At 31.6% G+C, this 72,089-nt stretch overlaps 2 protein-coding genes across 2 annotated transcripts; both read right to left on the reverse strand.

Moving 5' to 3' along the window:
• Positions 1 to 4,238: 4,238 nt before the first annotated feature.
• On the reverse strand, positions 4,239 to 7,555 carry LOC111709786 (flocculation protein FLO11-like). Its single transcript, XM_023483693.1, has 3 exons — positions 7,273 to 7,555; positions 5,473 to 6,239; positions 4,239 to 5,270 (listed from the first exon to the last, which is right to left on the reverse strand). Exons 1-3 carry the CDS (start codon positions 7,553 to 7,555, stop codon positions 4,239 to 4,241), a joined length of 2,082 nt encoding a protein of 693 aa, XP_023339461.1.
• A 505-nt stretch (positions 7,556 to 8,060) lies between these two features.
• On the reverse strand, positions 8,061 to 44,427 carry LOC111709787 (flocculation protein FLO11). The gene is made up of 23 exons (XM_023483694.1): positions 44,373 to 44,427; positions 43,771 to 43,904; positions 41,104 to 41,183; positions 39,123 to 39,193; positions 38,779 to 38,813; positions 37,454 to 37,544; positions 35,763 to 35,835; positions 30,763 to 30,840; positions 29,701 to 29,760; positions 28,857 to 28,946; positions 28,366 to 28,399; positions 28,228 to 28,283; positions 27,616 to 27,681; positions 24,997 to 25,075; positions 22,339 to 22,387; positions 21,911 to 22,074; positions 21,617 to 21,663; positions 21,341 to 21,402; positions 20,076 to 20,169; positions 16,201 to 16,285; positions 14,857 to 14,960; positions 9,670 to 10,108; positions 8,061 to 9,215 (listed from the first exon to the last, which is right to left on the reverse strand). Exons 1-23 carry the CDS (start codon positions 44,389 to 44,391, stop codon positions 8,061 to 8,063), a joined length of 3,165 nt encoding a protein of 1,054 aa, XP_023339462.1. The 5' UTR covers positions 44,392 to 44,427.
• Between the last annotated feature and the right edge of the window lie 27,662 nt (positions 44,428 to 72,089).

The following is a 72,089-nucleotide window of genomic DNA, read 5'->3' on the forward strand; positions in this document are numbered from 1 at the left end:
TGTAGATGTAACTGTAAGAAATGTCCAGAGAGCTCTTCAGAAATATGTTAAGTTCCCTGGAATGGATTCTGAGTATTCTGATTCCATAAATGAGTTGCTTGACACTGCTGAGAACTGGTGTTTAAGAACAGAAAAGTTATACAACAAGGACAAAATCCATTGTATTAATATGTCCAAGTGTGATACAGCTGATGTAGGGGTATTTCCTTACAATGCTAATGTCACTATTTATGAATTCTAGGAATCTGTTGAGATTGTATACTTGGGTTGGGTAGTTCTGTACAGAAAGCTAATAGATTGTATAACCGTCATTTGTCTGAAGAAATTAAAAGCAAGTTTGATTTTTATATTGAAATGAATCAGTAGTTGGTTCAACATTACGGTGGGGTATCAAGAATAATAAATGATATAAAAAATATTTTTCCATCCATCCTAAACCCCTAACCCTAATGATATTCATGCCAGATTTTCATTTTTGTATATATCTATGGAGCTCTTCAAAGATTGGAGGGACTGTCCAAGGTTAGTTGAATTAACAAGTTGTTTGTACTATGAGGCTTTATTGAGCAGCCTGTCCCTGGTTCTACCCCCAAGGACTTATACAATGTGGATCACAGAGATGACAAAGAATGATTAAGATTATAAGAGTCCTGCCGGTTTCATGGCTTATCTAGTTTTCAAGAATTTCTGCATTATATGAGTGAAGGAAAGAAATAGGGCTTACCTTAAATGTCTTATTGTTTTGGCGAACAATTGTATATAGTTCTTTTAACATATTTTTAGTATTATTCAACAAATAAAGATTTTCTTTCTTTGTAGCCAAACTAACTGCTTGTATTTACTCAGACAGATTGGAAAGAGTGAGAAGTAGTTAGGCTTTGGTCTGCTCAGCAAGCACCAGATATTGTAGGGATGTAAATAGATCATTGAATAGTAGGGCACTCATTGTGATCGCTTTATATTCAATATCAATTTTTTTTGACCAGAGAACTTTTAAATATTGAGAAATCATGTCTATGGGAAGTGAAGATATAAGTGGAGGGAGGAGAAGACATTAAGCCTCTTAAAGTGATGGGGATCTTTTGAGTAGTATTTTAATCCCAGCTGATNTGGCCAGAGAACTTTAAAATATTGAGAAATCATGTCTATGGAAAGTGAGGTGGTGAGAAGACATTCAGCCTAAAAACAGTGATGGGGATCTTTTGAGCAGTATTTTAAACCCAGCTGATTATGTTTAAATAGATAGATTAACTAATTTTTATACTTCTAAATGCATTTCAACCCCTCATATTAATGTTACGGTATTATGGGGACCTGTTTAGAAACTAGATTCCAGATCTGAAGGGAGTTATAGTTCTTTTGATATTAGACTGAGAAACAATTATACGTTCACTCAAAAATTGCTGTTTTTGAATGTGGGAAGCTTACTAAAATTCAGTATATTAGACATTGTGCATTGTTTGCAGAAATCAAACAAAATATTTCCAAAATTTAACTTGCAAGGGATAATTATGCTTTGGTTTGGGAAGCCAAACGAAAATCCCAGGCCCGTAGCCAGGATTTGACCAGGTGGGGTGCAATATGACGCCCCATATGCGAATTTTTTTTTTTTTTTTGGGGGGGGGGGTTTTAATGATTTTTTAAACAATGTTTGGTTTAGTTTTACAGTGGTATATGTTTGTTTTTATTACATTGTCAATGCATACTATAAAGGCTAACCTTTTAAACAAGTGTATTTGAGCCCGCTTTTAAGGGAGTACTGCTTAACTAACAGAGTCAAGTAATCATTTGTTACTTTGACTTTGCAATATGAAAATGATATGATCTTATTTCTTATTCATTTAAAAAAAGCTTTTCAAGGTTCAAGGGGGGTGCTATGGAAATGCCTCGAAAAAACAGACTCTTAAAATATAGCACACCGGTCAAGGGGGGGGGCCTAAAACTCTGAAAGTGTCAGGAGATTACCATTTCATTTCCATGGGACTCTATGCATATAATCAATAAATCATACTGTTTTAATTAGACTTAAACAACTATTTAATGGCTATGAGTAAATTTTTATGTTTGATGTATTATATTTAATCAACTGAGTGTACTGATCAACTGTTAGTTAGCCTGCAATAGGTCACAGGAGAGACATGACTCAGGGGATGAGTTTAGAGAGTTCACAAAAACTCTGTCACACTTTAAATGAGTAATGCATAAATAGATTATAATTTGGTTTGGAAATCAATTCTTACTCGGGCTATATAATTTATAACTAGATATGTGACAAAAATAATACTGAGATGTAGCTAGGGTGACAGTCTGCTCAGAATGAACCATACAGTGGTTGGATATAGATAGATCGTTAAACAGTAGGAAGGTCAGTAAAATTGAAAGCGATATTTTTTTTTTCTTTGTCAATCAAACAATAGGATCATATGTTAGATAACAATCAATCCCTACCTGCAGTAGACATTCCTCCAATTGTAGACATTCCTCCAATTGTAGATGTTTCTCCTGCAGTAGTTGTACCTCCATTAGTAGTTCTTTCTCCTAATGCATTTGTTTCTCCTGCAGTAGTTGTTTCTGCTGAAGTTGTTGGCTCTCCTACAGTAATTGTTTCTCCTGAAGTAGTAAATTCTCCTGCAGAAGTTGTTTCTCTTACTGTATTGGTTTCTCCTGCAGAAGTTGTTTCTCCTGTAGTAGTTGTTACTCCTATTGAAGTAGTTGTTTTTTCTTCTGTTGTTGTTTCTCCTGCAGTCGTTGTTTCTCCTACTGTGGTTGTTTCTCCTATTATAGCTGTTTCTCTTACTGTAGTGGTTTCTCCTACTGTAATTGTTTCTTCTACTGTAGCAGTTGTTTCTCCTGTAAAAGTCTTTTTTCCAGCACTAGTTGTTTCTCTAAGTATAGTGGTTTCTCTAGCAGTAGTTGTTTTTCCTGTAGTAGTAGTTATTCCTGTAGTATCTGTTACTCCTACTGTATCAATTGTTACTCCTTGTGTTGCTGTTTCTTCTGCAGTAGTTGTTTCAACTGCAGTAATTGTTTTTCCTGCTAGAGTTGTTTCTCCTGCAGTAGTTGTTTCACCAGTAGTAGTTGTTTCTGCTGAAATAGTTGTTTCTACTGAAATAGTTGTTTCTCCTACTTTAGTTGTTTCTCCTACTCTGGTTATTTCTCCTAAATTAGTTGTTTCTCCTGCAGTAGTTTTTTCTCTTACTGAAGGGTTTCTCCTGCAGTCGTTTATTTTCCTGTTGTAGATGTTACCCCTGCTGATGTTTCTTGTACTGTAGTTGTTTCTCCTGCATTTGTTGTTTTTTCCGCAGTAGTTGTTACTCCTACTGATGTTTTTTTCCCTGTATTAGTTGTTTCTCCTGCAATAGTTGTTTCTTCTACTGTAGTTGTTTCTCCTCTAAAAGTTGTTACTCCAGCAGTAGTTGTTTCTCCTGCAGTAGTTGTTTCTCTAATTTTTGTTGTTTCTCCAACTGTAGTTGTTTTTGCTGCATTAGTTTTTCCCCCTGCATAAGTTGTTTCTCTTGCAGTGATTGTTTCTCCTGCAGTAGTTTTTTTTCCTATTGTAGCTGTTGTTTCTCCTTTTGTTGTTTTTTCTTCTGCAGAAATTGTTTCTTGTACTGATGTTGTTTTTCCTACTGTAGTTTTTTCTTCTTTGGTAGTGGTTTCTCCTTTTGAAGTTGTTTTTCTTACTGTAGTTGTTTCTCCTGCTGCAGTTGCTTTTCCTGCAGTAATTGTTTCTCCTACTGTAGTTTTTTCTCTCACTTTAGTTGTTTCTTCTACTGTAGCTGTTTCTCTTGTTGTAGTTGTTTCTACTACATTAGCAGTTTCTCCTACTTTAGTCATTTCTCCTACTGCAGTTGTTTCTCCTACTGTAGTTGTTTCCCCTTTAGTAGTTATTTTTCCTACTGTAGTTGTTTCTCCTGTAGTGCTTGTTTCAACTGCAATAGTTGTTTCTCCTACTGCAGTTGTTTCTCCAGCAGCAGTTTTTTCTCCTGCAACAGTTGTTATTCCTGCAAATGTTGTTTCTTCTACTATGGTTGTTACTCCTGCAGTAGCTGTTTCTCGAACTGTAGTTGTTTCACCTGCAATTGTTGTTTTTCCTGCAGTAGTTGTTTCTCCTTTTATATTTGTTTTTCCTGCAGTTGTTGTTTCTCCTTCACTTTTTGTTTCTCAAACTGTAGTTCTTTTTCCTGAAGTAGTTATTTCTCCTGTAGAAGTTGTTTCTCCTGTAGCAGTTGTTACTTCTACTGTAGCAGTTGTTTTTCCTTCTGTTTTTGTTTTCCTGCAGTAGTTGTTTCTCCTGTAGTTATTACTCTTTTTATAGTTGATTCTCCTACTGTAGTAGTTTCTCCTCCTTCTATAGTTGATTCTCTTACTGTAGTGGTTTTTCCAATTGTAATGGTTTCTACTACTGTAGTAGTTGTTTCTCCTGAAAAAGTCTTTTCTCCTGCAGTAGTTGTTTTTCCTGAAGTAGTTGTTACTCCTACTGTAGCAGTTTTTTCTCCTACTGTTGTTGTTTCTCCTTCAGTAGTTGTTTCTCCGGCAGTATTTGTTTTTGCTTCTGTAGTTGTTTCTCCTGCATTTGTTGTTTCTTCTACTGTAGTTGTTTCTCCAATAGAAGTAGTTTCTCCTGGTGCAGTTGTTTCTCCTACTGTTGTTGTTTCTCCAGCCGTTGTTGTTTCTCCAGCAAATGTTGTTTCTCCTACTGTAGTTGTTTCTCCTGGATTAGTTTTTTCTCCTGCAGTAGTTGTTTCTTCTTTAGCAGTTGTTTTTCCTACTGTAGTTGTTTCTCCTGCTTTAGTGGGTTTTCCTGCTGTTGTTGTTTCTCTTTTACCTGTAATTTCTTCTGAAGTTGTTGTTTCTCCTAATGTTGTTGATTCTTCTTTTGTAGTTGTTTCTCCTACTTTAGTGGTTTCTCCTACAGTAGTTGCTTCTCCTAATGTAGTTGTTTCTACTACTGTACTTGTTTCTCCTGAAGTATTTGTTTCTTCTACCATTGTGGTTTCTCCTATTATAGATGTTTCTCCAACTGAAGTTGTTTCTCCTGCAGTAATTGTTTCATTTAATGTAGTTGTTTCTCCTACTCTAGTTGTTTCTCCTACAGTAGTTGTTTCTCCCGTAATAGCTGTTTCTACTGCATTAGTTGTTTCTCCTGCATTAGTTTTTTCACCAGCAACAGCTGTGTTTCCTGCAGTTGTTGTTTGTTCTAATGTGGCTGTTCCTCCTACAGAAGTTGTTTCCCTACTGTAGTTGTTTTTTCTACCATGGTTGTTTCTCTTTTAGTAGTTGTTAATCCTATTGTAGTTGTTTCTCCTACTTTTGTTTTTTTCCTGAATAAATTGTTTCTTCTACTGTAGTTAATTCTTCTATTGTGGTTGTTTCTTCTTTATTAGTTGTTTTTCCTACAGTAGTTGTTTTTCCTGAGGTAGTTGTTTCTCCTGCAGTAATTGTTTCTCCTACTGTAGTTTTTTCTCCTACTTTATTTGTTTCTTCTACTGTAGCTGCTTCTTTTGTTAGAGTTGTTTCTTTACCATTAGTTGTTTCTACTACTTTAGTTGTTTCTCCTACAGTAGTTGTTTCTCCTGCTTCAGTTTTTTTACCTGCAATTGTTTTTCCTTCTACTGTGGTTGTTTCTCCTACTGTAGCTGTTTCTCCTGCATTTGTTTTTTCTCCTGCGGTAGTTGTTTCTCCTACTGTAGGATTTTCTCCTATAGTAGTGATTTTGCTGGCAGTAATTGTTTCTTCTGTAGTTGTTGTTTCACCTGCAGTAGTTGTTTTGACTGCAGTAGTTAATTCTTCTACTTTAGTTGTTTTTCCTGCAGTTGTTGTTTCTTTTACTGTGGTTGTTTCTCCTACTGTAGCTGTTTCTCCTGCATTTGTTTTTTCTCCTGCTGTAGTTGTTTCTCTTATTAAAGGTGTTTCTCCTGTATTAGTTACTTTGCTGGCAGTAATTGTTTCTCCTGTAGTAGTTATTTTGCTGGCAGTAATTGTTTCTCCATTAGTTGTTTCTACTACTTTAGTTGTTTCTCCTACAGTATTTGTTTCTCCTGTTTCAGTTTTTCTTCCTGCAGTTGGTGTTTCTTCTACTATGGTTGTTTCTCCTACTGTAGCTGTTTCTTCTGCTTTTGTTGTTTCTCCTGTAGTAGTTGTTTCGCTGGCATTAATTGTTTCTCCTGTAGTTGTTGTTTCTCCTGCAGTAGTTTTTTCTCCTACTGTAGTTGATTTTTCTGGTTTAGTTGTTTCTCCTGCAGTAATTGTTTTTCCTAATGTTGTTTTTTCTCCTGCAGTAGTTGTTTCTCCTACTGTAGTTGATTTTTCTGATTTAATTGTTTTCATGCAGTTGTTGTTTCTTCTACTGTAGTTGTTTCTACTGTAGTTTTTGTTTCTCCTGCAGTAATGTTTCTCCTGTAGTTGTTGTTTCTCCTTCTTTGGTTGTTTCTCCTACTTTAGCTGTTTCTCCTGCATTTGCTGTTTCTCCTGCTGTAGTTGTTTCTCATACTATAGTTGTTTTTCCTGTAGTAGTTTTCTCTCTGGCAGTAATTGTTTCTCCTGTAGTTGTTGTTTTTCCTGCAGTAGGTGTTTCTCCTGCAGTAGTTGTTTCTCCTACTGTAGTTGTTTCTCCTGTAGCAGTTGTTTTGGTGGCAGTAATTGTTTCTCCGGAAGTTCTTGTTTCTCCTGCAGTAGTTGTTTCTCCCACTGTAGTTGATTTTCCTGATTTAGTTGTTTCTCCTGCAGTAGTAGTTTTTCCTAATGTTATTTTTTCTCCTGCATTAGTTGTTTCTCCTTCTGAAGTTTTTTCTCCTGAAGTAATTATTTCTACTACTGTAGTTGTTTCTCTTATTGTGGTTGTTTCTCCTTTAGTAATTGTTTTTCCTAAAGTAGTTGTTTCTCCCAAAGTGGTTGTGTCTACTGCATTAGTTATTTTCCTTCTTTAGTCTGTTTTTCCTACTGTAGTTGTTTCTCCTGCCATAGTTGTTTCTACTGCAGTAGTTGTTTCTCCTGTAACAGTTGTTTTTTTCTGGAATTGTTGTTTTTCCTACTCTAGTTGTTTTTCTGCAGTAGTTGTTTCTACTGCAGTAGTTGTTTTTTGTACTGTAGTCGTTTCTCCTACATTTGTTGTTTTTTCTACTGTAGTTATTTCTACAATAGAAGTTGTTTTTCCTGCAGAAGATGTTTCTCCTAGTGTCATTGTTTCTCCAGCAGTTGTTGTTTCTCTTACTGTAATTTGCTCTCCTGCATTAGTTTTTTCTCCTGCAGTAGTTGTTTCTTTAGCAGTACTTGTTTTTGCTAGTGTTGTTGTTTCTCCTGCAGTAGTTGCTTCTCCTACTGTAATTGTTTTAACTTCTGTTGTTGCTACTACTACTCTAGTTGCATCTCCCATTGTAGTTGTTTCTCCTACTGTAGTTGTTTCCCCTACAGTGATTTTTTCTCCTGTAGAGGATGTTTTTCCTCCTATTGCTGTTTTTCCTGTGGTAAATGATTCTCCTGCAGTAGTTGATTTTCCTTCTGTAGTTGTTTCTCCTGATTTAGTGGTTTCTCCTACTGTTGTTGTGTCTACCATCCTAGTTGTTTCTCTTGAAGTTGTAGTTTCTTCTGCAGTGGTTCTTTTGTCTAATGATGTTGTTTCTCCTTTTGTAGTTGTTTCATCTATTGTAGTTTTTTCTCCTTCAGTATTTTTTTCTTTTACTGTAGTTGTTTCTTTTACTGTAGTTGTTTCTTTTGCAGTACATAATTTTCCTGCTGTTGTTGTTGCTTGTACTGTAGTTGTTTCTTTTGCAGTAGCGGTTTTTCCTGCAATTGTTGTTTTTCCTACTTTAGTAGTTTCTTCTATTGTAGTTGATTCTACTACTGCAGTTGTTTCTCCTGCAGTAATTGTTTCACCTGTTGTAGTTTTTTCTCCTACTTTAACTGTTTCTTCTTTTGTAGCTGTGTCTACAATTTTAGTTGTTTCTTTTGCATTAGTAGTTTCTCTTACTTTAGTTGTTTCTCCTTTATTAGTTGTTTTTCCTAAGTTAGTTGTTTCTCCTGTAGTGGTTGTTTCTAATGCATAAGTTAGTTCTCTGTCTTTAGATGTTTCTCCATCTGTAGGTGTTTATCCTGCAGTAGTTTTTTTCTCCTGCAACAGTTGATTTTCCTGCATTTTTTGTTTCTTCTACTGTGGTTGTTTCTCCTACTGTAGCTGTTTCTCCTGCATTTGTTGTTTCTCCTGCTGTAGTTGTTTCTCCACCAGTGGTTTTTTTTCCCACGGTGGTTGTAGTAGTTGTTGTTTCTCCTGCATTAGTTTTTTCTCCTGCAGTAGTCAATTCTTCTGCAGTAGTTGTTTTTTCTTCTGTAGATGTTTCTCCTGCAGTAGTTGCTTCTTCTGCTTTAGTGATTTTTCCTACTGTAGTTGTGTCTGCATCTGTAGTTTTTTCTCTTGTAGTTGTAGTTTCTTCTGCAGTTGTTGTTTCTCCTAATGTAGTTGTTTCTTCTGTTGTAGTTGTTTCTCCTGCAGTAGTTGCTTCTCCTACTTTGGTAATTTTTCCTACTGTAGTTGTTTCTCTTATAGTTGTAGTTTCTTCTGCAGTTGTTGTTTCTCCTAATGTAGATGTTTCTTCTATTGAAGTTTTTACTCCCACCAAAGTTGTTTCTCCTACAGTAGTTGTTTCTACTGCTGTAGATGTTTCTCCTGAAGTAGTTGTTTGGCTGGCAGTAACTGTTTCTCCTGTAGTTGTTGTTTCTCCTGCAATAGTTGTTTCGTCTGCAGTAGTTGTTTCTTCTACTGGAGTTGTTTCTATTGTAGTTTTTGTTTCTCCTGTAGTAATTGTTTTTCCTGCAGTTGTTGTTTCTTCTACTGTGGTTGTTTCTCCTATTGTAGATGTTTCTCCTGCATTTGTTGTTTCTCCTGCTTTAGTTGTTTCTCCTTCAGTGGGTGTTTCTCCCAATTTGGTTGTTACTCCAGCAGTTGTTGTTTCTCCTGCATTAGTTTTTTCTCCTGTAGTCAATTCTTCTGCAGTAGTTGTTTTTTCTTCTGTAGTTGTTTCTCCTGCTGTAGTTGCTTCTCCTACTTTAGTGGTTTTTCTTCTGTAGTTGAGTCTGCATTTGTAGTTTTTTTTCTGGTAGTTGTTGTTTCTTCTGCAGTTGTTGTTTCTCCTAATGTAGTTGTTTCTTCTATTGCAGTTGTTTCTCTCACTATAGTTGTTTTTCCTACAGTAGTTGTTTCTACTGTAGTAGTTGTTTGGCTAGCAGAAATTTTTTCTCCTGTAGTTGTTGTTTCTCCTAAATAGTTGTTTCTCCTACTGTAGTTGGTTTTTCTGATTTTGTTGTTTCTTCCGCAGTAGTTGTTTTTCCTAATGTAGTTTTTTCTTCTGTTTTAATTGTTTCTCCAACTGTGGTTGTTTCTTCTTTTGTAGTTGTTTCTCTTATTGTAGTTGTTTCTCCTACTATAGTTGTTTCTCCTATTGTGGTTGTTTCTCCTTTAGTAGTTGTTTCTCCTACAGTAGTTGCTTCTCCCATGGTGGTTGTTTCTACTGCATTAGTTGTTTCTCCTGCAGTAGTTGTTTCTCCTGCAACAGTTGTTTTTTCTGCAATTGTTGTTTCTCCAACTGTAGTTGTTTCTCCTGCAGTAGTTGTTTCTCCTGCAGTAAATATTTCTTGGACTGTAGTTGTTTCTCCTGCATTTCTTGTTTCTTTGACTGTAGTTGTTTCTCCAATAGGAGTTGTTTTTCCTGCAGTAGTTGTTACTTCTACTCTTGTTGTTTCTCCAGCAGTTGTTTTTTCTCCTACTGTAATTTGTTCTCCTGCAGTAGTTGTTTCTTCTGCAGTAGTTGTTTTTTCTACTGTTATTGTTTCTCCTGCAGTAGTTGTTTCTCCTACTTTAGTGGATTTTCCTACAGTTGTTGTGTCTGCTACTGTAGTTGTTTCTCCTGTAGTTGTCGTTTCTCCTGCAGTAGTTGTTTCTCCTTCAGTTGTTTTTTCTATTGGAGTTGTTTTTACTTTAGTAGCTGTTTCACTGGCAGTAATTGATTCTCTTGTAGTTTTAGTTTCTTCTGCAGTTGTTGTTTCTCCTAATGTAGTTGTTTCTTCTATTGCAGTTGTTTCTCTCACTATAGTTGTAAGAATGTATAGAATGTAACTGTAATAAAATATAAATATAATTTGTTAACTTAATCTATTACTTAAATGTTTTACCTTCTGTGCATTGTGACCACTGATCATCTGCAGCTGGAGTGTTAAAAAATCCTCTGATTGTACCAGGTCTTGTCCCATCTTGACATTGATACTAATACTTTCTTGATATTGATCATCTTCAAATTGAAATCCTTTATCACAGACATATGTAATTTCATCTCCAAAATTAACAGGATTCCCATCCCAATATGTAATTCTTAGGTTAGATATGGATGGTGGTTGTGGGGGCTTTAAACATTGAAGAGGACATGACTCACCTGTTGTGAACCTGTAGCTGCAGCATGTTTGTGGCCGGGGGCAGGTAACGCGGTCACTGTCTCTCTCTCTTTCTATCTCTCAAACTGATGTTTGAAAATTTTAGTCTAGTAGAGCAGGGGGAGCAGGGGCGGGGGGGGGGAATGAATAATAAAATGATTCAGCACTAAGAAATTAACTATCTATCTATCTATCTATTCATACTTAAATACACATAGGAAATATTTTTTAAAACCCAAAACTACCCTTTCAGGGCTCAATAAATTAACAATCTTAATTAAAAGTTAAGAGATAAAATACTGAAAGTCACCCATGCAAGAAAGTTTGAAAACTTAATTACGCGGCACATATTGTGAATAGGATTGTAGATTTGTATTTATGTTGGTAAAACTTGGAAATTAAACACAGGGTTTCGCTGAAAAAATGACCTCACTAATTTACGATAGTTTCACTCGTGTCAAACACACCGTGAATGAACAAGACCCTGCATGGCGTTATTGTTACGAGATACTCAAAAATTCCCGTACTTTCCACTTATCACGACATGAATTTCCAAGATTATCAAGTGGCAGCTTTGCCACATGTACAATATGTAAGGAGGGCTCGTGGAAAGTTCACATGATTTATTCCCCAGTTCTCGACCAGTCAGATCTCTTCAAAAACCTGTGCTTTGTTTGATGACTATATAGTTTAGTTGCTGAAGCTAATCACTATACCAAACATTGGATATATAATTCAGTTGTTGAAGCTAAGTGCTACATCAAACAATGGATTTATAATTCAGTTGCTGAAGCTAAGCGTTATATCAAACAATGGATATATAATTCAGTTGCTGAGCTTGGGGCTATACCGAACAATGAATATCTAACCGCTATGCCAAATGAAAGTGTTACCCTGATCAGATCAACAAGCTCTAAAGAAGATCTCAAGGCATGATATTGAAACAGAACATTTAGTTTAGTGTTCCCCATTCAAGGCTTGCGAAACCGGAAACCTTTAGCACTGTTTTGAAAAATTACAGAATTTTGACTTTGTATTTTGTTCCTGAATAATTATTGTTGAGTACTCGTTTAAGATACAATAAATTATTTCCCAGTTAGAAAATTTTAAGAAAATTTTAAATTTTTTAAATAATTTTTTTTTTTAATATAACAGCCATTATTCATATATTTAAAGAACTTAGGATATCCTGTTTTTTCTCCTTTTTAAAAAATAACTAAGCAAGATGCCTCTTTTGATTAAGCCAAAAAAGTAGCTTATTTTAATTTTTGTTCCTTGTGCGCATTGCAAACAGAATTTTTTTAAAGACTCATGATTAAAGATTGAGTCAAAAGGATGAGTTGCATTGTACACACAATATTTCCCAGCTAAAAAATGTACTTTTAAACTACTCAAATAATAACTCATTTTTAATTAAGGTTGTTTGATATTCAATTAATGAAAGCAACTAGAGTAGAGTAAAAATAAGTATAGAATATAATCTGTCTTTTAAACATGTCTCAATAATAAAACATTAAGTTAATGGAGTTTCCTAAACTTTAAGTGGCTTATGTGAACTTCTGTTATTAATGGAAATATATCTCACATGAGTCCACAACCTCTGATTAAAAAAAAAAATTAAATATGCCTGTAAAGACATGAGTTGTTGCCAAATTTCAGGCTCCATAGGTCTTAAAACCATAACCGCAATTTATATTTAGCTGCTAACCTATAAAATTCTTCAAAACATTTCGAATTTGGTATGTATCAAAAGAAAGCTGGTGAATACTGTACATTTTTAATTAGATATTTTCCAAATTGTTTGATTTATTGACAAAAAAGAAATATTTTTCTTCTCAACTATTACTTTTTGGCCTCTTGATTTGTAAAAAATATCAATTTCAAATTATCTGATTACAGTGTTTTGATATGAATCTTTTGATTGATGACAATTGGTAAATAGTTTTAAATGTCTTCTTCCATACATACCAAAGAGAATTATAAGAATATTTAATGGTAGTTATATTATTGTAAAATTGATTTCAAAGTAAAATATATTTCAGTTGAAGATTTTATTGAACGAAAAAAAATGCAAAAAGTCTTTGATGTCTTTTACAGTATAGAGAAGAAGACATTCCAAATTATTTACCAACTGTCATGTTTTGTGGGACACCCTGCAAGGCTGCAATTTCAATTTAAAAAAATGCATATTCTAAACCTTGTTTAATATTCAAAACTAATCCCATGTTGGTAACTAGAGAAGTGCAGTGGTGAATATTTTGATGATCCCAAATGCTATGTTTGTTATGCTATAGTACAATTTTTTAACTATTCATATCAACTGTAAAATACTTTTATGGAACAAAACAGAAAAACTAACATTAAAACACCACTCTCTTTTTTTGTCAATTTTTCTTTTCAGTCCCTTTCCAGACTTTATATGTTTATTCTGCATCTTTACACAGTTAACACTCCGAATTATTATTCAAAAAGACCAAGGTCTGTTTATACATTGTATCATAGAATTCACAGAATTTCGCATTTTGGTTATAATTGTCAATTAAACCATAATAATTTGAATAAATATTGTCTGTTTTTAGTTCATTCTGTAGTATTACTTTAGTCTTACTGTGTAGTCTTACTGAACCAGGAATTATGTTTCGAAGTTTTAATTCAAGCCAATAGGCATGAGACACGGCTTGAAATGAAGCAGAAGGAAGTAGAAATGGCCTGGACTAAAACCGAAACAGAATTAGTGTTCATGAAGAATCCAAAGATGGAAGATTAACTCGCCTTAAGAAATGAATGAAAGACGGAAAGAGAGTCCGTCAGATAGCTCCAGCTTTCCATGATTCATTAGCATCATTTTATTTGTTAATTTTTTACTTGTAAAATCATTTTTTCCTATACTCTGTAGATTTACTCACATCAGTTTTAAGGCTTTAGATTTCCTTTATTTCATACCATCTTTATATCTTAACAATATCATATATCCAGGATATTTTTATCCTTTCAGTTCTATTCTGCTACTGTAGAAGAGGATGAACCTGTACCAGTTAAAAATTGTGGTCTGGTAGGTGGTCCAGCCTGTAGTTGTAAAGAAGGTGAAATTCTAGATTTAGATTATGATTTTTGCAGATGTTGTTACTTTCCTGGGGATTCCAAGGTAAATACAGGGATACAAGGATACAGGGATACAGGGAAACAGGGATACAGGGATTCAAGAATACTGGGATACAGGAATACAGGGATACAAGGATACAGAGATACAGGGATACAGGGATACAGGGATATAGGGATACAGGGATATAGGGATACAGATATACAGGGATACAGGGATACAGATATACAGGGATACAGGGATACAAGGATACAGGAATTTAGGGATACAGTGATACAGGGATACAGGGATACAGGGATACACGAATACAGGGATTGTTACGCGAGCCATGCTGCGTGTATAAAGTCTATATGGTGCCCCTGTGAATTCCTGAGTTCTCCCTGAGGATCTGTACAGAACGTATTGTGAAAGAACTAGTTTTAGGAGCTGTTTACAGACTGACTACGCAGGCGCAAGATTTCTCGCGTGGGAGTGAACAGTTTTATATTAGTATATGTTTATTTGTCTTGCAAGTGTAACTGTGTCCAGAATTCCAGGATCACTGTGGTAATTATTTCTTATATATATACGTATGCTTATCGGTTGATTATATTATGATTGATATTTATATATGCGTTTGTTGGTTCCTTGCCACAGTTTTTTAATGCCTGAGTGGATTATTTGTTGTATTCGTATGATTTATCACTCAAAGCTTATTTAGATTGAAGACTCAGAGAAATAAATGTTCGGAACCTTATTATCATCCTTTTGTTATGAAGAGCGTTGAGAGAGGGAAGTCTTACGATCCCGTCTTGAGAAATACCACAAGGACATATATTAGGTCTTCAGGGAAATCGCTAAGTAGCGAAACAGGGATACAGCTGAATACAGGGATACAAGGATAAAGGGATACATACATACAGAGAGGCAGGGATATAGGGATACAGGAATACATTTATACATTGATACATTGTTACATTGTTACAGGAATACATGGATACAGGGATACAGGGATACAGGGATGCAGAGATACAGGAATATAGGGATACAAATATAGAGGGATACAGAGATTCATGGATACATGGATAAAGGGATACAGGGATTTAGGGATATATGAGATGGATAGGAATACAGACAGGAAGGATTTTTTAAACCAAATTTAAATTCAAATTTTAAAGAAGAAATGCAAAGTCGTCTTTATTTCAAACCTACTCAATCTAGACATACCGTACACATGGTGACTTTTACTTGCTGATATATATATAAACGAATAGAAGCCAGCATTGAAAAAATAGTAAAATTCCCAAAGAAGAAATACAAAGGCGGCTTTATGCTAATTAACTATTTTAGTTTTATACCTGCTGATATATATAGTGAAGAAAGGAAGCCAACAAAGAACAAAACATCCAACAATTATTCCAATAGTTTTAGCTGCCTTAGTCTCCATCTTAAACTTTCGAACCTAAAATAAAATATTTTACAAGAATGTTATAAAATATGTTTAACATTTTAAACGACATTATAAATATCTCCGAAAAAGGCAGAATACATTTTGGAAATGCCAAGGCTAGGTAAAGTTTATAATTATTATTTCAAGTATTATACATTTATATCATAAAACAAGACATTCATATATATATGTTGCATGCGTATAGCCGGCCAAACGTAACGGCAGGACCGATTGGGCTAACATTTTTTGTAGGCACTCATGGATGGCCTGTTTTAGACTAAAAAAATTCGAAATTTTCTAATTCAAATTTTTTATTTTTTTTATTTTCCACGGGCAACACCGGACTATTCTGCTAGTTATACATTTAAAATTAAGTGAACGGACGAATGTCGCAACTAGTTACTCATAGCTGCTAAGACGACCTTCAAGTCGTCTTTCTACTGTCCACTTTTCCGGGACATCCTTTAACTCGGATATAATCCAGAATTAAAACGGAAACATTTTGAAAATAAATCAGAAATAAATCGGAAATGATGCAAAGCCTAGTTCTAGATTATATTAGGCTGGTTCCTCTAATCCCATATCTTGTTTCTAAAGAGGATTCTCCCCCCAAATCTGATAATATAATCAGCAATCAACATCTTTTCTACTTTTTTATTTTTCTTTTTTACAGAAAACATGACGAATTGAAGATCACATTTTTTCTCCAAATCTAGTAGGTCGACAAACAACTGCCGCAAATTGTTTCAAAGATAAGAGATGATCTTCAAGCTGTCTCTCACCTTTTTTTCGTTTTTATTCACGTTTAAGGACCAATAAAACTTTGAACTCTATTTTTTTAGTTTTAAGATTATTTTATAAAAAAAAATTTACAGGTGTAAATCCGCTAAGAAAAAAAATGTCCTCCAAAATCCAAAATCAATTTTATTTCTATAAAACTTTAAATATCAACATTAATTTCCTATAAAGAAAATACTGAAAAGATAGAAAAAAATTTTTTTTTTTGGCAAGAAAGAATTTAAAATTCAAAATTAACCCATTTATGTCGAAATCATCGTATTAAAACTATAAAATGTTTTGTCAGGCTTATCTGTTTTTAAAAACTTTCTATATCGCTTAAAATGTGTTTGCCTATCACATGCACAAGGATATAAAAATGTTTTAAAAAAACAGTAAATATCACAATTTTGATAAGTTTAAGATATTTCTTGCCGTCCAAAACTGCCTATTTGACCGGAATGGGATCATTTACCTGATTTTTTATATTTCTTTTAGCGAAGGCTTTGGAGCTTCCAGGTCTAGCATAGCTTGGACCCTTCCCTTCATCTACCAGCAAACTAGATAGATAGATAGATAGATAGATAGATAGATAGATAGATAGATAGATAGATAGATAGATAGATAGATAGATAGATAGATAGATAGATAGATAGATAGATAGATAGATAGATAGATAGATAGATAGATAGATAGATAGATAGATAGATAGATAGATAGATAGATAGATAGATAGATAGATAGATAGATAGATAGATAGATAGATAGATAGATAGATAGATAGATAGATAGATAGATAGATAGATAGATAGATAGATAGATAGATAGATAGATAGATAGATAGATAGATAGATAGATAGATAGATAGATAGATAGATAGATAGATAGATAGATAGATAGATAGATAGATAGATAGATAGATAGATAGATAGATAGATAGATAGATAGATAGATAGATAGATAGATAGATAGATAGATAGATAGATAGATAGATAGATAGATAGATAGATAGATAGATAGATAGATAGATAGATAGATAGATAGATAGATAGATAGATAGATAGATAGATAGATAGATAGATAGATAGATAGATAGATAGATAGATAGATAGATAGATAGATAGATAGATAGATAGATAGATAGATAGATAGATAGATAGATAGATAGATAGATAGATAGATAGATAGATAGATAGATAGATAGATAGATAGATAGATAGATAGATAGATAGATAGATAGATAGATAGATAGATAGATAGATAGATAGATAGATAGATAGATAGATAGATAGATAGATAGATAGATAGATAGATAGATAGATAGATAGATAGATAGATAGATAGATAGATAGATAGATAGATAGATNTCCCCCTCCCCTTCCCCTCCCCTTTTCCGACAATTTGTCTAGAGTACATGGTGTATACAAATATTTTGTTCAAAATCCCGAACAGAATTTTAGATATATAATATAATTGGGTTTGGAGATTAATATTCCGAACAAAGGTTAGAATTACTTTTAACAGTTTATTTTCTCTAGTTTGATACTTATTTTTCAGTAAAAATTGTAATCTGTTCCAGTTAAAAGAAATACAGGGGGAGGGGGGGGGGAATAGAATTTCTTTCCCCTTCTCTTAATCAGAAAATATCTTGTTTATCATGTCTATGCTAGATTAGTTTGTATTAACAAATATAAGAAATCATGGAATGTTCAAAGTAATCCTTCTTCGCACATGAAAAAATCTGCAACATCAAAATATTGCTTTTGAATTCGCACGTCGAAAATTCAGAAAAATAGCAAAAATTTCGATTAAAATATATTCAAAAATTTCAAAACTGTTTTGAAACATTTGCTCTCCAGACACTTTACCATATTTTCGAAACTGAGTAAGATATGTTTAACTAAAAAAAGGACTAAAAAACAAACCAAATAACGTTCTTTCTGTTCGTTTTCTACTTGCAAGTATCTTCTCTCAGTGTTAAAATTTGAGATGGTGTCAGCAAAGCAAATGTTTAAATTACGAACAGTTCTTAAAGAAATTGGGTCTTTGCAACCTGATGCTGTAAACTGTTGATATTTCAAATAAGATTATTTAATCTAACAGAAATCATATTTTGAAATATATAAGGTCTACGGCATTTGGTTGCACAGATTTATGAATTAGAAAATAAGAGTTTGTGGCAAAGACTCAATTCCTTTGTAAAACTACTCAACAGGTTGTGGAGTACTTTAATAGTCCAAAAACCTTAAAAACAAACGAAGCTAAAAGCACAACACAAATCTGAAGTCGAAGATATCGCCATTATTCTACTTTATGTATTTAAATTCTATATATATTTCTTAAATCGCCGCAAAAATCCTCAACGCACTTTCATTCAGAAACCACAATTTTTAAATAAAAAGTTGTCAGTTTTCTCAGTTGAATGTTTAAAGGTATCCAATGTGAATTGGTCATGAAAAAGGCATCAAACGTCAACGAAAAGAAAGTTTTTTTTTCATAAAAAAAAATCCTTTAAATTTTTAATTGTTTCTTGGTTAATTTCAACCCAGTTTCTCGACAGGGTTTAAGGAGTCAAACATTAGTCAGAAATCTGCCAATTATAATAAAATGTTGATAAAATAAAAAAAACGAAAATCATCGCAGAAAAAGCCTGTTTTGCATAAATAATTTACAATAAATAAATGTTGAGGAAAATTCTAAAATATAAATACATCTTGAAAATTGTAAATCATTAATACTACTGTTAAAAATAAGTATAACTTTAAGTCATATATTGCTGTAATTACAAGTAACCTTAAAGACCTAAAATGAGTGTGTCTGATTCACAACGGTATCCTTTTAACCTTTTATATAGTTAATATTTCTCTCGTTTTTAAGATTAAAAGGTTTTAATATATTTTTTTAACACGCCATCTAAATCTTAATCATTCTTAATAAAACAAAAAGTTGCCAGAGCTGGGAACTTTAGAATGGTGGATATCGGGATTAATGCTTGATCCACCCTTTTTCTTAATCTCCAGATTAAATATTGCTTGTTCTCCTTATGACTTTAATCTCCAGATTAATTAACAGATCGGGATTAAGGATATCACATTCTAAAGTTTTCAGCTCAGGACTAAGGATACCAATATGTAAATCGGATATGCTACTCTATCAATGCAAAACTATAAGTCACGTAAAAATAAAGTAAAGTCTCTTTAAATTAGAACTTTTCCATTTCATGTTGAGTTAAATTATTTAAAATATTGTAATAGTATCAGGAAATCTGTCTATTTTTAGCAACAAAAAAAATCTATTTCTTAGGGAGACACTCCATTGTTCAGTTGCACCGGTAAAAGGGAAAAAATCAAGAAAATAAAATTTTTAAGTATCAAGTAATAACTTTAAAACGCATACGTACATTTTTGCTGTGACTCTATCCACTCTGAATTTCATATTTATTAAAAAAATATTTATTAACTTTTGTCTCGCGGCCTTGCAAATACAAAAGTGGATCAAGTTAGTTTTCAGATTTTATTTAACCCTAAACAGGTGGGCCGGGTGGGGCGTGGGGTCCCTCTAAATATTTTGCCCTAGCGCTTTCATTTTTGACAATATCACCTAGACATTTCTATTCATATCTCTAATTGGATAATGAGATAGATAGAAAGATAGATATTACCGTCATTTTATTTCTATTGGTTCAGAATGGACAACAAACACATGACTGAACCCTGATTGGATCAGGCGCTAATGGACTCGGCAGAACTAATTGAGACTGAGGCGGGGGGAGGAGGGGTATCGGGGCTACAGATCTAATTAAGACTGAAGGAGGTGGGGGTATTTATATTTCTTTATTTTATAGAAATAAAACCCAGCCATGTCAAGGAATTGTAGCAATCTGTTTAATCTTCTCTAATCTTTTAGATTAAAAGTAAAGCAGATTTTTGCAAACTATATTACATCACGAAATTTTATACTTGATATTTTGTATATTTGAATTCTTATTTTAAGAGATGTATAACATTATGATTTATTTGAAACATTAAATAGGTTTTAGTGGAAGAACTCGGCGTTGCCTGTGCCGATAAATATGTAGTTTGAGTGCATGATTGCCGCGTTGTTCTTTACCCTTATTTTTATGCTTTACAGTAGATAGCCTTTTATAACCAAATACATCATCTGTTTGACAATTTATCCCAAAAAAGGTTTATTGGGGGGAGGGGGGGGGGGTTCTTGATCAATAAATATTCTGCCGCAAAAAAAAAAAAATATATTTAGTTATCCCCGTGTTTTTTTCTTCGTACTTTCTTCTAAAATTTCGGAACTGCCCCTTAAGAGTCTTGAAATTGAAGATGCTCAGCATCTCACCTGTTTGTAGGAGAGGGTGGTTCACTACCCTCCCTAGGCTCCGAAACACTTCCCAGTCTTAGGGTAGAGAACGCAACCTTACTCTTTGTAAACCCTGAATACATGAAAAATAAGATAGTTCAGTTTTTAACTTCACATTTTTATTAAAAAAAGAATTATAATAAACATAATGTTTCACGTCTATCATGACGATTCTCAGTAGTTACAATTCTTTGAACAACTAAAATTCCAAGATTTTTTCATCACAAATTGCGTATTTTCTAAAAAATTATTACAAAAACAATAAAAAAAATAAATAGAAATAAGATAGATAGTTAGATAGAGAAATAGATAGATAGATAGATAGAGAAATAGAAAAAAAAATTATTTTGTTTGTCAATTTAAAAAACAAATTCAGTTTAAAATTTGCATTCTAATAAACTAATAGTTTCGAGTTAATTTTAAGCGGATATATAGAATAAGACCCATAAATCTGTGAAATACGAAGACGTCTGTTTTTGACTTAAAGATTTGAAATAAAAAATAAACGAATGAAAATGAAACACAGAAATTAGACTGTACAGAGACAACAGTGCTTGACAATTTGATTGTAATTCTGCCTGCTGCAGATAAAACTATTTTCTATATAAATTACAGAACTGCATAACATAAACAGACTTAAGAGTCTAAAACTAAAGAATGCATGTAAGCTTCAGCTTAAAGTTCTGAAAAATAATGAGTTGATACTTAAGTATTAATCTTTCTCAATTTAACACTGATATGAAATTTAAATTTCCCGGGAAAAATCTCAACCAATCAGATTGCTGGAATTTACAACCTCAGCTGTTCTGTTTTATAATTTTGATTTTTTAACTTAATTTCAGCTAGAGCTAACAAAATATAATTTGGAATAGATTTATTACAGATTACGCGAAAAGATTTATTAACTGAAATCATTTTCATGAATTGAAATATCGCAAAATTGATCCGGTTTAAACATTAACTCGCCGAAATCGACGATTTAAATATTTAAGCTATAGCTTAAAATTCAGTTAGAAGTGGCATTTACGCTGAAACTTAACATTTAAGTCGTAACTTTTAGTTCTTTAGTTTTAGACTCAGATTGGTAACATGTTGTCTTCCTATTCCACACATTGATAAGTCAATCTGAATTATGGATATCCAAGATAATTGCTTTACTTAATATCTTTTCTTATTGATATTGCCCACAGTGGATATCAAGAATAAATCATCAAATTATACATTTGTATAATTTTATATCGAACCTAAGTTTGCGTGAGGTTTGAGTAGTGTTGATCTTGAACCAGAGACAACAAATCTCTTTTTTCTAATTTTAAAAACAATGAAATAAAATATATTAATATTATTAAATATTAATAGTTGGTTTTTGGGGTTTTAGACCTTTTAGGGACTCCACGAGAATCTATGACGTTTAGTATATATATATATAAATTTAGCTTGTCTGTCTGTCTGTCCGTTTGTATCCAATAAACGTCAAAACGGCTGAATTTGTTTTAAAATTTGTTTGATTGTTTTTGTTCCTGACAATTTTTCTGTTTATAAATGATGAGGTATTCGTTTGTGTACCCTGAAAAATAGAAATATCATCATAATTGTCCTTGTCCATGTCCTTGTCGTTGTCCTTGTCCTTGTCCTTGTCCTTGTCCTTGTTCTTGTTCTTGTCCTTGTCCTTGTCCTTGTCCTTGTCCTTGTCCTTGTCCTTGTTCTTGTCCTTGTCCTTGTCCTTGTCCTTGTCCTTGTCCTTGTTCTTGTCCTTGTCCTTGCCCTTGTCCTTGTCCTTGTCCTTGTCCTTGTCCTTGTCCTTGTCTTCGAACCTGTTCTGAAAAACTTCTCCGATTGTGTGCGCATGTTTTTCTCTCAACTCCGTTTGAATGTTTTCCTTTAAAGTCTCTGGTGGCGCCATTCCCTCTCCTCTTCATATATTTACCCTTTTCTCCATTAGATTTCTCCCACCCTGACTCAGTTTTTACGGTTCTCACTGTAAAATAAGGTTAGATTTATCACATTTAACAAACATTTTAAAAGAAATATTTTTGTAACTGGACCATTTCTGGAATTTTTTAAAATGCCAAAAAATTTATTATTTTTATATATTTTAAAATTCTTTTACTTTAACGATTGTAAAAGCTCTTATCTTTAACCAGTAATGTAATTTATTATTAGATAGTTTTTTTTAATTCTGTGAAAGATTAAAAAGATGATTTTTACAAAATTTGCCTTTGACACGATAAATTTGACCCGCCTTGTTTTTTGGACTTGTTGAAGAAAGATGTTGTCTCACAGAAGGAACCCTGAATTAGAAAAATATCTATTTTTAATGGTTTTTTTTTTCTGCTGAAAATGAAAAAAAAACTTCAAAGGATCAGAGTGAAAAGAGAGGAAAGTTTGAAAAAGAGTAAGAGAAAAGGTTGAAAAGAAAAAGAATAAGAGAAAAGGTTGAAAAGAAAAAGAATAAGAGAAAAGGTTGAAAAGAAAAAGAATAAGAGAAAAGGTTGAAAAGAAAAAGAATAAGAGAAAAGGTTGAAAAGAAAAAGAATAAGAGAAAAGGTTGAAAAGAAAAAGAATAAGAGAAAAAGGCTAAAAAGAAAACGGAATAAGAGGAAATGGCTAAAAAGAAAACGGAATAAGAGGAAAAGGCTAAAAAGAAAATGAATAAGAGGAAAATGCTAAAAAGAAAACGGAATAAGAGGAAAATACTAAAAAGGAAAAGAATAAGGGGGAAAATGTGCTGAAGGAAAAATTTGAAAGGAATGAGGGAAAAAATTTTAAAGAAAGAAGGGGAAAACTATGAAAGAAAACGCTGGAGAAAGAGGGGGTAAAAGAGAAAAAACAATAATATTGCAAGTTGTTAACCGAAATTTTCATAAAATGATCAACATTCGAACAAATCGGTTTGAAATTGAAACGGAGTTTTATCTATATCATCATTCTTATAAAAACCATTTATATGGTAGTTTTGAAGTTTTGCCCCCCCCCCCCCCAGTTCCCCCTTGAGAGTTAATTAGGTACGTGCAGGCCTGTTTTTATCCATAACAATATTAATACCTAATTAATTAGTCGATGAATAAATATAATAATGAATATTATGAACAAAGTCCAATATTGACAACACATGAATAGAGATAAAAATTGTTGTTGTTTTTTTAAACCTTTTAGGATTCGACTTTTAATGGACAATGTGAATGTAAGTGTTTTCAATTTATTATGTTTATTATGCTTATTATATTTAAAATGGTACTATTTCAACCTCTGTCTAGTCAGAATTTTTTATTTTTTTAAGTGAGTTGTGCATTTTTGTTTTATGATTAATGAAGAAAATTGTCAGAATTTGACACTTTTCAAGCTAGAAGAACGACGATATCTTCCAAATTATTGATCAAATCAAGGGAACCGGGCAAAGCACGTGAAATTACAATAATCTTCGATATTATGAATATTATGAATAAGCTCACGAAGTTTGATTTTACTGGAAACATTATGCAAAAGTTTTATTTCTGAAAAAAATATTAACTAAAATGATTTATTAAAACGATTCCTAAACCGGTGAACCCCATAATGATTTTGATAGGATAGGGGGGGGGGTGTTTTCAATCCCCCCTTTTGTAGTTTTTTTTATTTTTACATAAAAGCGGCTTACACAATAGAAGACTAAAAATTCTTCAATTTTTCAACTTCAAAGTTGTGATCAAATATTGCGAAAAAAAAATATTGAAAAGGTGTAATTTTTTTAATAAGTTGGCCTTGAAAAGTTGGACTGGGTACATGCGTCAAACTCCCCTATCTCAACTCTATGGGCATCTATATGAGACAAAAATAGCCCAATCCGGACAGGGTTAACATCCGACCAGATTTTTGTTAAATGTGGATCTTTAAAAAAGACAAAAAACTTGAATGTATAAAAAAATTGTTTTCAGCATACACAGTATACATTGTATACTGTGTATTCATCATATGTATACTGTGTATTCAGCATAAGTATACTGTGCATTCAGCATATGTATACTGTGTATTTTTTCCTGAATTTTCATTAAAAATATTCAAAAGTTGGGAAAGGAAAATAAAGAAAGCACATAAATCTAGTTCTACATTTTTTTTTTCTAAACCAGGAAAAAATACAAATTTGTAAAAAACAAGATTTCTTATTCCAAACTAGATTAGAAGGTTTCCCCGTCTCAAAAAAAAATATTTTGTGCATTATAATTTTAAAAAAAAACCTTCCTTTACAGTCTTTCTAGAGCCAGTTTCTTTACTTGTCTTTCTAAAGTCTAATTTTTTTCTTTCATTCATTTTCTTTCTTTTTTCCTTTCATACATTTATAGAGTCTAGTTTTTTCTTTCTAATCTTTTTTATAGAAAATGTTTCTTTCTTATCTTGCTAGAGTCAAGTATTTTTATCTAGAGTATTTTTTCTTCTTTTTGCCTTTCTAGATTCAGGTCTTTTCCTTTCTAGAATTTTTTTCTCCTTTTTTCATTTCTACAGTATATTTTCTTCTTTTGCCTGTCTAGAGTCAGGTCTTTCCCTTTCTGGAGTCTTTTTCCCCAGTTTTGCCTTTTTTGAATCATGTCTTTTTCTATCAGAGTCTTTATTGTTCTTTTTGCTTTTAAAAAAACAGGTTTTTTTCCTTTCTTTAGTCTTTTATTCTTATTGTCTTTTTCAGGTTTTTTCCTTTCCAGAGTCTTTTTTTTCTTTTTGCCTTCCTAAAGTCAGGTCTTTTTCTACCTTTAGTCTTTTCTTCTTCTGTTTGCTTTTCTAGAGTCAGGTATTTTCCTTTCTAAAGTCTTTTTCTTCGTTTTGCCTTTCTAGAGTCAGGTCGTTTTCCTTTCTTAAGTGTTCTTTTTTTTGCCTTATTTAAGCCAGGTTATTTCTCTTATCTTTCTAATGTCCACCTTTTTATGGTTACCTTTCTAGATTCAGATTTTGAGTCATCTTCCATCCTGTGAGATGATGTTACAGTCCCACTAGAGGAGGGTTCAACCTCACTAAACAAACAGTTCAACCTGACTAACAATATTTTAGTTCAATTCATCAATAACCATAAGTCATAACAGTTCAACCTTACTGACAATATTTGAGTTCAATTCATCAATAACCATTAGAGTTCAACCTGACTAACTATAAAAGAGTTCAATTAGTCAAAATTAAGATTTTAACCGGAATAAACATAAAGTCCAATGAGACTAAACATAGAGTTCAACCAGACTAAACATAAAATTTAACTCTACAAAACATAGAGTTAAACCTGACTAAACATAATAAAGTTCAACCCTACGAAAAATAGAGTTCACCCAAGGAACTATAAACAGGAACGCCCAACTCAGATATACGCATATTATGTACTGTACACTGTGGGAGGAATGTAAACAAACCCAGTGCCCCTACAGAAGTTGAAGGGTAAGGACTACAGCTCTGATGTGATATTACAGTTCAACAAAAAACAAGTTAATATATCAAGTTAAAGCTTATACTAATGACTTTTGGCTTTCTAGTCGAAATGGAAAATACAATAGCAAATATTCATAATCCAGCCATTGGGTCATTTTCCCTGAAAATGATGCGTTGCCCCTGAATTCTTTGTTTTGATCTCCTCCCACTGAAGTACACAGATTTGACGCATCAGATATGGCGGTTCCTGGTCTATATATTTCTTGAGTTCACCCATACTAAATGTAGAGTTCAACCAGACAAAACATAAATTTCTACAAACCAACGAAACATAGAATTCAACACTTAATATTGTTATTTTTCGATAATTATATTTATACATTTATACATTGGCCACATCAAGGAGAATTGAATAAAAGGAGGGGGCGATAGGGTTTCCGTACACTTTGCTGTGACGTTTTTGGACTGCTGGAGAACTAGTTTTTGCGTTACAACAATAACAAAGGCAGCCGATCTAATGTAAACAAACATGAGTTAGTATACGGTGAATCTTCATCTAACGCCAGAGATGCGCCAGATGTCTGTTTATCATTTGTGTTATTGTTTACAATCTTTATTATTGTTGTTCGCAAAAACTAGTTCTTCAGCAGTCCAAAAACGTCACAGCAAAGTGTACGGAAACCCTATCAAATTATTCTTCAAGAATTATAATTCTTGAAGAATAATTTGATTGCACGTCCCATTTCAAGATTCGGTCTAGAATTTTAATGTTCTCAATTTGAAAATATATTTCAAGTTAAGAATAAATAGTCATAATTGATCTAATCTATATATATATATGTCCGTGTATATATATATATGTCCGTGTATATATATTGTGAATTTTTGTGACAATTTAAATGTCCTCCATCTTCTATAAAAGTTTAAGAAAATCGTCCAAAAACCATTAAAAAATTCATATTCTTGTCAAAACCTGATATTAGAGAATTTTAACACTTCAAACAATGAATTTTGTTAGATATATCTATCTATCTAGATCTATCTATCTACCTAGATCTATCTATCTACCTAGATCTATCTATCTATCTAGATCTATCTATCTATCTAGATCTATCTATCTATCTAATTAGATCTATCTATCTATCTTTCTAGATCTATCTATCTATCTAGATCTATCTATCTATCTAGATCTATCTATCTATCTAGATGTATCTATCTATCTAGATCTATTTTCACAAGCTTTAAATTTCAAAAGTCTGCGCCATAATGTTAGACAAAATTAGACTGAGAGACATGTGCTCCTTTTAAAATTATTTTATTGGTTTTTAGCAATGTACAATTTAGCAATAAAGCAATAATTTTAAGAGATATGAGAAGCGCCTTGGATGCCTGGTAAATTTTCTAACTTAAGTAAATGTCATCATTTAACACTTTTTGGAAAAATGTTTAACTTTAAATGCAGTTTCATCAGAATTTCAAAACTTTTAAAATCGTTTCCCAAAAATGTCAATAGCGTCAACTTTAATATAAAAACAAACTTGTGTTTCACAGAATTGACAAGTTTTTAGACAATTGTTTTGGAAATTAAACTTTCAGGGCGCTTCGCGCCTATTTTCAAGTGACAATTTTAGCTTTGTTGATTTTCAAGCTTCCATTTTCCTCAGTAAATCATATTTCGTTGATTATGGTTTTTTTCACTTTTAAAAATAATAAATGTTGACCCTTTCTTAGTCATATTTAACACCCAAAAACCTGGGTCAGGTGAGGTGCCTAAAATTTGGGCCCGATCGGTTCAGCCGTTTGGACGTTTATTTGATATAAACAAACAGACAATCTAGCTAATGTATATATATATATATATATATAAAATTCAGTGATGGTGAACTTTTATTTTAAAATGAGAACTTGATTGATGAGGAAAAAAAGACTTACTTTAAAAATTAACGAAATGCTAAATTTCGTATTTTCAAATTGATAATTGAAAGTTTTAATCTTTGCTTTTTGCCAACAGTATCTAAATTTGAGATCCACGTTCTCTCTCGGGCCTCCATTTATCTCAGGTAAAGGTTGTAACTTTTTAAATAGAGAATCAATTGGAATTACGTCTACAGTCCCTTTGATTAGGATCCCAACTGACCTGAAGGTTGTGAGTTGAATGTATGAGGTCTCAGGTTTAGGCTCAGGTAGCTTGCTTGATCTCCCTCTAAATAAAACACTTTAAAGGGAATGTTTAAAATTTCGGGAGAAGTTGAAGATACCAATATTTAAATATTAGTATCCATAGTTTGGTCCATCACCATCACCAAATTTTAAATATTAGTAAACTGTGATCCCAACATAGGATGAAACGTTAATAAAAACCAGAAAATTCATTAAAATTCTATTTAAAAAAGTTTAAATTTACTTTCAATGGTAAACGTACTAGGAAAGAAAAAAAATGCAAAATTTACCAATATTGCAATATTAGTAAACATGGATCCTCACAAAGGATGAGGCTTTAATAGCAACCAGAAAATTCAATAAAATGCAATTTTAAAAAGTTTAAAACTGTGAATTTAATGGTAAAGAACTAGAAAGGTTAAAAAAAATGTAAAAAAAAAACACAATATCCTACAGTTTAAAAACACAATATCCTACAGTTTAAAAACACAATATCCTACAGTTTAAAAACACAATTAAAAAAGCTAGCACTTAGGGTTAAACACAAAAATAAAGATGTAAAAAATGAATAATTGGATAAAAAGTATACCTGTGTATACCCATTCCTCCTACCACCTCTCCTCCATTTTTAACTCTTGTAAAACCCTGAAATAAAAAAAATCAGTTAAAAGACAAATGTCAATAAAGAAAAATATAAAAAAGTATTGTAAAAATTGATTTTAAAAACCTGTCTAATGGCTTTGATGGTCTTCTTCGCTGTCCTGTTTTATCAAATAATTACGATCATTTTTTATGTTATTAAAAAGTGTCGAGAAGTAAATGCTGTGCGCTACTCATGTTGTTTTTCCTAACAGCAACTTTATTCATCAAACATTTAATTTTTAATTTAATTGTTAGTAAGATAGCGTACCTAGAAATATATCAAATTTGAACAATATTCTCTAAATCCAAACATTTTTCGGAAGCTTACAAGAGACTAATTTAAGGCGAATTAAAATTTTTAATAAGTTTCCAATGACAAAAATTATATTTAAAAAAAAAAAAAAAAAGTTTCCGCAGCCTCTGCATGTAATTAATCTATGGTAAAACTGTAAGAATAAGTAATAGCTACTTTTTAATGGGATTAAAAATACAAAATTATGGAGCTTAAACTAAGAAATTATAGTGTAAGTTTCCGGGGAAACTAAATTCCTTTATAATAGACCGACGAAATTATCCCTGTATATTCTCCAGTTCAAGAAAATCATCACAAACATCGGGGCAAAGAAGGATCCAAGAGCTGAGTATATCACGTATCCAGGATCCGAACTAAACAAGAGCTGAGTATATCACGTATCCAGGATCCGAACTAAACAAGAGCTGAGTATATCACGTATCAAGGATCCGAACTAAACAAGAGCTGAGTATATCACATATCCAGGATCCGAACTAAACAAGAGCTGAGTATATTACATATCCAGGATCCGAACTAAACAAGAGCTGAGTATATCACGTATCCAGGATCCGAACTAAACAAGAGCTGAGTATATCACATATCCAGGATCCGAACTAAACAAGAGCTGAGTATATCACATATCCAGGATCTGAACTAAACAAGAACTGAGTATATCATGTATCCAGGATCCGAACTAAACAAGAAATGAGTATATCATGTATCCAGGATCGGAACTAAACAAGAGCTGAGTATATCACGTATCCAGGATCCGAACTAAACAAGAGCTAAGTATATCATGTATCCAGGATCCGAACTAAACAAGAGCTGAGTATATCATGTATCCAGGATCCGAACTAAACAAGAACTAAGTATATCATGTATCAAGGATCCGAACTAAACAAGAGCTGAGTATATCATGTATCTAGGATGAGAACTAAATAAGAACTAAGTATATAACATATCCGAAATATAAACAATTAAACGTTTCTAGGATCCGAAATAAACAAGAGCTGAATAGTGAATAAATCACTTTTCCCGGATCAAATTCAGAACTTAACAAACAAATCTAGAAAATGTACTGCTTTGATGAAAACTTTAAGCTAGTCGTATTAAATAAGTATTACCAACCTGAGTTGGCATTGAGGTTTACAGTCGCCTTTGTCCACAAAACCACTGGAGTCCGCGCCACTGAAAAGATGCATTTTTTAAAGTGGCTATAGTAATTTAAAAAAGCTTTTTATAGTCAAGAACTCGAATTCTCTTTAGAAACGGATTTATGAACAGAGAAAATGAAGAAAATTGACAGATAGTGACGAAAAATGAATTACCAATGTACCGATGTAATGTCAAATGAAGATCAATACAAATTCCGTTAACAGTCCCTTTAATTTTAATTTTGCCATATCATTCATTAAAAACATAATATTTGACAAACAAAAACCGTCAAATAAGTTAGCATTAGTTTCCAAATGTATTACTCCATCTGAATACATGAACGGAGTTAAAAGGCACTGTTCGCCAAATCTCAAGTAACCCTCCAATTGCCAGGCAAAGTTTGCAATGGCCCATTTACAAAGAAAAATACACAGTTTTTAAAACAAAAACATGGATATCTAATTCATACCGTTGTGAATTAGAGATATCCATCACTAAATGGGGGGCTCACTTTAAATTACGCTTACAGCCCCTTTAATTTATATTCTAAGTTGTGAAAACTTATTAAAGCTTATTAATACACGGATCTAACTGTGCAAACTTCAAACTGCAAATTGGATTAACTAATTTAAAGCGTCTGGGGCCGAATTTAAAAATTTGAGACGCGGCTTAAATTGAAACTGGTTTTTGAGGGAATTCGAGGACGCAGCTTAGATTCATTAAATTCGGACACTATCGTTATAATTTCAAATGTCTCTCCAGTCTCCGATTTAAGTGGGCATGTCAAATTTACAAGGGTACCCTTTAAAGGTATGTTTCTGATTAATTTTATGAAAGTTGGAATTTTGGTTTGAAAATGTAATTAACTAAATACGCTTGAACTCTAAATAAACGGAAAACTTTTAACTGGAAAAAATAAAATACTATATATTATTGGTCTTATTTTAATGTGACTCGTTTTAGCTGAGATGGTAAAATGATGTTAAAAAATACAAAAAATAAAAATATTAAAAAATTAAATAAACACTAGCTTACCTTGTATTCCAACCTACAAGCGGAGGAAAGCAGATTATAAAACTTATCACCCACACACCGCAGATCATCAGCTTAGCTCTACATATAGATATAGATAGATAGATAGATAGATAGATAGATAGATAGATAGATAGATAGATAGATAGATAGATAGATAGATAGATAGATAGATGGATAGATTGATAGATAGATAGAAAGATAGATAGATAAATAGATAGATAGATAGATAGATAGATAGATAGATAGATAGATAGATAGATAGATAGATAGATAGATAAATAGATAGATAGATAGATAGATAGATAGATAGATAGATAGATAGATAGAAAGACAGAAAGATAGATAGATATATAGATAGATAGATAGATAGATAGATAGATAGAAAAATACAGAATTTTAGCGAAAAAGTGGCAAAAATTCATCAAAAAAGACAAAATTTTGAGAACACAAAACTCATTTTCAAAGAGGGATTTATCCGCGAGCCCAATAGATGGATTAACACAAAAAATAGTGGAGACACCTGACAATTCATAGATTTGCTTGAAAATACTTTCTCGACCGTTCAGATCTTTCTTCTTAAAACACAAAATAAAATCTGCTACGGGAAGAACCAAAATAATTTGGAGACAAAAAAAAGTAGCCAGTGAAATCAAATTCTATTCACCAAACATTTATTTAAGTAAAGGAAGAGAAATTATTTATATGGCATAATAAATCTTCAAATATTGTGCTATCAGAGCAGATCATTCCAAGTTCTTTTGAGAATTTATTTTTTGCAGCTACAAAACTCATGGTTTTCACAAAATTTTCGCTATTCGCGAAAACATTTTGTTTCATTTTTTGTCGCAAAAAAATGCTAAATATCGCGAAAAAGTTTGGGAAATGCGACCGAAAATTTTCGCATTTTTTCGCGAAAGGTTTCGTTCGCTGGAAACTCTATCAGAGACCGACCCTTCCAAATTACGTTTTAACCTGCAGACTCTAACCCTCTAACTGTTTAAAGTTAATCAAGTTCTTTATCGTGGTTTTTGCACAGTTTTTGCACAAATATCTGCAGTCTAAAGAAATGGGAAACTCTGCTAATATTTAGACAAGTAAATGGTATTTAGAGAATTCAAGTAAATACAAGGGACTTAATGAAACACCAGCCATCCTATTTGGTGGACCTATATGACCAGCCATAGCCATATATATATATAAATATATATATATATACACATATAAATAAATATATCTTTATATATATATATTTGAGCGAAGAACTTATTGTATGAACAGCTTCGATAATATATGTTAACACAAAATAGATTCTTCGTTTTGTGGTTCTACCCACCTCCAGTTTTTACCCATAGCGCTTTTTGATAATTCCTGATATTTCAGAAAGATTAATTTAGAAATTTTCTGTCAATACATTTTACTGTCAATGAATGCTCCGCGAATAGCTGTAAGATTTCAGATGGGTGGTAAAAAAACATGTGTCTCTTTAAAGTATTTTTGCATTTTTTGAACCTCCTAGTTGATGAACACTTGAACTTTGAGTTCCAAAATTTAGAAAAATTAAAAAGCCTTGAAAAATTGCCTAAGCCAAGAATTTGATTTTTAAAGTATTTCTATGGGGGGGGGGTCATCGCAGATCCCCTTCCCCTTTCAGGCGTTACTTATATCCAGGCCTCCAGCCTGTGTAGGGTTAAATCAATTGAAATTTCTAAATGTCAAGAGCTTTACTTTTCTTCTTCGACACTTCTTGGAATATTGAATAACAGGTTAGAAATGGCGTTTTCCTCTCAAAACACAATTTTAAGAAAATAATATTTTGATCAAAATTTTAAATTAAATTTGAGATATTAGATATTTTCAATTTCATGGTAAACATTTTATGAGATTATTATTCTAGTTTCATGGAGGGGAGAGAAGGGGGTAAACATTTTTGGAAGAAAGGTGAGGGGGGGGGGGAAATGACAAAAGAAAGGTGAGGGGGGGGGAACAGACAAGCGAAGGGGTTTGTTAAGAGGATAGGGGGGTGGGTGTTTATCTTCTCTATTTCTAAAGTGTTTACTTATTAATTTTCTGGACCTATTAGAATTTTTGTAATTATGAAATGATATCATTATTAATAACGTATAATGAGTTTGAAAGTTTGTAATTAGTTTGCTGGTTTTAATGTTATACATACAAGTTGAAATAGATTAATATATGAGAGCAGGGTAACAGGAGGGGGGTGGGGTGTAGTTTCATCTTATATACACTTTTTAACTTGGGAACCAAGCTTTGTTGGAAGTCAACCTACCCAATTTAGATTTTTCGGTTTCTTCTATTTGAAATCAAACATGTTTTGGTCTTAAATTCAATAATCATTTACTTTAAGGATTTGTTTATTTTTACATTTTCATTAAAAATGCATATGCCAACAAAAAAGTATTTAATAAAAAAGGCTAACAAATTATGTTTAATGGGTCAAATTGTGATCGAAAGTCACAGCTTTCTGGAACATTGACAGAACCATTAAATCCACGTGGGGGGTCAATTTTTACCCTTCCCCCTCTGAATCACATGTTTGATGTCCAAATATGACAAATAATATATCATTGGAAAGCTATTATGCTCTAATTTTAGAATCTGCAAAAAAATGCAAATTTGCAAAAATAGATTTTTTTGGCAAAATCCAGTTATATAGTTAAAAATGTTTGCAAAAAAATGTCCAAAAATTATGAAATGTACATTCTTGAAAAGCACTTGACCATTCTATTTCAAATATGCAAGAAAAATTTAGCAACATTTTAATAACCTGATGTATAATTAAGAAACTCAAAATGTGCAAATTTCTTTCAACGGGTTGTATTAACAAATAATTTGAAAAAGGAAACTTTGTATGTTTTAAGATTGTTGAATTATTGACTAACGAAATATTAAATTGAAATTGAAGAAACCGAATGCATCTGCCCCTGGTTAGTCCGGGGTGAGAAATGTTCAACACACCCCTTCAGATATTCTATAGTTTTAGATATATATAAGTTAACAAATTATCAGATGGTTTGGTTAGAGATGTTTTAAAAACATTTTATTAACATTAAAATACATCTTTCTTATAAAAGATCAGAAGCAGCATTGTATACCCCCCTCCCCGGCCACACGCTCTAAAATCGGTTATACAAACAATAACGTCTCAAATGACACTTATTTGTAAGATCATATAACCACTATAACAATATTAGATTTCTAAGCAACCCTCAACTGAAGTTCATTCACCTTTAGTAAAAAATCTAGTACAAATTTAAGCAATCTATTCAAGACCTTTCAGAGGCTGTCAATGTATTTAAATTGAATCTTCCATTTAAAGACAAAACATTCATGATTTCTAGATCTTAAAATAGAATATTTAAACTTGTGGTTTCACTGCAAAAGTGACCTGCGGATTTATAGAGCAGAGAAAAAAAGAAATTAACAGAATTCAACATTTTTTAAGATGAAAAACTATTATTTCTTTCTCATTGTTGCTCAGATGTAGTGTGTAAAGCTAGTACCCTTGAGAATGGTTTATTTTAATCTATGATTATAAGGTAACTGAAAACTACTTTAAACATCTGTAGAAACTGATTATCTTGTTTTCTTTTCTCCAAATCTGTTTTGTACGTGGCTAATTCTACATTGTCTATATTATATTACATTTGTTCAGGAAAATGAAATTGTTTCATTTTCCTTTTAGAAACTGACTTCTGGGATAGACAGGGCACCGTTTATTTATTTTTAAAGTAGCCCTTCCTTATTTAAAGAGAACACACTAGATTCACAACAGTACTGTATAAACGCACCTTTGTCTGATGAATAATGGGGAAGAAATGGTCGTTTTTAATTCTGACATTTTCCTTTATTTTTGCAAAGAAAAATTCCGCAAGTCACTTTACAACAAAAATGGCTAAAATTTAAACAGTTGCTTTCCGCAAAAAATCTAAAAATTCAAGTTATGAAATTTGAAGAACAAGGAACTATTTCTAAATTTCAAATGCTTTCACTAAGTCTAAAAATGACAAAATTCACATTGCCCGTGTTTTACACTAACTGGAGTGCCCGGCGTTGCTAGGTGAATATTATTATTATACTAGTTATACATTAAAAAGACCAGGGGGCAGTTATTGACCTCCTGATTTTACCTGGAGGTGGTTATTGACCTCCTGATTTTACCTGGAGGTGGTTATGGCCTCCTGATTTCCCTGGAGGCAGTTATCGACCTCCTGATTTTACTTTGTGGTGGTTATTGATCTCCTGATTTTACCTGGAGGTGGTTATTGACATCCTAATTTTACCTGGAGATGGTTATTGTCCTCTTGATTTTACTTGGAGGTGGTTATTAACCTCCCGATTTTACCAGGAGGTGGTTATTAACCCTCTGATTTTATCTGAGGATGATTATTGACCTCCTGATTTTACCTGGAGGTGGTTATTGACCTCCTGATTTTACCTGGAAATGGTTATTGACCTCCTGATTTTACCTGGAGGTGGTTATTGACCTCCTGATTTACCTGGAGGTGGTTATTGACCTCCTGATTTACCTGGAGGTGGTTATTGAACTCCTGATTTTCCTGGGGGTGGTCATTGACCTCCTGATTTTACCTGGAGGTGGAAATTGAACTCCTGATTTACCTGGAGGTGTTTATTGATCTCCTGATTTACCTGGATGTGGTTATTGACCACCTGATTTACCTGGAGGGGGTTATTGACCTTCTGATTTACCTGGAGGTGGTCATTGGCCTCCTGATTTTACCTGGAGGTGGTTATTGACCTCCTGGTTTACCTAGAGGGTGTTTTTGACCTCCTGATTTTACCTGGAGGTGGTTATTGACCTCCTGATTTACCAGGAGGTGGTTATTGACCTTCTGATTTACCAGGAGATGGTTCTTGAACTCCTGATTTTCCTGGAGGTGGTTATTGACCTCCTGATTTACCTGGAGGTGGTTATTGACCTCCTGATTTACCTGGAGGTGGTTATTGACCTCCTGATTTACCTGGAGGTGGTCATGATGTTTGGATAAGTTACTGGATGTGTGACAGCGATATAACGATCCAGGCTGATAACCACTAATAAATCATTATCATAATAGAATAATTAAATGATAAATATAAAAAAATTTATTTTTGAAACCAAAGTCCAACAGTACAGCGCATGTAGAGGGAAGGAGATAAGGGGGGATGTTAAAAATTGTTATACCTATTTTCTATATTTTTGTAAATACTGATAAATTTTAGCTCTACAATGCAGAAATGTGATTTTTTTGGAAATATCAATTAAAACATTAACAATATGGAAGAAGTTAAGATTGTGGGGGCCGGGGGGGGGGGGGCTTAAAGAAAACAGGAAATACAGGGAGGAGGGAGGGTTTGTTGTGACAGTTTGTGAAAACATGTGTTTTTTGTCACTCAAATATCAGTATTTTTTTCTAACGTATGGGTATAGATAGATCTCTCATTTCTATAGAGTCGCCATTTATTCTAAATTTGTCAAGATTTGTTTTTTTTTAATTCATAGCCCAATCAACAAAATGTATTAAACATTTATTTTACCATGCAATTATTAAATAGAAAATTGTGGAAAAGGAAAACGACATTGAAGTATTACTTGACCCTATCCCTGCTGGGGTACTTGAAAACCAGGATACCACCCTACCTCGAAATTCCATGTTTGATGCCTAAATTTGACAAATGATACATCATTGGAAAGTTCTTGTGCTTGTACTTTTAGAATTTGCAAAAAATTGCAAATTTGCAAAACAAAAATTTTTTTTTGCAAAATCCAACTATATAGTAAACATGTAAAAAAATGGTCCAAAATATACATTTTTAAAAAGCCCTTGGCCATGCCATTTCAAATATGCAAAAATGTTTGCAAAATTTTAAATAACCTGATGTGTAATTTAGAAAAGCTAAAATTGTGCAAATTTCCTTTGACAGGTTCTTTGCAAATAATTTGCAAAAGTTTCTTTGCAAAACTCGTGCAATCAGTTTCCTTATGTCATAGGCTTTCCAAAAAAGCTAAAAGTTATCAAAATCTGACAACTAAAAGTGGGTCAAAACAAAGATTTTGAACAAAGGAAAAAGTCATTCAGGGAGTGTGCCTGAAAACTTAGACAGTTGCTATAAAAGCCGGGTTTTAGGTCTGAAGGGAGGGCTATGGGTATTTAGGAAAAGTCAGAAAATTTCAACAGCCTCAGACCAATACTTTTTGAGTTATGAAAAAAAAAACTACAGGGGGATCAAATTGCCCCCCCCCCCCCTTCAAGGTTAAGCGTATTTGATGTAGTTATTAAGCAAAAAAAATTATTTTAACTTATTAAATAGCTTATCAAATCAAATCAAAGTCAGAACTTGAATCTTAAAGTTATCTTCAAATTCCAGAGTTTTCTGGTTCTCACTGTAAAACAATGAATATTCTGGGTTCAGGAACATATTTGATTAATTGATATACATATACTTTACTTGTCTGTTTGTTTGTGACTGATAAATGTCAAGACGACTGAACCGATCGGGCCAAAAAATGTTGTTGGACCTCACATGATCCCAGCAAAGCTTTATGGATGGTTAGAATTGTAAAAATGTGCCTTCAAAAAATTCTGGTTTATCAAATCCACGAAAAAAAAACGACAAGAGAGCAACAATTAAAAGTTAAAATGGAGAAGCTGCAGCCTAGTATGATAAATTCCTAGGTGAAGGATACTCGCTGTGCTCGTCAGAACATCCACAGATAACCAGATAAAACAGAGTTCTGATCCAAGAATCCAGACGTCAATGACCTTAAAAAAATAATAAATGTCATGACGTGAAAGAATCTGGACGTCAATGACCTTTAAATACAAAATGTCATGACTGGTTTAGATAATTATAAACGTCAATGATAACACAAAAAAGTCATGGGATGAATAAATCAAGTTGTCATAAACCTTCAATTTTAAAAACGTCAAAACTTTAAATGACAGGCAATTTTTTTAACTAATAAAGTTAGAAGTTTTATACTCATTCAAAAGGGGGGGGGGGGAACCCTAAACATCCTAAACCTATATTAGACAAGAATTAGCCCCACTCAGAAATGGGTTTTACACAAATATATGTGTTTTAGATATAAAAGGCTGAAAGAAGTGACAAATCCAATTAATAATAAAAACTGGGATAAATCATTTAAATTAATTAGTAGTTCAGAGCTGAAAACTTTAGAATAGTTGATATCGAGATTAATGCTTAATCCGATCTTTTTCTTAATATCGAGACTAACCTAATCTTGTACTTGTATCCTGAAAAGTGTATACAATTCAACCAATCAGAGTCGCGTATATGAAGCCGATAAATTTAAATTTTGCACGTCATTCAAGATTATATACAGAAACGGAAGGGACTCTCTAATTTAAAAACCCGGTTTTTGATTTTTCTCTACTATATCCAAGAAAGAACGGTTTAAGAAGAAAATCAAAAGTGTGTCCATTGGATACTCAGATTAAGTAATCGGGAATAAGGATATTTCATTCTAAAGTTTTCAGCTCATGCCGAATATCAATACCAAACCAAGATGTGTCCCATTTCTAACACTGAGTGTATGTTTGTATAGAACAAAAATACTGTATATATTTATTTAAAATGGGTAATGCTACTTACATTGAAACAAGAAATGCCACCTTTAGACGAATAATATGGTAAATGCTCGAAAACAAGCATTGTCTTGAAAAGAGAATTAAGTATTTTAGTATGAAAAGATTTCTTGTGATGATTTCAGAAAATAATTTAATAATGGAACTATTGTCCTTGTCTGCTTCATAAAATGTTGGTTATAGTTTTTATTACTTTTACTATAGATTTATATCGGCCGGGAACCTAAAATCACAATGTTTCAACTTGTGCCCATTTCTAACACTCAAAGTGTTATTAAGGCAATAAACTAGTTTTAGAACTAATGTCCCCTGTAACTTGTAATAATTAAGTAAAGAAAACATAATCCTGCTGAATAAGCAAAATATTTGTTTTCTTTAATTTGCTTACCTCGTAAACTGCGCTCATTGGTAGAATTAGAACTCCTGAATATATATAATTAAGGGAATTGTCCTTGTAATTTCAAGTGTATCTTCGACAACTAGACAACTAAACAACTAGACAACTAGACAACTGGACAACTAGACAAATAGACAACTATACAACTAGACAACCAGACAACTAGACAACTAGACAACTAGACAACTAGACAACTAGACAACTAGACAACTAGAAAACTAGAAAACTAGACAACTAGACAACAAGAAAACTAGACAACTAGACAACTAGACAACTAGACAACGAGACAACTAGACAACTTGACAACTAGACAGCTAGACAACTGAACAACTTACCTAGTAGTAAATCTGCCACCGCTAATGATACTATCAGCAAGTTAGTTGCGCCTCTTAGTTTAGATGATATTCTGCACATTATTCATTAATTCATTTCATTTATTCATTAACTCATTTTAGTTATTCATTAACTCATTTCATTTATTCATTTATTCATTAACTCATTTCATTTATTCATTAATTCATTAACTCATTTCATTAATTCATTTATTCAATAACTCATTTCATTTATTCATTAACTCAATTCATTTATTCATTTATTCATATAACTCATTACATTTATTCATTTATTCAATAACTCATTTCATTTATTCATTATCTGTTTTTTTGATTGAATAATAAACTGAGTACTTCATATATATATTTATAAAAATTTGTAATCTCTGTTTATCCGGCTGTTTTTTTTGGTCCGATCATAACTCAGGAACCCCTGGACCGATTTTCCGCTAATTATGATTGGGGAACTCGGAGACCCACGGGGATGATCTTAGCTTGGTTTTAATATTCTAAGCTGAGTGGGTCGACTTTAAATGCGAAAATTTAGTTTCCCGGTAAAATGGTTCAAGTGCGGGTTAAACCACGGGAGTAGCTATGAGAATCAGAAACCTGAGCAGCGTTGGATTCCCAAGCTAGGACATTATGAGTATTACGTTTATCTTAATATAATAATATTGAGAAATATCGCTTTAAAGAAATAGCTAAGTGCGGGTCAAATTAAGTGTAAAGTTGTCCACACATTTTGTGTATTAAGGAACTGTCGTTTTTTATTTCAATTAACGTTATTTCTATGTATAATTCACAATGCACCCTTTATACTTTGATTTGATCAAAAATGTGTAAGATATTGTTGTTTATCATGAAAAGTTGATTAATTTGACAATTTCCTTTGTTTTTTTCTGGATCAGAATTCCGTAAGTCAATCCATAGAGATACGATTGAACATATCATATTAAAAATAAGTTATAATATTTAACTAAAATATTAAATGAAAACTGCCAAAAAGAAGTTAATGGTATAATGTATTATGTCTGCATTAGTGGGAGGATAAGACACTCTTATTTTCCATTTTGTACCAAACCCTCGCTTTATAATATATATTTTATACTAAAACTTAAACATTACCTTTTCAGAAAAAAACGTTATTAAAGGGACTGTACGCCTATTTTCAAGTGCTCCTCCATGCACAGATGACAATGCTCGATTTACGACTGTACACTTGAAACCTTGATCTGATAAAAAGGTAGAAGTTTTTATCGAAGAGAACCCGCAAAGAAAAATAAACAGTTTTAAGAAACAAAAACATGTAAATCTAATTCATACTTAATCAGACAGAGGAAACCATGGGTCAGTAATGTTTGTTAAAAGTTGATAAAATGTGTATTTAACACTTTCCAGTAAAAATACATTTACTAAATATGTTTTATGCAAGATAAGCCGTGAGAGTCAATGTTGCAATTCCCCTTTTTGATTTATTTTTCCAATTAAGTTTTCTTAGAGCAATTAATTAATCTATTAAAGAACAGGTAATTCATTAATTAATTTCCAATCAGGACTTTCGTTCTAAAATGAATGGAAACTATACAGTGGTCCCTTCTAAAATATAGGCACTGTAGTGATACGTAAAGTTTCAAGAGCAACCCTCTTTAGTCCAATTTACAACAGTACCCTTAAAAGCTTTAAATTAAGGTGAACATAACGTTTTAAACTTTAAAAATTAATTATCTCCAAATGTGGGTTATATTTAAAAATGACTTGCGTTTTTTGTTACAGAAACAATGGAGGAAATTATCATAATTGAACATTGATTTAGATTTAGTCCTCTGGATATATTTATTGCATGTTTATGTCAATTAAGCATAATTATTGATAATTATAAGCTAAAATCAACAGAACTGAAAGGATCAATGAATGGAGCAGAGAATGTAAGAAATTATGGTAGGATGAAAGGAATGAATGAATGAATAAATGAATTAATGTGTTCCTAACAGCTGATATCACCAAGATATTTCCAAAAGTAACAACGAGGCAGATTAGTCCAAGAGGAATTAAGGAACCCAGGCTCTGAAAAAAAAAATAATTATGCATCAACAAAATATTAAAAAGTATTTTTTTGTAAGAAAATTTCGTAGATTTTTCATTTTTTTGTATGAATTTTCTACAAAATGTTTTAGTAACATATTGGACTCAAACAAACATTAACTTTTTCAGAATTAGAAAAATTTAGCAAGAAGTTTGCAATACAAACAATTGAAACAAGATAAAAGTGCTGAGCTCATTCCTTTTGAAAAGTTGACGAAAGTTTTTAATTTGTGACAAATATAACCCCCCCCCCATCCTACTCTCTTTTTATCTATTTTCTAAACTATAAAACTTCATTTAGATTTTTTCTTGTATCCACGTTTTAAAAAAATTGAAAAAAATAAAAATTGAACTAGAAAGTCTTCTTCATTGTATTGATATAATCGCCTACAACCGCTTTGAGGAGACATCTTAAAATTTACATAATACATGTATAGATAAATACGAATCAGTTGCAACAAAAGCTGAGCAAATATTTAAAGTGGTATTTAAAATATACTGTAAAAATGTCATTGCCAATCCAAAATGACTTTTCCTTAATCCCCGAAAATAAATGTTTGAATGCAGTAAGGCATGATTGCAAAAACATGAAATGTTGAAAGGGGAATAAGATGAAATTTTTAAACCCGAAACAGGAAAGTTAAACAAATTAGGAGAATGAAATGTTAAAACCCTTGATATAAATAATTCTAATTTGGTCCAAACTAATTCAGCCTAGACTGGCGGTTTCTTCAACTTGAAATCAATCGAGTGCTTGTCTATGTAATTCAACAATCTTTACAGCATAGTTTTCATTTTAATACTTTTTTATTTCATCCGCCTATATAAACTTATAAAAGAGAGAACGTGATCATTTTGTATAATTGCTCAAATTGCGATCTAATTGTTTACTAACTATTAAATTAAGTAAGGTTAAGTTAAAAAATATGTTCTCCATTTGGTTTTGAAACTTTGAAGATTAATTGAACTTTGTCGTAAATTGCCTTTCAGAATTGTATTTAGATAAACCATTTCTGGTAAATTTTTGTATTAACCGATTTACTTTAAATATGTTCGGAAGAAGCCTAGTAAATTATCCTTTTTTTAGGTAATAAGTTCACAATCCCTTTCAAGTTTGTTAATAGAGTTTAAAAAACTACGGTTCGTTCACAAAACATGAAATGTTAAAGGACAGGGGAACTGTAAGTGTAATTTCAAGTGACCATACATGTAAAGTTGGCCGGCAATGCCCGAGTCGTGGCATTACTCTTGAAACCCTATCCGATCCGTTACATGAAATTTTTTTGTCGTTTTCAAGGTTTAAAAGTGTTTCATGTATGTAGAAATGCGCCAGTCACTTTTAATAGAAACCCACAATTGAAAGTAATTAGGTTTTAGAAGTAGAATCTCTGTCAATCGATCATTACTATCTTTCCAGAGCTGAAAACTTAAGAATGGGATATCCTTAATCCCGATCGCTTAATTAATCTGGAGATTAATAACAAGAGGAGAACAAGCATTATTTAATCTGGAAATTAAGTAAAAGAATGGATCAAGGATTAATCCCGATATCCACCATTTAAAAGTTCCCAGCTCAGGGTTGATTGAAATTTTGCTTACAGTACCTTTGACAAGGAACACGGATTCAGAAATTTCTTATACCCACTGTTAATAAAGGTCAATTGTTGGCTTAAAGTATTAAATGAAAGTACATACTTAGAATTGTATAATTTTACCGTTTCGCTGAGAGAATCGCCAAACTTTTTACCACAATACAGCACATAAATGTTCAGGAAAGGTAGTTAACATATGAATAAATTTATCGACCAATAAAGTACGTCAAACTAAAGTAGATCGAATGTAAGGTTGGGATATTATGTTTTAAAGATCTATTAAAGATCTATCGTATGTATTTTTTATATTCTATTCTGCGAAACTCACACTTGCGCTTTAAATCAAAACTAGAGGAGCTACGATGTCGTAAAGTCGTGTCAGAAATGTTGCATAGAATAATTTTTCTCCTTCTGTCTAGGTCAGTGCTGAAAAGCTACATTAATTTTTTTCAAAAGTCTAGGAGTTTCTGCAACCTTCCTTAACATAATTTGACTTATATGTAGGGCTGGGTGTCGTTCCTGGGGAAAGTTAGTTCTTTCTCGACTAAAAAACACCAAGAACGGAATGGAAAGTAACGTGGATGGAACGATTTTAAAAAGAACGAACGATAGCTAAAGGCCCTCGTTCTAGAACGGAACGGAACAATTTTTAAAAAAGTCCGAACGTCCTCAGCACTCAGTAGATGTGTGTATGTAAAGTGAAAGATGTGTTGGTTTGTAAGAAAAGTATTTTATTTTAATCAAACCAAAATTTGCTTTAAAGATTTTCCAGTTTTAATCATAAACTTTGAAAGCTTGTCACATTTTTATTTTTTTTAATCAATTTTAACTTTTATGAAAACTAAATGAAAAATAAGATTTTTGAAAAGTTAAAAATTTGAAAATTTTTTTTTTAATTATCTTTTAGGTAAATAAGTGAGGTTTTGAGGGTTTCATGATCAAAACATGGTTTTCTTAACTAATTCAAGATATCCTACCTCTGGATCCAACAGCTGGATCCCGGCCTGTGAACAGTTGATGGTTTGGTTTGGAAATCCTGTCGTCTTCGTTTCCTGCTCCAAATCCGCGGCAGTGGAGTACCGACCCGGCACAGCTGACGTAACATACCAATCTAGTTTATAAAATGATTTTAAAGGGGCGATGACGTAGTTTTGAATAAACCTCACATTAACAAAATCCGAAACTTGAAAATATGGGGAGGGTCTCTTTAAACTGTCATTTTTAATAAATTACTATTCGACTTAAAGGGGACTGTAAGCAATTTGACTTATGGTTTTTAGGTGACTCTCCTTGCAAAGATGGCAATGCCTGGTTAACTACGGTGCTTTAAACCATAATATGATTAATAATGATAAAGATGTTGTAGTTTTTCTAGACTTAAAATCGTTTTATTCTAATTATTTCTTTATGTCTTTCTTTAGTAGAAGTTTTTAAAATTATGAACATTGATAGATTATACAATTAATCAGACAAAGCTTTTTGGGTATACTTATGAATCAGTCATTTTCATTTTTGCAGAGTGGGTCACTTAAAATTATGCTTTTAATCCCTTTAATCACATCTTTTTTTTGTTTATTACCTGTAAAATTCACTTTCATGCTTGATTGTGATTTTTCCTCATCTTTTAAAACCAATATTCTGAAAATAGAGAAATTATAAATATTTCTATACAAAAGGGTCAAATTCATATTCTAGAAAAAAAATTACAGAGATTTAAATATATAGGATTTTAGTTCACGGGCAGCCGTAGTACATTTGAATTTCCGAGCCTGGTCAACCTCTCCGGTCCCAGTTTGTACTGTATCTAGCTCTATGGACAGGACCAGCTGGTGCGACAAGGTTGACGTGGTCAGACTTTATGCTTTATATAGGTTTAATTTACTTTTACTAAAGGGGCAGATGTGCGCGGTTTGAAAATATGTATTGCAGGTTGATAGATAAATTGTGTCTAAATGAACATGACACTTATAGGACGACCTGCAAATAGGGATGGTCACTTAACGATTGTTTTATAGGTGATCGTTTTAAAACGAAGATTTTAAAAAAAAATCTTAAAACTATCGTCTATCATCTTCAAAAGAAAAAAGATTACTTTAAGAAAAAAATTTTTCGTTTGATGTTTTTTGTGACACTTTTTGCTGTATTCCCAAACAGAAAAATTGTTTTTTTTTCGGTTTTTATGAATTGTATTTTTCTACAAATTTGGCGGATTTATCTTGAATTGTTTAATATTTTATTTCTCAGGTTTGTTTGAAACATAAATAATGATTTTATTGAAAATATAACACTCAAGAAAACACTTGAGTTTTTATGTGTCTTGCTTTAATGAAAATTGTGGTAAAACATTTTCCTGTATTGAATATTTTTCTACATCATACAGTCGTAGTCGCATATATCAATACAATGAAGACGACTTTTGATTACATTTAGCTTATATTATGAAAACAAAGAGAAGCTGTCGACTTAAAGCTTTCTCTTTAGTTACGAATAAAGCTTGTTAACAATCAAAACTTAAATAAAGATTTGTCTTCATTGCATTGGTATAATCGGCGACCACTGTTGATAAATTTATATTGTTACTACAGATTATACTGAGGAATAGAAAGACGACTGTTAGACCCAAGTTATAACTTTGAATAGTCTAAGGGACCTGATTAACAATCACAGTGCAATATACTCAGACCCATTTCACTTAAAAAGTTTATTTTCAACCATTTTATTTAAAGCAATATCAAATACTTATAAGATTAATTTATAACCGTCTTCTTATTGCACTTTTTTAATAATTCATTTTATATATACAGCTTACAATTTGAAAAAAACTATGTAATTGTTTAGGCATTGGATCATACAGTCCCTTTAAAGGTACTGTAAAGGAAAATGAAAGGGGATACAGGCTGAAACCTAAGCAATTTAGGAGTTGATCGAGAATTGAGACCCATGAGAGTTCTATCTAATGTTCCTGTCTCGAGAAATTGATATAACTCTGTCTCAAATTTTTAGGAAAATCTATATATATATATATAATTTTGTATAAAAATAGTAGGTTTAAACTGATGATATTCAGCAAATACACAACCAATCTGAAAACGACGATATCCCAAAGGAGCCTAAGAAACTTACTATTTTTATACAAAATTTTATTTATATAAATTTTCGCATAAATTTGACACAGTTTTATATCAATTTCTTGAGACAGAAACATCAAATAGAACTCTTAGGAGTCTCAATCAACTCCTAAAATGCTTAGGTTTCAGCCTATACCCCCTTTCATTTTTCCTGTACAGTCCCTTTAAATGTGTGAAAACTCCGAGTAAAGATACATATTAAGATTATGTCAGCTTTATACAATTTATGTATCGATCTACATATTTATTATTCAGCGAAACTGTATAATCCTAATACTGAATCAAAAATCTGAAAATCTGAAGAAAAAAAATCAAAAAAAAAACTAAACGCTTTTTTCCAATTTCTTCCTCCACTTTTATTATAATTTTGCTCCATTTTTTATGAGATTATTGATCCTCCAACCAAAAAACATCTTAATTTTAAAAAAGCGTTCCACTTTTCAGTAATTACGTAAAGTCTAAAGTAAGAATTACAAGACATGATCAAGCTTCTATATTTATAAGCTAAATACTTTGATTGTCTGAACGTCAAAACGGATGAACCGATCGGGCCCAATGACCCCAGGGAAGGTTTATGGAACATTAAAATTGAAAAAAATGCCTGGAATATTGTTGGATTTTTTATCTTTGAAAATGCACCAATTTGAAAAGAAAAATCCGCCAAAATTTGAAAATTATTGAAAATGACCGACTATTTAGAGGGATGGTTGATCAGTTCTTTAAATCGTAAACTGTGTACCTACTACCTATACCATATATAACCTATACCTCACTTAATGGTGAAAAATATTGTTATGCAAATTAAAACATATATTATTTAATCCCTACAATCTATTACATCAAAAATGTATTTTGAATTAAAACAACATGTTAGTAAACCAAGTGTGTAAAATGTAATCTTAGAAAATAAAAAGAAATATTATAATTTAAAGATTTTGGTTGGGGATGGGATTTTGCATTCATTTTTTATTAAAGAATGTTTAAGAGAAACATATTGTATTGCATTCCTGGAAAAGACTGAATAAAAGAACTGATAAAATTAGTGATTATAATTAGTATGCATTACATGTAACTCTACAACCTCGCACTAATGACTATCTGTATATTCTCTATTCATGCAATACAATAAAATAAGTTATAAATACTTTCCTTTATCTTGTCTATATAAAATAAAATTCTAAAAATAACATGTTTTGCACTTTTTAGCGATTAAATAGTAATAGATCTAATTCCAAGTGACCAAGTGTAAGGTCCGATTCATAACAGCACAATTTAAACCTCTTTGTAAGTAACATCAACGTGATCAAAATCTGGACAAAAACTTAAGATTAAATTATGCTTGAGATTAATAAATTGAGATCAAGCATTGATCTCAAAATCCACAACTATAAAGTTTTCAGCAAAAAAAAATTTTTTAAGTGATTTTATTTTGACCCCCCCCCCCCCCCCCCTCAGCAGTTTTGGGCTAAGTTTGAAAATGTAAGTGTAAAAACAAATTTATTTGAGCGGATTATGTGAGATATAACTGTCCTATTATTTTCTTCCTTGGACTCATTCTTTTCAAATCCCTCCCTTTCTGTTTTCAGAGACATAAATTTTACTCGAAACAAAATACATGTTTACCCACTGTCACACAGACTTGTCTGCAAAGATAAATGTCTGGGGAGAAATCGGATAAAATTTAGCTAGATTTCCTGGATACAATTTCCTGGATACAGCTGTTTCTTCCTGGATACAGTTTCTTCATGGATACAGTTTCTATAGATACAATTTCTTCCTGGATACAGTTTCCTGGAAATAGTTTCCTGGTTACAATTTCCTGGATACAATTTCTTAGATACAGTTTTCTGGATACGGTTTCCTGGATACCGTTTCCTGGAAACAATTTCCTGAATACAGTTTCCTGGATACAATTTCATGAATACAGATTCCTGGATACAGTTCCTGGATACAGTTTCCTGGATACAGCGCTTGGATACAGTTCCCTGGATACAGTTTCCTGGATACCGTTTCCTGGAAACCGTTTCCTGGATACCGTTTCCTAAGACAATTTCCTGGATACCTTTTCCTAAAACAATTTTCTGGATACAGTTTCCTGGGTACAGCGCAATTGGATACAGTTTCCTGGATAAAGTTTCCTGGAAACAGTTTCCGGGATACAGTTTCCAGGAAACAGTTTCCGGGATACAGTTTCCAGGAAACAGTTTCATGACACAGTTCAAAAGTGAATTTTGAGGATTTGTTTTTATATTTCCCGTTCATTACTACGCAAAGAATTTGATACATTTCCCAGTTGTATCATTAAACAATCTATACAGAGTAAATGAATAAAATACTAAACGAAATAAAAAAAGAAATAAAAAACAAAACCTGATAACGTTTCTTCGTTTTCTCTTAAATATTTAATCTTAATCTAAAGTTTTGATCATTAGCAACTAGAACCCCCCCCCCCTATAGTTAACCCCCACCACCAAGTTCTACTTCATATTATTGATCAGATGGTTTTATCTCTACAAATCTAAGAAAATCATACATACAGGGTTTCCCACACCGAATGAGACTGAAAAGACGAATTGAAAATGTTCAAATAAGGTCCTCTCCTCTTCTTTGAATCCTTAAATGGCTTATTTAATGATTTGGCAAAGCAAGAAAAAGTTTATACATAGTTGAAGGAACAATAATAACACGAAATAGACAAGATATTCTGAAATCTAGTCAACTATATTATATATATAGTTGAAGGAAGAATAATAACACGAAATAGACAAGATATTCTGAAATCTAGTCAACTATATTATATATATAGTTGAAGGAAGAATAATAACACGAAATAGACAAGATATTCTGAAATCTAGTCAACTCTATTATTATTAAGAGTCTTGACTTTAATGTCGTAACACCATGGCTTTTGGTTTTACATCACACACTCACAAATCCTTTTTTTTATCCCTTGACATATACATTCTAAAAATGCAATGACTTATTTATAGCGTAAGTTCTAAAGGAGTAATTGGAAAAATACTGCCAGATTATATAAATGATGTTTATTCAGCTCAAAAAAAAAAACACCGTCAGCACCAATAAAAAAATTAGAAAAAAAGAATTTACTTTAAGAGTAACTAGCTAGTTTATAATCAAACATTGCAAATTATATAAAAAGTTGAATATACAAATATTTGCATCTTTTAAATATTGTTTTGCAACGTCAGTGAATTTTTTTTTTAAGTTTGTGAAATTTTGTTTTTCTTTTCAGAATTTTGAAGACAAACAAAACTTTTAAATACTTGCATATTTTTTTTTAAATCGTCGGGTGGTTCACTGTAAACACAAATCGAGAAACCTACAGAAATTATTTTCGATATTTGCAGAAAAAAAAGGTATTCTTGCGTGATTTACAGGTTCCGATATTTCATGTAAGCAATTAAATTAAAGAATAAGAGTCTCTTAAATCCAGAACCTTAATTCAGTCTCTGTTGTTAAATTCTAATATTCTCATAATTATTAAATTAGGTTTGGTTTCAAATAATTTACATTATTCCAATAAGCTAAAACCAATTCTTAAGATATCGGAACTAAATTACGACTTCAACGAAACGCATTACCATCTTCAGGAATCTAAATTCACATTTGTTAAAATAATCCAGTCCTGATTTAGTATCAGGTTCCTTCCACCTGTGCACAACTACAAGGATAATATCCGGAAAGGTTTAAACCTTCTTTATAGTTCAACTTTATTTAAAGAAATTGAGTCTTTGCCACAAACTCTGATTTTCAATTCCCTATATCTCTGGAACCCAATGTTGGGGACATTAGATATTTCAAACTATGAACCTTGTTAGATTAAATATTCAGAGTTTGAAATATCAAACGTTTACATTATCAGGTTGCAAGGATATAGGGATGCAAAAACTTATGTTTGTTGCAAAGACTCAATTCCTTTATAAAGTTGATGAATCAGTTAGTTAAACTTCCTGAGTCAAGTTTAACTTTTGAGTCAAGCCGTTTTCCGTCATTTAAAAATATCTACCAAGTATTTAAATCTAACAAAAAAACAAAACAATTAATAAATAATCACAATTGTCAACACCAAATATTCGAAACATTACAAAGAAATGTTATCATTGCAAAAAATAAGTCTTCTCATTTGTTTTCTGTTTAAGTTTACTTTGAATGCTTTTGACGACTAGCGGTCAAATTGTTAACTATTCTGTAAGCAAGAGTGCGCCTATAGGATTCCCCTTGAAGAATATTTTTCTTAAATTCAGAATTCAAATCCATTATTAGCAGAATTGATCATCTAAATTGCTCACAGATTTTAATTCCATTATCAAAGAAAGCATGTTCCTGATATGATAGAATTAATCTCTGTCAACAAGTGTAGGCATTTTAATTTACTAATTAAAGGCAACAGATTTAGCAAATACAGAATACCTTTTTCAAAATAGTTTCAGAATCAAATAACGAGAACAAGGCAGTTGATTTCTTTTAAAATCAGATTCTGTTCCAAATCCTGTTTTCAACCTTTTTTCTGTTTTCAGTTTTAAATGGTTGAATGATTAGAAAGTTTGCTACAATCATAAACTTTCTTATAACTTTTGGAAGATTCTTGTGAGTATGTCAAGTTTTGTTTTATCCATCTTATAGTTTGAAAGCTAGCTGATCCTAATGGTAAATAAACTATTAGAGACCAAGGTTTGACGTCAATCCCTGCAGATAAACACTTGAACAACAAAAAATCTTAGGGATTAGTCTTACACACTTAAAACTATCTGAAAATACGATATTTTCGCCATTAACCTCAATCATGATCATTAGTTTTATATTCTGATTTTTACTGCATGAAACTAGGTTCTTAATAACTTAAGCCAAAATTAAAACCTAATCGTTTCAGCTGCTTTGACAAAAAAAAAGTTCAAGAATAAAAAAAACTAATGATTTAAGTTTGTTTTACAATCAAGTGATTTTATTTTATTTTTAACATAATAATCTAGAAATATTAGTATTTACCAATTTTTATAGTATTTTATCCTGTTGACTAAATTTTAGATGACCAAATCTAATTTCCAAATCTAAATTTTGCAAAAAGTTTTATTTATTTGATGATTTTCAAGTATTTAAAGGTTTAATTTTATTTATATAATTAACTTTCAATATTACAATTGAACATTGAATTTCCTGTTAACGACCGCATCGGTTTTTAAAAAATAACGAACTGGATCAATCGTAAATGAAAAATGTGAAATTAACAGAACGAATCTCCCATCAAAACCAGTTTGAAGTTGATCACATCAAATTTGACATCAATTGCCATAATGAACGGGTTCATCATTATTACGTTGCCACATTCACATATTGTACTTGATAATATCTAAATAAGTAGTATTTAAATACTATTTAGTGTATTTGAAACCATGTATCTACGACACGACAAACTAAAATGTAAGTAAGATTGAAATTTTATATGTTTTTCAATCATAATTCCTCTTATTGAAAAGCACTTGAGAAGAAAAGAAATGTTTTGAATTTGTTAATTATATGACTGGTGACTGGATGTCACGGGCAGCCGTAGTACGCTTGAATTTCCGAACCGGGTCAACTTTTCCGGTTCCAAGTTTGTACTGTACTTAGCTCTATGGACAGGACTAGCCGGTGCAACAAGGTTGACGCGGTCAGACTTTATGCTTCATATAGGTTGAATTTTCTTTTACTGGCAGGGGCAGATTTGCGTGATGTATTTGCTTTTCTCATACTTGTGTATAACATCAAAATTAGAAAAAATAAAGTCGAACCAGAAATAGATTTTAAGCTTCCTTCTAATTCATTGTGATGAGTCATGTATTGTACTTTGTGGCCTAACCTTCATCAAATCTAATTTCAAATATAGATTAAAAGTATTATTATATCCTATTTGTTCCTACAAAGGATGAAATCTAAGTGTTCAATCTTCAGAATTAGATGGCATCGTTACATGTCTTCAAATAAATGTTAAAACCAAATTTTCTGTTCAAAATGTTCTTCAAATAAAATATTTTTTTTTTTTGTAACTTTGGAATAAAAAAATTAACGGAAGGTCTTAATTGGCATGTTCCTTTTTTTAATCGTTTATCCTCGTTCCGGAACGAAGGCCTGCAGCTTTCTCGTTCGTTACTGTTCGTACATTTTCCCATCGTTTCATCCCTATTCTCTTCCGTTCTTTACTTTGTGCTCTATAGATCGAGAACCGTTACGGCTGTTCGTTAACGGTGGATAATTTTTGACGTCAACTTTCGCGATTTAGATCATTCCTCTTTTCTAGATCGAGGGCGATTTAGCAAACAAAAATATTACTGCTTTATTATTTGAGATATTTAAAAACCCTTTGAAAACTGGATTTTAAAATGTTAATATTTGTCAAATGTTAATGCGGATATTTTTGAAAATTTTTCCATGAATATTGAATTTTAACCAAAAACCTTTATCAAAAGGTTTGTTCAGGGTCATCAACAAAAGATTAACCGTTAATGAAGAACTGCAACTTTCAAATTTTTGCAATTTACTGTACAGAAAGTATAGAAGATAAAATTTATGTGACAGTACTTGTGCAACTTTTTGACCGCGTAGCTATCCTAGTTCTGATTTATCGGCGATTAAAGCGGTAAAAGAGAAGCAAATTTACATGGTTAAATATTAGAAATTTAAAACAGTTTTGTTGTTCTTAATAGTTCTTCAATAAGAAAATTTATGATTGAAAACATTAAATATTTTAATCTTTACTTTACTTTGCAGGAATAACCATGATGGTAAGTTTTCTTAAATTAAAAGCATATTTTAGTACAACGGTCTGAAATGACAACTGAGGCCGAATTTAAAGAATTTAAGCCGCGGCTTAAATCCGCCAAAACCCGGTATGAATTAAGCGCCGGCTTAAATCTTGAAACATTTGATACAATTTTAAGTGGAACCAACCATATTTAAGCCGCGGCTCAAATTCTTTAAATTCGGCCTCTGGTCAGTTTTTTTTAAAATTAAGATTAAGTTTAAGAAAAAACACCAGCTTTGCAACATCAATAATTACATTATTAACTTTATTAGGGTGATCTCTAAATCAAGGTATATGATACATATATTAGTTTATAAGATCTTTTCGTTGATTGACAGATTAACCATAAAATGCTTTGGGGGGGGGGGCACTCTAGTTTCTTATTTTGACACTTTCACTGGAAAATGTTTTGACTTCATAAGGAATAGTAGAATAATAATTTAGAGAAACCTAAAACTTCAACGTTTTAAAATGTAAATGTCTAAGGCTGCAAAAAATTCTGTAAAATTGTAAAATCAAAGGCAACGGCGTTGAGACACTTCATAGTCGACCCAGTCTTAAAAATTGATGCAAATCTCAATGCAGTCAGTTTGCTTTGACAATGCTAGAACATCTTCCATTACAGTTTAAAGAAATAGCAGGGATAAAAAGTCGTCTTTGAAGTTTCATTCTTTGTAGAAAACCCTGAGACTCGATGCATAGTTCAGATTTATCTATTATAACGCTGTTTTATTTCTCTCTGATTTTGTCCATTCTAGAGTGAGTTGCCGAGAGAGAATAAATCCCAGCTTTTGACCACATAACAATTAATTCTGAGAGAGTTCACGAATTTTACCACTTAAAGTTTTAGGGAGGAAAGTAGGAGCTGTTTAAAAATGATATTTTAGTCAAATTTCAAACGTTTTTGTCGGAAATTGAAAAATTATTAAATCAATCAAAAAATTGGACTTTACAACTAAGCATTTTATCCACATCTTTTAACAGTTAATTTTACATGTTTTCTCGGATTATTAATTATGTCATTTTTTGACATCTTATATAAATAATAATAGATAGATAGATCAATGAAAGCGGACACCAGGGAACCAGGGAAATGGTTAGGCGACGTAAAAAATATGTATTTTTCAATTGAAATTTTTAGAGTCTTGATTTCAAAATGTACAAAAAAAGGGTTGCTAACAATAAAAAGCTACGATGTGCAAAGATGGACAGCTGCCCTTTATACTTAGTTTTTTTTTTTTAAGTCGAGTTGTTTATATTTAAAGTGTGAACAGATAGAAATTTGAATTTAAAAGGAGAAAATTATAAAGTTTGAATTTAAAGTGTGTATGTTTGGTTTGGACAAGGGAGAAAATTTAGAGAAGTGTTCAAAACTTCAAAATTTGAACTTTCATATCTCAGCTGTGCATAAATTGCGATTGTTCAAAGAAAGCATTCATTCCTTAAAATAAAGTATTTTAAGTTCGGTTCTAAAATTCGCTCGTTCAGTAAAAATAATCTATTGTTTTTTTTTCAAAAGTTTTAACGGTCTGACTGATCCTTAAAATGCGAAGGATCGTATTTAAATAGATGTTTGTTTAAAAAAGAAGAAAGTGTTGATTTCCATGTTAAGTGGTGAATATGTCAAATTTATAACAGTAATCTTTTAACGATTTCTTGCTAGTATGGATGTTGTTACTTTCGATATTTACCTTTGATAAATAAATCCGCAAATTATATAAAAAAATCAGACCCAGAGCAAGGTTTTAAAGGTATACTGTTGGGAATTGGTTATTTCTCTCTTTAAATGGATAAATGGAGGTGCAGTTAAAATTAAGTTTTTACCTTAAAACAGGCTGTATTATGTGTTTATATAGTCCTTAACTTTTTGTTTGCAAGCAATTTTTCCCACCTTTATTTGGCATTTTTCAGCACCAAAACCATTACATTTTGTGGTATATTTTGTTTAAAGCTACGAACTTAATACCTTTACTATAAGCCCTTTACTATAAGGGGGATGGAGAGTGAGACGCCCCCCCATATTCAAATAGATTTAGACCCCTAGTTTTTTAGGATAAGGCTTAGTATGAATGTGAGGATTGTGTTCAACCCTTTTGTTAAAAAACCATAGATTAACAACAATACAGATAGTACAGTAGATGTCGTCTTTTTAATATTTAATGGTTTTTCGTTCACAATAACCCTGAGGCCCCAAAGTAGTTCCGCGCTGGCAACATTGAATTACAAGACAGAGAAAGAGCATGCGCGTTACTCTTAGTTGGACCTCTGCCTCAGGTTATTGTGAATGAAAAACCCCTAAATCTTAAAAAAACGAATCTAATGTTCTTTCTGTATTGTTATTAATCTATGGATAGAACCAATTACTTCAGGATTAGATTACTGGAGAATACCTTCCAATCAATATAATTAATGTAATTGAAGTAATTAATTCCATTCAGTTAATTAACAGCAGATTGTCGTATATGCACAATTACATTGAGACCTATAAAACTGTGTAATAGGAAGACGACTTTTAGACCTAATTTGCAATTTTGAATAGTTCAATGAACATGAAACACAGCAATGTTGAAATTTAACAAAATAAAATCTTGTCAAAAGTATGTTCTGAAAATTTATTACTCACCCTTTATCTATCTATTTATCCCAAAGTTTGAATCCAATTAGAGATCCTCATGTAAACTATGGGCAAAGACGAAACAGAATTGTTTATATATATTGAAACATTCTCTTTAAGATAAAGATACACTTTATGTACTGAAAATTGATGCAATTTTATAGAAAAAATCTTTAATAATTGATAATCAACAATCTCGTGAAAATTATATAAAATATGATTTACAATTTTAACCCCTTTCTGGCAATTACAGCAATATTTACTGTCGTATTTTTCAATTAAGAAATGAGGGAAGAAAGTTTAAAAAAAAAAATATTTCAGTCTTGCGTGAGGTTTACTTCAGTTTAACGTGATAATGGAAAGCAAATCAACGGTATTTAAAATTGCGTCAAATGATGTAATCTTTTGTCTATATCTGGAAACAACTGCAAATAAAAACAAAAACAAATAGTACGGTTTATTTTTGGATGTACACTAGAGCACGGCATGCCCATAAAACATTTACTGAATTGTCAATTTATTTTCCAAATTTCATTCTATAAAAGATCAAAACCTATATTCAAAACACTATTTAAAAAAGTTTAAAATTACAAAATCTTTGGCAAAAATTCAAGATGGAAGAAAAAATGAATAGCAACATTCCACTGTTTTCTGGTCACCACTGTTTTATGAAGGAGTGAAAAAATGAGCAAGATTTGCCCCAATTTTTACAAAAATCATTTATGTCTTCGATGATGAGTGATTAAGATCCAAAATTTTTATTATTTTGTAATATCATGCAACTTGATAATTTGACTAATTGTTGGACCAACCGCGTCAATAAAGGCTTCTTTCAATAAAATTTAAATAATCACCTTTAAACATATTCTGCTGGGGGGGGGGGGGGTCAATTTGCGCATTTTTAGTTTTTCTTGATTAAAAATCAGGTTATTTAAAATTTTGCAAAACTTTTTGCATATTTGAAATGGCATGGTCAAGGGCTTTTAAAAAAATGTATAATTTTCATTATTTGCAAACATTTTTACTATATAACTGGATTTTGCGATAAAAAATTCAATTTTTGCAAATTTGAAATTTTTTTTGTTGCAGATTCTAAAAGTAGGGCACTAGAGCTTTTCATTTGTCATTTTTGGACATCAAACATGGAATTTAGAGGGGGGGTCAATTTGACCCCCCCCCCCCCAGCATAACTTGGTTTTCAAGTACCCCAGCAGAGATAGGGTTAAAATTATTTTTAAAATTTTAATTTTTTTCTAAAAACTTTGTTTCATAGATTCATAGAAAAGAATATATACAATTTTATGCAATTCCACTAAATATTTTAATTGGTAAAGTTAAAATATTTAACAAAATATTTAAATAAGCATTCATAGGAATTAGGAGAAGGATGAAGTGCACAAAATAAAAGATAAAGAGGATTCTGAAATTACAAAAAAATATTTTTTTTTATTTATCTCCGCATAGCGCATCAATTTTTCCTTATAACTCTCAGAAATGTAAATTTGGTTCTTCGTGACCATCCAGAGTGACATGTCCTATTCACAGCGTTGTTTTGATCTAGTTTAATATCCATGCTTTATTTTCAAAAATTGTTATTTTTTTATTTGTGGTTTCCCTGCAAAAGGGACTTGCGCATTTCATGCTGAACCAAACTAATGAAGAAACTATCAGAATTTAAAACTTTATAATTTCCCATTGTTGATCGGACTAAGGTTAGAGCCCGCGATTTAAAAGCTTCGGCTCGAGTCTTAATTCCTTAAACACAGCTTTAAGACCAAATCTTCAAAGATAATATATATATAGATATGCAGGCCAAAGATAATATATATATAGATATGCAGGCAGGTATAAATTTAGAGGTCTTGAGAAAATGTGCAAACAGCACCATCTCTGTCGTACGCATGGCATTTTATCCTCTGGATTGTTGCTAATTTATTACTTTGTTTATGCGTGATAACACTAAATGCGTACTATAGTATCAACAATGTATACTGCATATTGTGCTTAATGAAAACAGGATGCAATACGCGTACTGTATGTTTATATAACACAAATGCGTATTTCCTACAGATGGCAGCAAGGGGAGAAAGGAATATAGAAAGTAATCAATTTGCTATAGATGTCTCTCCTTGCACCTTCTCTCAGAGGTTCAAAAATTAGTTGTCTGCTACAAGCAATTCAGGAAGGAGGTTTCTACCTGCCTGCATATCTATATATATATATTATCTTTGCAAATCTTAGACCCAACTCTGACGACAGCTTGTGTCACGTGATTGACAGCTGCGAGATCTTAGGCTCGACTTGAGTTAAGCCCAATGAAAATAAAACCGACCTTGGTTGGTTTTAGTGAAGAATAAGGCTCAATATTGGGTCTTATTCTCATCAAAACCCGGAATGCGGCAATTCCTACCATGAAAATCCGCCAAATAGAATATTAAACCGGTTTTTTGACCTCAACTTTCTGGAAAATAAGATGCAGCTTGAATCCGAAAGCTCAAGCCGCAAATAAGACCCAACGACAGCTTAGACTCGAGCAGTATTTTCTCGAATTTTTTTAAATCGCGAGCTCAGGGCACCTTTTGGACATCGGAAACCCATCTGTAAATAGAGAGTTACTTAAATTACAACGACAATCCACCTGAACTCCAGAGAAATTCAATTTTAACCCTGCGGGTGCAATTCTGTAAATCTTTTTCTGTCAGACAATTTCCGGTTTTAATAGTTGTGTTTGGGTTCACATATACATCCGGAGTAAATATAATTTGACGTATTCCAAAGTAAACTGTAAACTGATCTCACAGCTATTGAATCTTGTATTAACATTTTATAAATAGTTCTTCTCAAATTACACTTCTATTCAATTCAATTCATTTCAACGTTAGAGAAACTGTCCACAATTATTTCAAGTAAATGACAGTTTGATTCACAATGGTACACTTTACAGCGTTGCTTTTCAATATTTTAAACACCCTTTTCTAAATGGAGGGTCCTATAATTGTCGAAAGCCCTTTTAAGATAAGTTTTCCTATCCTCGAAACCTCGAATCAAGAAATCCAACCAAATCTTCAAGATTGAGAAGATATATGGGAAAACTTAGAAAGATAAATAATTCAGAAAAAGATTTGAGAAATCCATGATTCGTTTATAAGCAGTTTTTGATTAACTTAATCATAGAAACATGAAACTGTGGAAAAGAAAGCCCACTTTGAGTTATGATTTAAAACATTAAGCTATCAAATGAGCAGTGTAAACAGACCTTTTACACTTTAGAAAGGGATTTTTAAGCGCTGGTATGACTATTAGAGTTGTTAATCGTTTTTGAAAACAATCGTTAAACGATCGTTTATTGTTTCGTTTTTCAATCGATTTCAAAAACGATCGTTTCGTTTTCGGAAAAAAACAATTGTTTTTAAAAACGACCCACTCGTTTTGAACTTTTAGAAAACGAATAACGATCGTTTTTATAAAAACGATTTGCGACCACATTTTATATGGTTGTTTTTTAAAAACTATCGCTTTTGAAAAAACGATTGTTTTTGAAAAAAAAAATTGATAAGTACACATGCACTTCAGGTTTGTTTCCTCTCTTCGTTAACGATCGTTAACGAAGGGTCGTCGTCTCATTCAAAACATTCCAATTAGTGACTTAGACCATATTAGTTATATAGTGAAACACTTCCTATGTTAGATAGAAATTGTTCAAACTGGGGTTAAAGGGACTGTGCGGAAATAGTTCAAATTGGGGTTAAAGGGTCTGTGCGGAAATAATTCAAACTGAGGTTAAAGGGACTGTGCGGAAAGTTTCAAGTAACCCTCAATGCAAAGATAGAAATAAAAAAGTAAAAAAAAAATTGAGGATATTGGCAAATTTATAAATGTTTATTATATTTTACATCATTGATCAGATAAAGGTTTAAATTGTACCGTCGTGAATAGGGTGTGTCCTCTAAAACAAGGAGATCATTAGAAATTACAGAAACAGTCCCTTTAATGAAACAAACAATTCTTTATTTCAAAGGTTTCTTTTGTTATGATATATAAAATTGACTTTTAGTAATAGAAAGCAGTTGCAGTTTTCTTTTTTAATAGTTCCCCTTTGTGAACAAATAAAAAATCTATTTATGACGTAATGTTTAATGTTTAATAATGTTTAATGTTTAATGCTGATAAAAGGTTCAAAAGTAGAAACTTTGATTTTGCTCTTTAGCTTTATAAACAATTGAAAATATTTATTTACGAATTGAAATAACATTTAAGACTTGCATCATCATGAAATGGATTTTAAATGTCAAAATTATTATTTTTATCCACATGGAGAAAATAATATTCGTTTTGCAATTAAGATTAACGATCAGACCTATTTTTTGTGGTCATTCACATAACCTGAAAGAAGGGTTCATGATTGGTTAAATTTAAAAAGATTGCTTAAAAATGTCGATTGTTAGAAATGTTTAAAATTCACAACAACAACAACAACAACAACAAGAGAATCAGGAAAATCCAAGAAATTGGTTAATTCTGTTTTAAACCTAAAATGTACAACAATGTAAGGCTTGAAGAGATCTAGATTAACAAAAAAACTGAAATAATTAATCGCCCTGAAAGCCAAGTTTCAAAAATTATGTTTTATTGATCATGAAATGTATATTGGTGAAATGTCAAATTGAAATAGTTTTAAATCTTAAATCCAAATTCTATGAATAAAATATATAATAACTAGGAATTATGTTCCTATTCATGATTTTATCTTTTATATACTTGTACTTAGCTGGCGAGCAGTTGCATACATTAAAAAACATAAAAATAATTATTTTTTTTATTTCAAGCTTAAAAAATTAAACAATTCGAATGGGAGAAAAAAGTAGACCAAAACAATTAAACGTTAATTGTATACTATAATCAGGACAATTGATACCATGCCCCATCTAGTTTTTTCAAATAGTGGACTTTTCCTGATCTTTTAAAAAAAAATTAGGCAGAATTGTATTAAAAACAGTCCTTTTGTTGTAAAAACTCATTATTTTATTACAAACATGCTTAATTCGTAAGTTCAATATTTTATATAAAAAGTGTTCTTCGAATGGTTCAAACAGGGGAATATTTTTACGGCGCAAAGTTTAAGATTTATTTTTATAAGCTGTCAGTTTTACACAATAAAACTAAATAATTTAAAGATAAACTTAGAACTTTTTCACAATCTCAGCTATTAACAAGACGCTATGGCAAACTTAACTGCAGAGCATACTGGGGGTAGGGTTCCGTTTTATCACTTAATCATAGAACTTCCTTTTAGGCTTTAAACAAATTAAATCAATAACCGAAACGGGTCTAAATAAAGATTTTGTATGTCAAAGATAAACGAAGGAATAAATAATTACAATATTTAAAAATATTTTTTATTGTTGTTTACAAGCGTAATAAATTTATAGAACTAAATAGGAAGCTTTAAAACATCTGGACTTGTGCTACTGAAGCCGTTTACATAGATTCAGCCTGCTATAAAATGTTTCATCCATTTTAAAGACAGGGTCGGCTTTGAAGTGTCGCTGTAACTCACTCTTGCCTTTTCTAGCCCCAAATATTTACATTTAAAAACTAAAGCACTTTTTTTAGCCAAAGTTTTTGAGAAGTAATTGGCAAAATTCTCATCGATTTTTAAAAACATTAAATCACAATGCATTTTTTTCTCCCCCCCCCCCTGCCCCCAAAAAAATGATTTTAAAAATTTTAAAAATGATTTAGTTTCTGAATGTAAAATTAAGAAATTGCAATCAAGTATTGGGAGGACAGGGGCGGGGGGAAGGAGGGGGGAGGGGTGCAAATTAATGCTTAATTAGATTAATTATTCAAAATATTCTAAATAGCCAAGGAAAATTTTCTCAAATATTCAATTTTAAACATTTAATTTTCAATTTTTATTCAGTCATAGAAAAGTGTTTAAATAAATGTGTATTTGTTTTATCCCTTAAAAAAAGATGTATGACCAAAAATACATAGATAAATACACAAAATATACCATATCTAGTATATATTTAAAATCAAAAGAGCTGACAGATAAAAAAGCAAATTACCTTGTCCAGGGGTCCAATCCAAGGTAACAAAAACTATAAAATGAGTTGGTTAGGTAAACATTGCCCAAGGTGCTGCGACACCTTATAGTCGGCCCAGTCTTAAAACATGATGCATCACTTTCATAGTTTTCTAAATCTCTGTATATTCGTCGTTTCAAGCAGGGGGCGGAAACGTCATGCATGTGTGTCTGCACCAAAAGAGTGTGTGTAAAGTTTACCGAACCAAAGGTGTGTACTGTAGGTTTATACAGTATGTAAGAATCTCGGTATTTGTACAGTCTAGGAGAGTAAAGCTGTTTATTGTTAATTGTTTACTTAAAAATAAGTTTAATGTGCATGTAATACAATATTTACATATTTAAGTCAACACTATAAAGCCAAATTTTCATGCAAAGAATATAATTTGATTAGAGTATCCAATGAACTACTCGTAAATTCAAGTTTAATTACAATTGACGAAATTGTTCTGCAATTTCCTTGACTGTAGTCATGTTGTGTGTATGTGCCAGAAGAGTGTGTAAAAGGCTACCGTATTGGTCTGCAAAGCAGTGCAACTGGCTTTTTCATGCCAGACCAGCGCCATTTCCTTTCCCTTTATTCCTATTCCCTGATTTCAAGTCATTCTTCATTAAGAGCATGCAGTGCACCCTTTAAACTTTTGTCAACCCCAAATTTAAATAAATCAGTTTTTGAAATCATAAAAATCGATAAATACTTCATTCATGATCAATCAAAGCTTTTAAGGATATCTTTGTAATCCGGACATATCTGCACTCTATAAATGAAGAATTACTTGATATTGTGCCTTTAAACCCTTTAAAAGAAGTTTCCCATAGTGTGAATACATTGCTAATATTCTTGGTGCACTGTGCTTGCTTGTTTATCGGTTAGTTTCAGCTGACATGTCACATTTTTTTAATTGTTTATTCAAGCTGCATGTTTAATGATTCGATGCATCATATCCTTTCGAATTTATCAAACACTTTAGTGCACAATTTAGTACAGAGTTTTATTTATTCTCAATTTTCCTACATTTAATAATTGGATTAAATCAGTTGGTAAGTTGAAATACAATTTAAATGCTTTTGATCTATTTAGTAGCATTCATATTTCATTTTTTTACCACAGGCTAATTTTGGATTTATATCTAAAAAAAGTCTAAATCTTTTTTAAGCTTTTGGTTGCTAATAATAAAAGAGAATTTTAAGACTCCCTTTAAATTAATTTTTGTATGTCAATTGTACTTTTGTATTGAAATGTTTTTTTTTCATAATTTCTTTTAACTGTAAAAAGCAACTCTAAATGAGCATAAGAAACAAGAAACCGCATAATTGCGGATTTTCAAGTTGTTATTTGCGGATTATCTTTTTTTTGTGGATTTTCAAAATGAATGATTTAGGTAACATTTTAAACTTTGACCAGCTTTTAAACAAGGAAAAATTTACATTTAAGTGTGGGGGGGGGGAAGGGAGGAGGATAGGTGTACATGTTTTGAAATAAAACGTCTATTTAAATTCTTGACAAATCTTCAGAAGCTTGTTAAAATATGAAATGATTTCTAGGTTTTATGTCAAATGGGAAATTTTTGCATTTTTCAAGGATTCGCTTAATTGACAACATAAACCTGGAATTTTGTTACATATAAAGATGGACATCGTTAACGGTCAGATTTTAAATATTTTAGGTTTTTTGACTTTTTAAATCTTCGTTTTAACCATTAACCTTTGCAGTATTGAAGACAAACTTGTTATACTCTTTAGAGCATATACAACATCATAGACATCTCAGATCACTGTAGAGCATACAACATCATAGACATCTCAGATCACTGTAGAGCATACAGCATCATAGACATCTCATATCACTGTAGAGCATACAACATCATAGACATCTCAGATCACTGTAGAGCATACAGCATCATAGACATCTCATATCACTGTAAAGCATATACAACATCATAGACATCTCAGATCACTGTAGAGCATACAACATCATAGACATCTTAGATCACTGTAGAGCATACAACATCATAGACATCTCAGATCACTGTAGAGCGTACAACATCATAGACATCTCAAATCACTGTAGAGCATACAACATCATAGACATCTCAGATCCCTGTAGAGTATACAACATCATAGACATCTCAGATCACTGTAGAGCATATAACATCATAGACATCTCAGATCACTGTAGAGCATACAACATCATAGACATCTCAGATCACTGTAGAGCATACAACATCATAGACATCTAAGATCACTGTAGAGTAACAACATCATGGACATCTCAGGTCACTGTAGAGTAACAACATCATAGACATCTCAGATAACTGTAATTCATTTCAATCTTAATGCAATTCGGTTAAAAGTGAAATGTTCGTAGAGCCTTTTAAAAAAACCTCAACTCTAGTTACCTAAACCCTTTCTACCTCAGCAACTAACGAGGGTTCAATTTTCAGATTTAAACTTGTCCAAGAAGGTATTAAACTTACAAAATATTTCAATAATTTTAAACATTTCTAAACTAATTTTTCAGTTGACACACTTGACAGTTTTTCAATTATGCTTTCTTTTCCAATACACAACAATCCTTCCCCCCCCCCCATTTTTACGCAAATCTATTAAAACATTCTCTTTGTTTACTTTGCAATTTTTGCGAAAGGAACTCTGATTTTTTTATCCCTATATCTTTGCATTTCAATGTCGAAGACCTTAGATATTTCAAACTATAAATTATTTTAGATCAAATAATGATAGTTTGAAATATCTAACCATCTAACCATCTAACCATCAGGTTGCAAAGATATAGCGATTTGAAAATCAGAATTTGTGACAAAAACTCAGCTCCTTTCTGGCATCTTAAATAGAACATTTTCAGATTTACTTGACTTACTTAAAATATTCCACGATAAAAAAAGTTAATTAGAAAAATATTAGACTTTATTTNCTATCAGAAATGATATTTAAAAAAGGTAAAAAAAAAAATTAAAAACTTGGTTTAAAAAAATATGCACATTCAAAATGTTGAATATTTGATATTAGAATATCAATCCTCATGAAACTTTAACTAAATATTCGTCTGAAACTCTATTGCTTCATCTCTTGAATTTTTAAAAATTCGTATATCTTTGACCCCTGATTTCAAAGCATAAACAATCAAAGGATTACACCATCAGATTGCAAATATATTGGGATTAGAAAATTGGAGTATGAGAGTAATGTTAAGAATCCCAATTCATTTCCTAAATATATGCAATATATCTAAATATGTTCGAAAAAAAATATCCTTATAAAACACTTTTTTTAACACTCCCCCCCCCCCTTTTATTTTTGAAAAATAGCTCTTTATAAGTTTCATTTGATTTAAATACGTTGTAATTGTAGCAACCACTCTTAGATAAATTGAAAACTGAGTAGTTCGTTCGAATTTCCAAACCTGATCTTGTAAAACATTAAAAATATAAAAATAAAGTAAATAAATTACACACTATCTGACTAAACTTTTTTTAAGGTCCAATAAAATGTATTTAATACAATTGTAAATTGTGTCTCGTTCAAACTAAAACATATTTAACGAGCTTTAATGTCGAAATTTCTTGACTTTTATTTGGCCCAAAACTATTCAGTTTTTTAACATCGTTGTTATTTTTAACAAAACGTTAATTAAATGAGAATTCAGACTTAATTTACTCCATTTTTAAAATGGCATTTTCGATTTACAAGGATACCCTTTCAACCATCTGATAATAAAGAGTAAGATATTGATATATATATATATATATATATAGAGAGAGATTTCCAGGGTATCATTGTGAATCAGACATGCAACTCTAGAAATGGAGGGTCACTAAAATTGCGTCAATGGAGGGTCACTAAAGTAACAATATCCGAATGATGACTTGTTAAAAATCATTTATTTTAATTTTGCAGTTTTGAAAACGGAAGGAAACGGAAGGAGGTTTACACTGGAAGGAAGTATCTGTAAAATAAGAAACCTACTTCCTACATAAAGGTAAAAAAACTTGTGTAAAAAAACTTTCAAGTTTCCATCTACAAACTCTTTCTTAAACTTGGAAACATCAGCTTGTTTACTTTTACCATAGATTAACAACAATACAGATAGAATAGTAGATGTAGTCTTTTCAAGATATAAGGGCTTTTTGTTCATAATAACCTGAGACAGTAGCCCAAAGGAGGTGCATGCCGTGATGAATGACAAGTAAGAGAAAGAGCATGCGCATAACTCCTTTGGGCTTCTGCCTCAGGGATGATGTGACCAAAAAACCTCCTAAATCTTGAAAAGACGACATCTAGTGTTATATCTGTTGTGTATTACTCTATGATTATTACGCTTAATAGTACAAATACAGACACAAACATCTCACAAGATCATTTTTACATTTATAAGTACAAATATAGACACACACATCATACAAGATCACTTTTACATTTAATAGTACAAATACAGGCACAAACATCTCACAAGATCATTTTTACATTTAATAGTACAAATACATGCACAAACATCTCACAAGATCACTTTTATATTTAATAGTACAAATACAGTCACAAACATCTCACAAGATCATTTTTATATTTAATAGTACAAATACAGGCACAAACATCTCACAAGATCACTTTTATATTTAATAGTACAAATACAGGCACAAACATCTCACAAGATCACTTTTATATTTAATAGTACAAATACAGGCACAAACATCTCACAAGATCACTTTTACATTTAATAGTACAAATATAGACACAAACATCTCACAAGATCATTTTTACATTTAATAGTACAAATATAGACACAAACATCTCACAAGATCATTTTTACATTTAATAGTACAAATTTAGACACAAACATCTCACAAGATCATTTTTACATTTAATAGTACAAATATAGACACTAACATCTCACAAGATCATTTTTACATTTAATAGTACAAATATAGACGCAAACATCTCACAAGATCACTTTTACATTTGGTAGTACAAATACATTTTATTTTACATTTAATGGATTTGCCAAAAAAATGCGAAATTATCGCGAATCAAAAATGCGAAACAAAAATTTCGTTGGAAACCATACTCATAACTCCACTGATTAAAGAGCTTTTCGAGAAGAGCAAAATGTTTTTAATTTCTGATTTTACCTGATGAACTTTATTTTCTTAGATGTGACGGTAAATACGAAACTACAGGAGCTACGAGGTCACAAAGTCGTACCTGCGATGTTGCATATATTTGACCTTCTCACTCTGTCTAGTTCAGTCTTGCATGTACATTGTACACTTTAATTCTATCACAATAGGGGGAGGTTGTTTTCCACACACACACACTCTCTGTGTTTTTTCTAAATAGCTTTTTAAAAAAGGCTTACATTAGAAAGCTAAAACTTCTTCACTTTTTCGACATCATGGTTGTGAAAAGTTGAACGCCGGGTTGGTGTTTTTCAACAAAAATCAGAAATGATCGATAACTTTTGGTAAATAAAGGGAGTGTTGGCGAAAGAAATGAAAGGGTATATAGGCTTACGGCGAAAAAATAAGCGATTTTGATCGCTACTAATCTTACTTCCATCTGTTGCTTCTATAAGGAGAAAATTGTTAAAAACGACTCATACCAAATAACGTAGCGTCCATACAAATTCGGAAAGTTGCAACATTTAACTTGGATCGTAAAATAATCAAAAATCAACAGATAGAAGTATGATTGGTAGAAATCATAAGCGCTTATTTTTCGCCGTAAGCCTATACCTGAGTATACCCTCTTTCATTTTTAAGCTACTGGGCTATAATTTATATAAATGAAAAGCCCTTGAAAAGTGGATGAAATAACATGTGATACATGTTGATATTTGTCCAAAGTAAAAATAATTATTTTGAACATTTTTTCGACGTACTATTTGAACTTTTTTAAATCCTACCTTGCACCTGGTGACCTGAACCATTAAGTTAGAGGTCTATTTTTTAATGAGTAGACCTTGAAAAGTTGGACTAGGGATATTTATCACACTCTCTTATGTCAACTATGAGGGCAAAATCATAGGGGGGTGTTTCTCTCCAATCTATATTAGACAAAAATAGCCCAATCTGGATAGGGTTGAAGGAAACAATTAAACCTTTCAAAATTACGAACTTTGTGTTCAAAATTAGAATATCTAACAAAATATCTAAAACATTCTGTTCATAATTGTTGAACAAAATGTTTGTAATTTCTAAATAAATTCGATAGTTTTGTAAATTAAAGAAATTGAGTATTTGCCACAAACATTACATTTGAATATCGTCGACCTTAGATATTTCAAATTTTTAAACCATGAACAATGTTAAATCAAATATTTAAAGTTTGTATTATTAAAAGTTTACACCATTTAGTTGCTAAGATATATAAAGATCCCCCCCTCAATATCCTTTGTGATAAGTATACAGTTAAGATGTGAGACATGTAATTTAAAGCTTTGCTAACACTGCACAGTATACATTTAGCTTTTTTATCGTAAGTTTTATACAATCATTCTGTATCTTTCTTAGGAAATTCAGACTTTGACATGAATAACATGAATTTGATCTCTTAAATAAAATTATAGTTAAACTGACAGCTCATAAACATTCAAAATTTTATACAAACTTCATAAATATAAATATATAAAAAATATAAAGATATTCACTTCAAAGACGACCTTGTTTAGAAAATTGAAACTTTTTATAGCTGTATGGATCTGTTTGCATTATATTTTACATCCAACATAAAACTGTTCTTCTTAGAGATTTTGAATCAGAATCTCGGAAATTTTTATAAAAGATTTTCCAAGATTTTTTAATTTAATAATTTATGTCAATTTTAGTGTATTCATTATTGCCTTAAAAGATTTACAATTTTTAAATTCTACAAATTCTACCCAGTTCAATTACTTCTCACTGATCATTAAACCCAAATTATTAAGACATGTAAAGATGTGCGAATTCTGCTCTTTGCAAATTGCATAACTTTGCAATTAAAAATGTCAATCAAACGAACTGGTCTTATATATCGAACAAACTTGCATATTCAAAATCAATAAATATTCTAAAATTCTAAATTAAATTAAAAAAGGTATTTATCGAAAAAGAAATCTGTCGTTTAGAACATATAAAACAGAATCGAATATTTAATCTTTTTAAAATGATTAAACCATTTTCTGATCAAGTATATGGAAAAAGTATACGTCCATTATCAGAGAAGCCACAACTAAAAATTATCGATTTTCAAAAAGAAAATGATGGATGGCAGACAAAGTTTATAAAAGCGCAGTTGCCGTGAATTAATTAAAATTACATCAATATCCTCTTAAACAATTTTCTTGACTTTCATGTTCAGGGTAAAAGATTTTTCACAAATTTGAGAGGAATCAATTTAACGTATAGGGTGTCCCACGAAACATGACAGTTGGTGAAAAGTTTAGAATGTCTTTTTCCATAATTTGTTAAGTTGTTTGATACCAAATACAATATAATACAAATATTATATGGGAGTCATGTCATAGTAAAATTGGTTTCAACGTAAAATATGTTTCAGAAAAAAAGATTTTTTTAACGAAATAAACTGCAAAAAAACCTTTAATATCTATTAAAGTATATGAAAGACAACTTTCATAACTATTTACCAACTGCCATGTTTCGTGGGACACTCAGTGGTAAATACAAATTTATATTTTAATCCTAAGAAACATTTACAACAGGCATTTTTTCGCTTAAAAAAACGCTAGAATGAGTTTTTTCTTCTTCTCAAAATATGTCAAAATGTAGATTAAAAGATTTTTCCTTCCAAGCAATATTCAACGGAAAAACCCCGTTCTTCAAAATAATGACAAATAATGAAAACCTAGGGAAAACAGCTGATTTTCTGATTTCCCTATTTTTTTCCATTTTAATGCTCCTAGATCGCGTGTTTTTTGAATATTTTTACAAACCGTCTGCTGAGTTGAATTCGTTGAATTAGGCTTCGAAAAATTCGGCCACAAACAACCATTTTCGATGATCAGTTTTGATTTGATTGAAAATGCTTTTTGTAAATGCTGCTTAAAATAAAAAAAAATAGTATTTACTACTTGTTTTGTGTTTCGTGATAATGTTTCACTCTTAATACATATATATACAAAAAGTACATTCTAATTAACCGCTGTGGATTGGCCAAATTGTTTTTGATTAAAGCGGCATTGATTTTTCATTCTAATAATGCTAGAAAAAAATGAAAAAAAATGAAAAAAAATGAAAAAAATTAATGTAAAAACAGAAACTAAATTTGCACTTATTTTACTGTAAGAAAAGCACTTTGTTCTAAAATTATCTCTATTATCTATTGATGATTTTGTCGGACACAAAAACTGAAATGACACTTGTGACGACAGAATACAACTGTACTGAGAGTGTACAAATTCTACGTTGGCATCTATTGTACTAGAATCTATTTGGCTATTTCTAGTGACGATTTTAGTTGCTAACCGTTAATTACATTGCCATTTTTTTAAATTGTGTTTCGCAGATTTTTCAGTTTCAACTTTCGCAAATACAAATAAGCTGCCAAAGGTTACATACCGAATAGAAATAAGCAAAAGTTTTATTAGAATTTCTAAATTTAAAAGATTAAATTTACATCAAGTGTTTTTTTTTTCCTAAATTAGTTTTCACAAATCAATTCCCAAGCTTCTTGAAGCAAACTTAAAATCACTGTAAAGTAAAATAAAAATTAATAATCCTGAGATGGAATTTAAAGAATTTGAGCCGCGGTTTAAATCCGCCAAAACCCGGTTTAAATTAAGCGCCGGCTTAAATCTTGAAACATTTGATACAATTTTAAGTGGAACCAACCATATTTAAACCGCGGCTTAAATTTAAACCGCCGCTCAAATTCTTTAAATTCGGCCACTGATTTGTTTGTTTGGTGTCGATCGTTAAACCCAGCATCCCATTGACCGATTTGCCTTAAATTTTGATTGGTGTATACTGCCAGTATAAACATAGTATAACATATTCTTGATTTATGATTGGTGTATACTGCCAGTATAAACATAGTATAACATATTCTTGATTTATGATTGGTGTATACTGCCAGTATAAACATAGTATAACATATTCTTGATTTATGATTTGTGTATACTGCCAGTATAAACATAGTATAACATATTCTTGATTTATTAGGTAATGTAACAAAAGATTTTTTTAATCATTTAAAAATTTCTTCAACATAAATCTCTAAAAGAAAAGATTTCTATGCTTCTGAAATTTTTAATTAATTCTAAAAAGTTTTAATTATAGGGGTTACAGAGCTGGAATATTTTCAGAATAAATTCATCATTAAAATCATTCAGCTTGATTAATTTATTATGTAATACTCAATTATCAACTCTGAAACCTCTCAGACCTCAATGTTTTTATGATATTTTTGAAGTCACTGTGATCTTGCTAGGCTATATTTGTTATTAGACTGGGTCGGCATTACACTAGGGTGTCCAGACTGGACTGTGCGACTATGAATTATCCGTTTTAAATTTAACTTCACAATCAGAGAGAAAATTAGTACTTTTTGCGAGAAATCCCCAGCTATGTCATCTTGAAAGATATCTTATCATATTTATATACACACATAAAGTAGTGATCTCTTTGTGTTTGTTTGTTTGTATAACTCATGAACCCCTTGACAGACTTTCTTCAAATTTTGATTGGTGGACTCGGGAGAACCACGAGAATGTTCATGATAATCACGACCAAGCACGGGTAACCCGCGGGAGTAACTATGAGTACCCTGTACAACGCTTGGTTCCCAATTTAGTATTTGACATTACTCTGCTCCAGTGTTCTTTTTATAAAGAAATGTAATATAATATGATAGTTGCTAGGGGTAAAAACTTGGTTCGGCTTCAGACCATTTATATGTATACAAGTTGGGTGTCACAAACAAAACCTGATCCAAAATAAATAAAGTTGAAGCACTTAGTGGTTCAACATCGCCGATCTAGTTCAGCTACTTCTTTATATTTTTAAAATTTAATTGGTTCATCAAAAAGTTTAAATCTAAATAAATAAACAGAAAGATGTAATATTTTAGTTGCCTTTTATTATTGTTTGCTTTTAGAATAAAGTTTGTGTTTCGCGACCTGATGGTCTCGATCTATTCTTGAGTAGTACCTGGATTATCTCTCCTGGTTTGACATAAACGTGTGTGGTGTCTGTGTGCAGATTCGGCGCATCTTTATATATGTCCAGGCTAACCCATATTTTTACCTATTAAATCTGTAGATTTTATACTTTTGTTCGGCCATGAATTTAATATATTTGAGTATATATGGTCTCTTGGCGCCATTTTTAACGGATTTTGAACGAACTATCATCACTTCATCTAAAGAAATACAGTCGTAGTCAAGTCACCCTTCATTTATAAAGTTGCAAGTCTAATTCACAATACTAGCACCAGTTAAACCTTGATCTGCAGTAATTTAAAGAGAATAATATTGTCGTCGGTTTTATGGTTAAATTCTGGCAATTTTCTTTTATTTGTTTCATCCACTTCATAAACACGCAAGTTTCTTTTTAATCAGATTAACCACAATTGAAAAATTCAATTTTCAGATAAAAGTTACAACAATTGGATATTTTTGATAAATGAAGGGATGTGAATTGGATATGTCACTCTAATAA

Source organism: Eurytemora carolleeae, unplaced genomic scaffold (genome assembly GCF_000591075.1).
Source record: "Eurytemora carolleeae unplaced genomic scaffold, Eaff_2.0 scaffold174, whole genome shotgun sequence".
NCBI lineage: Eukaryota > Metazoa > Arthropoda > Copepoda > Calanoida > Temoridae > Eurytemora > Eurytemora carolleeae.

Coding starts and splice junctions, on each gene's coding strand:
- LOC111709786 (XM_023483693.1), bottom strand. CDS start 7,555: ATGGTAGACACAACAACAGTAGGAGAAACCACTAAATCAGGAGAAACA. Junction 6,240..7,272: donor AACAACACTAGCAAAAACAA/GTACTGCTAAAG, acceptor CAATTACTGCAG/GAGAAACAACTAAACCAGAA. Junction 5,271..5,472: donor CAGTAGAAGAAACAAATAAA/GTAGGAGAAAAA, acceptor AACTACTAAAAG/AGAAACAACCATGGTAGAAA.
- LOC111709787 (XM_023483694.1), bottom strand. Junction 29,761..30,762: donor CTTGTAGGTTGGAATACAAG/GTAAGCTAGTGT, acceptor GCATCTTTTCAG/TGGCGCGGACTCCAGTGGTT. Junction 22,075..22,338: donor CAACAAGTCCAAAAAACAAG/GCGGGTCAAATT, acceptor CTTATTTTACAG/TGAGAACCGTAAAAACTGAG.